The 71,472-nt window shown below is 35.5% G+C and overlaps 5 protein-coding genes across 12 annotated transcripts in view; 2 read left to right on the forward strand and 3 right to left on the reverse strand.

The window, feature by feature from the left end:
* The first annotated feature begins 15,046 nt into the window (after positions 1-15,046).
* Positions 15,047-19,695, forward strand: LOC123898283 (carboxyl-terminal-processing peptidase 3, chloroplastic-like). Its single transcript, XM_045949196.1, has 12 exons — positions 15,047-15,603; positions 16,161-16,242; positions 16,658-16,788; positions 17,096-17,182; positions 17,395-17,473; positions 17,662-17,741; positions 17,851-17,886; positions 18,019-18,138; positions 18,223-18,309; positions 18,422-18,571; positions 18,736-18,843; positions 19,197-19,695. The coding sequence occupies exons 1-12, from the start codon at positions 15,286-15,288 to the stop codon at positions 19,443-19,445; spliced, it is 1,527 nt and encodes a 508-aa protein (XP_045805152.1). The 5' UTR covers positions 15,047-15,285; the 3' UTR covers positions 19,446-19,695.
* A 3,735-nt stretch (positions 19,696-23,430) lies between these two features.
* LOC123898900 (serine/threonine-protein kinase Nek2-like) lies at positions 23,431-31,337 on the reverse strand. Of its 4 annotated transcripts, none has more exons than XM_045949935.1 (14): positions 30,928-31,337; positions 30,394-30,460; positions 28,653-28,718; positions 28,450-28,496; positions 27,687-27,732; positions 27,399-27,479; positions 27,273-27,315; positions 27,128-27,177; positions 26,674-26,755; positions 26,534-26,583; positions 26,349-26,422; positions 26,192-26,243; positions 23,570-26,111; positions 23,431-23,535 (listed from the first exon to the last, which is right to left on the reverse strand). In XM_045949935.1, exons 1-13 carry the CDS (start codon positions 31,011-31,013, stop codon positions 23,577-23,579), a joined length of 3,279 nt encoding a protein of 1,092 aa, XP_045805891.1. In that variant the 5' UTR covers positions 31,014-31,337; the 3' UTR covers positions 23,431-23,535; positions 23,570-23,576. The 4 variants fall into 4 exon arrangements, with proteins under 4 accessions (XP_045805891.1, XP_045805890.1, XP_045805892.1 ...); XM_045949934.1 differs by having other exon boundaries at positions 23,431-23,532; positions 23,567-26,111; XM_045949936.1 differs by lacking the exon at positions 28,450-28,496 and having other exon boundaries at positions 23,431-26,111; positions 30,928-30,999.
* A 3,120-nt stretch (positions 31,338-34,457) lies between these two features.
* Positions 34,458-38,370, reverse strand: LOC123898903 (chaperone protein dnaJ 6-like). Its single transcript, XM_045949940.1, has 8 exons — positions 38,095-38,370; positions 37,852-37,950; positions 36,471-36,572; positions 35,643-35,702; positions 35,441-35,547; positions 35,281-35,363; positions 34,971-35,058; positions 34,458-34,888 (listed from the first exon to the last, which is right to left on the reverse strand). The coding sequence occupies exons 1-8, from the start codon at positions 38,212-38,214 to the stop codon at positions 34,684-34,686; spliced, it is 864 nt and encodes a 287-aa protein (XP_045805896.1). The 5' UTR covers positions 38,215-38,370; the 3' UTR covers positions 34,458-34,683.
* A 1,959-nt stretch (positions 38,371-40,329) lies between these two features.
* LOC123898902 (pentatricopeptide repeat-containing protein At3g49740) lies at positions 40,330-44,918 on the reverse strand. Of its 2 annotated transcripts, none has more exons than XM_045949938.1 (2): positions 41,420-44,918; positions 40,330-40,720 (listed from the first exon to the last, which is right to left on the reverse strand). In XM_045949938.1, the coding sequence occupies exon 1, from the start codon at positions 44,621-44,623 to the stop codon at positions 42,446-42,448; it is 2,178 nt and encodes a 725-aa protein (XP_045805894.1). In that variant the 5' UTR covers positions 44,624-44,918; the 3' UTR covers positions 40,330-40,720; positions 41,420-42,445. The 2 variants fall into 2 exon arrangements, with proteins under 2 accessions (XP_045805894.1, XP_045805895.1); XM_045949939.1 differs by having other exon boundaries at positions 40,330-40,826.
* A 21,382-nt stretch (positions 44,919-66,300) lies between these two features.
* Positions 66,301-71,472, forward strand: part of LOC123899449 (serine/threonine-protein phosphatase 6 regulatory ankyrin repeat subunit C) — a 5,478-nt gene continuing 306 nt past the window's right edge. Inside the window, exons 1-4 of one of the 4 annotated variants that reach the window (XM_045950575.1) lie at positions 66,301-66,666; positions 68,495-68,770; positions 69,142-69,279; positions 69,718-71,472. The exon at positions 69,718-71,472 is cut by the window's right edge and continues 306 nt beyond it. In XM_045950575.1, the coding sequence (XP_045806531.1) occupies positions 66,376-66,666; positions 68,495-68,770; positions 69,142-69,279; positions 69,718-71,268 (2,256 nt within the window). In that variant the 5' untranslated portion in view covers positions 66,301-66,375 and the 3' untranslated portion in view covers positions 71,269-71,472. Of the gene's footprint in view, positions 66,667-67,222; positions 67,245-68,122; positions 68,157-68,204; positions 68,415-68,494; positions 68,771-69,141; positions 69,280-69,717 lie in introns of those variants that run through there. The other 3 variants (XM_045950577.1, XM_045950579.1, XM_045950576.1) reach the window with 3 other exon arrangements.

Genomic DNA, 71,472 nt, shown 5'->3' on the forward strand with positions numbered 1-71,472 from the left:
AACATAGGAAATAGTTCCTTATCCACTAACAAAGCCTCTTGCGCAGTTGAAGCGTGATGGGCATACTAAGTCTATAGGTATTAAGAGAAACCTAGATTGGCTTTAGTGCTAGTGGGAGATTGTTGGAGTAAGCCCTAAGAGCCAATCTATTTTCATAGTATTTGCTTTAGGAGTTTGAATATAAATATGGCATTTCTTTATTATATTTGTAAGGTTGCAAAATAATGAAGTCCCTAGAATAGAAAGTCCGTTTAATAATTAAGTGTGACTTAATCATGAGATAATATTAAACATAAGGACACTATTCTTAAAGTATCCGTAGTCGAGCTTTAAGGTAAAGGGGATAACCTTAAAGCATAAAGACTATTATGAAGATAGACTGATGATCACATCTCATGGATCATGGGATAAGGAGTTATCAAGTCTTGACGTAGGTATAAATATTAGGAGTAATATTTATACTGGATTGACCCGCTATGAGAGTACTACATGCAAAGTTATGCAAAGTGTCATAAGTTACTCTCATGGTGATAATGGTGTAAACCGCCCTTAGACCTGAAACCACTTTGTACCCTAGATGTGGAGTCAAGTACTTTGTTGCTGATCTAACGTTATCCGTAACAGGATAACCATAAAGGCAGTTGATGGGTACTTCACAAAGCATGCTGAGGGACAGTAGTGACCTAGATGGAATTTGCCAATCCTGCATAACAGGATAAATGTCATGGGCCCAATATTGAACTGGACAAAGATGACACCAAGTATGTTTTGTGTTCAATATAGACATAAAGGGCAAAGGGGTAATTATACACACTGATATTATCACAAGAGGTTATGTTTAGATCACATGTTAATTTCTCGTAACTTGAGTAGCAGTGATGTGTTGCTAGATACCGCTCACTGTTTATTGTAATAAATAGTGATTTATTATAATTGTCAATGTTACGGAAACCTACAGGGTCACACACATAAGAACAATCTAGTGAGATTGGAACACCGTAAGGTACGGTGCACCTTGGAGAAATAAGGAAATATGATAAGGGTATTATGGTAATTAAAATGAGCATTACATCATATGGTATGATGTAGCAAGAAGGGGGTGCAAATATGTACTAGACATATTTACATGAGAATGGCGCCCACTATAGCCCATTTAGTTAAAAGGGCTTTAGTGTAATTTTGCCATGGCAAGTGGTTCTATAAATAGAACCCTTGTGGTAAGGAGAAAGAGTTACACACTTTTGTTACTCATTCTCATGAGCCTTTGTTCTCTCCTCTCTTGAGAAACCCTAATCACCTTTCTAGAGTTTTTGTGAAAAACCCTAATCCTTATTTTGTGCCTCCTTTCTCCTAACCCTTCAAACCATTGGAGCTAGCACTCCATTGAAGGTTGTTGTTCGTGTGGACTGGCTAGAGGCGTTATACCTTTAACGCTTGTGATCAAATTCGTTGGTGACTTGGTGGTGACCTTGTTCGTGACGGTTCGAGGTTCTTGTTCGTGACCTTGTTCGTGATTCGAAGTGTTCGATAGCCGTTCGTGATTTAAAGGGAGTTTTCGAACCAAAAGGTAAAACTCTAAACACAATTCATGACCATTCGTAAGGATCACAAAAGGAAAATTTTAAAATTCCGCTGCTTTTATCGTATCAATTTTCCTTTCATTTAAGATGTGATTTAATTGTTTTTTGAGTGATCTGATTTATATGTTTTTGAGTAATCTCATCAACCCACCCTAAATTTTGTTTCGTTGTTTTAGGAGGGAAAAGGAAGAACAAACCATCCGCATAACCCCCATTCTTTGTGACCTATCGTGAACCATCAAGTAAGAACATGTTTAAGTAAAGGAAGTAGACAACTTGTTTTGTGAATTCTTCTTAAAGTTATGCTATATTATCTGCCTTTAAAGTCCGATTGTGTTTTCTTACATTCTTTCGTTGTATGAATGATTATATTAGCCTAAGTCACTTTTCCATACTTATTTTAGTAATTTATCACTATCGCTATCTCTAGGGTAAATTGAAAGCTTAAGAGACAACCATTATCAATAAAATCATGTGATGTATTTAGTTTTATACAAATTGAGCAAACAAAGAGTAAGGGTTGTGGTCAAGAAACATAATTTGAGAGATGAGAGAATCATCTTCGACATTGTTGATTAGGAGTATAGAAAAAAGATAAATTTAGTTTCAACAACCCTAATTTGGTTAATGGTGTGGGCGTGTTGTACTGTTTTTCTACTTTGGTTTGTGGTGTCTGTGCTGTGTTTCTGTTTGTTGGGCGTTCTTCCCTGGTTTTCTGCTATATGTTTTGGGCGTCTGGCCTTGTGGATCTTTTGATTATTTTTTGTTGTTTTGGGGTGCTTTGTTTTTCAATTTTGTTGGGAGTTTAGGGTGTTTTGGAGGCTTTTTTATTAGCTCCCTGTTTTCTATTCTGTTTTCTTGTACCGTGACTTACTCACTTGGCACCTCTTATGCCTTGTTTGAGTTTATTAATAAATTTGCTGATTCAAAAAAAAGAGGAAGAAACGAGTAATTTGAAAAGGTTTAACAATAGGTTTAACAAGATTAGTTTGAAAAGATTAATTTGGTTAAAGTTGAATTGAATACCAGAGAACCATAAAATTTGAATAAATTGCTTATAGACACTGATATCCTATGAATTTTTAGGTGAATTTTTAACTACTATGTTAATTTAAAATATTTGTTTTTGATTCCATTTTTGTTTCGTTAACCATTTGTTATTGTTACATTATGCATATCAATATTTAATTTCAGATGAGGATAAAGAATACAATGGACCATCTAAATAAGTTGATCGATTATAATTCTAACTTGAACGAAGCGCAAAAGAACCGACTTCGTCAAACTCCTTTTAAATGGGTTGTTGACATGACAGACCACATAAAGGTTAGTAGACCTTTGTTAGAAGAGTTGTTGAGTAGATGGGACTCTATTAGTCATGGATTTAGAGTAGGTTGCAAGACAGTTGCATTTACACCGGCAGATGTATGTATTGCATTAGGATTACAAATTGTAGGAACAACTGTACCTGTACCTCTTAACGATAACAGTGATTGTCATGTTAAATCATTGTTTAATGGAGAGGATGTTACAATTGATAGTATACAACAAAAACTTAATGTCCTTAACACAGAACAAGACATTGAAGATTTTTGTAGAGTATATATATTTTTTGTCTTCTTTGCATTATATTTTCCTAAGAAAAGCAGGAATGTCACCAGTGTACCATTTAAGTTGTTGGACGACCTAAATTTGGTTGAAACGTATAACTGGGGTTAAGCGGTGTATGAAGATTTAGTCGAAAGCATAAACACTACTGCTGCTAAATACGCTCAAAGTGGAGGAGACTCGGGTAAAGAAATGATTCTTTCAGGTTGTTCTGCCATTTTACACGAACACATAATTGAGTTTGTTGGTTAATTGTATAAATTTATAAATTATTTATGTTGACTTGGTATGTGATATTTTATTTTATTTTGATATAGATATGGGTTGTTGAGAAACTGCAATTATGTAACATATCAACAAAGTGTTTTCCACATATTAATAAGTGGACAACACTTCCATTTCACGGTAACGAAATGCAAAATATATTTGCAAATGCAAAGGTTAGCACACACATTGTATATTAATGCATGTGTATGCTTTTATAAAAAAAAAATCACTTTGTTTTCGACTAATCAAGTTTGTTTAATGTGATTAGTTGGTTGAAGATTTGGTTCCAACCGAAGAAGACCAACAATTCGATGTTGTTGCTAAAGCCATTCGACAGTCTGAAGTTATGCATACGAATGATATTGACACCGGCTTTGATACAACCGCTATTTTAAGAAAACAACAATATTGTTTGACCACAATAAAGCATTTAGGGAAAGGATTTATATGTTTGCGGAGGAAATGAAATTGCTAAAAGAAGCAAATAAAGGTAGTAAGGAAGAAAGTCGGTTGGGAAATGAGGGCGGGGAGGAAGAGAGCGAGCTTGTAGGAAAAGAAGAGGATAATGGCGGGGATAAAGTGATCGAGTCTGTAAAAAGAAGTAGAGGATAAGAAAAGATGCCAAGAACTTATCAAACATTTATATGAAACTTGCACAACTCAATCCACAGCGAATGTGTGAGTGTGTAATTAGTTTAATTTTTTTAACTACTTCATATATGTTATCATTTTATTTTTGTTCATCACAATTTTATTTGGCCTTAATTATCTTTTTTATTTAGAGTGTTTGTTCGAGTACATGAAGCAATAATGCGTGGTCATATTTTCGAATGCATGAAACCAAGGGGGTGGCTCTCTAGTCTGGTTATTATCGACACCTAGTTCTGTGATTCCCATTATTTAAATACTACTTGTTTCTTAGCAATTGTTTTATTTAATGCTTCCGCCAATGTCTGCGGCCACCCAAATAATGATGGGAGATCTTTTGAAAAATAGAGATCACATGAAGCGTTTCATAATTACGCGTGCATTTTCTGTGAGTAAGCTATGAATACATGTACATTTAATAATTGTTGTAGTAAATTTTGCAAAATATATAATTCACCAAAATTGTTATTGTAGGATGATGTGATTGCAAATTTACCTAAGTTGCATCACAATCCTTCACACCCATGCATGACTCGTCACTCGTTTACTAATCTTTTATCGAACCATTGAAGGATAAGTGACGATCCAATCGAAATCATGGGGCATTGCAACTTGGTAAGTGTACACTCTCACTTTGTCCTTGCGGCACTTAATTTTTCTATGCAACTTAGTTAATCTTTTGGTTTTCGTATTTTAGATCTTTGCCCCAACCATACAAGACCAACATTGGTTTTTTTATGTACTTGATAAGATCAAAAAGAAGTTGTTCGTGCTAAACTCTTTGTATAGTGAAAGAAATGAAGAGGAAAAGCAGTTGGATCTTTTTATGGTGAATAATTTTATTCACAAATTAATGATGATTGTTTTGATTGATAGCAAATGCTTGACAAGTAATTGTTGATCACCTTTTATTATGCGGATCTATAGAAGAGGAACTTCGAGAACTTGCTGCATTTCATAGATGAATGCCAAACATTAGAGCTCGTTTACGAGGACTTGCCGCAACAAAAAAATATGTATGGAAATGCTGGAAACTTTACTTCATTTATGGTTTTATAATTTTTCAGCAAGGGATTATATTCACGATTCATATTGTACATATTTTGTAGTCATGACTGTGGAATATATGTTTTAAAGTATTTGAAGATGTGGGATTGTGACAGGAAATGTGGTGACAAGAAATGGGGTGACAGAACTAGGGGTGGACAAGACCCGCAAAACCAGCCCAGCCCACTTGAAACCGAAAAAAAAAAAAAAAAAAAAAAAAGATCTAGGTCGGATCGGGGCGGGTTTTTTAGCCCGCGGGTCTGTTTCACGGGTTCAGGGGAGTCCATGCGGTCGGGTCCGGTTCTATAAAGGGATCCACGAGTACCCAAACCGACCCGTACTATTTACACAGTTTTTTTTTATATTTTAATTATTTATATAATTGTTGTAACTTATACGCGCATTCACTTTAACAACACGTCTTTCTCTCCAAACTCAAACCCTAGCATAGCGCCGCATCCAGAGAGAGAAGGGTGAAGATCTGAAACTCCGATCCACCACCGTCTTCGCACACTCAGCCACCGTCTTCAAAGAAGGTACGATTATCATCCTTTCTTTCTTTGTGTTTTATTTCTTTATTCAGTGGTTTTCTTTGCAAGAAGATCACGCATTTTCTTTCCAAGAGATATATTTGTCTGTGTTCTTCATTATTTTTCATCCTTCTCAGTCTTCTATATTTCACCATTCGCATTCTTCTTCACTCGATTTTTTAGGATTTTTGATTTAGGGTTTGTTATTCAAAGTTGTTATTATTTTCTGTAGTTTTTAAAATCATCACAACTTGTTATTCAAACTTAAAATTATTTGTTTTTTAACTTATCTATGTTATTGGATTTATTTATGATATATTTCCTTGAACATTTGTGGTTGGTTTTGTTACTATCATATTATCCTGTTCTTGTATATAGTTTTATCTAGTTTAGGTGTTGTAGTTTTTATTACTTTGTTTCCCTGACTGAGAGTTTTTATTATCCTGTTCTTGAAAGGTAATAACAATGTTTGTCAAAATGTTTTCTGCCATTTGTTCATGAACTAGCAAATTATTTTCTGCATGATCTTCTCTCTAACTCACGAAGGAGTTGAACATATTGCATTTGTTTCAAAATCAAATTTTATTTTTGTTCTGTATCAAATCGATTGTATCCTCTCTTCAACTAGTTTTAATGAACTTTGTGTCATTTGTCTGTGCTTAAGTTTTGTGCCATCACATGTTAATCATAAGCAACTTTTCACCATTCTGATATGCTTCCTAGATTTGGATACCTGCAATTTGTCTCCAATTTGAATTTGTTTTGCCATTTTCATTAATGAATGTCTGCAAATCATGATCATCATCATCAAGCAACAAAACATTTTTTAACATACAATGATCTGATCATTTATGTATGCTATGCTATTAACATGTATTGTCATTGTCATACTTTGTATCTTGGTTTAATTTTGTTATAAAGTGCTAAGTTGGAAAGTTGATTATTCATTCTGTTATTCTATTAAGTTATTTGTTTCCCTCTGTTTACACCTATCTTGTTTATTATCATTAGTTGATTCTTAGTCATTTGATTAAGAATTTTTTAAAGAAAACACATGTAATTAGTTTCTTTTTTTGTTTGTTTTAGTTTTGATTGTAAGCATGTTTTGAAACATGTTTTTCTTTTTATGTTGAAAGATGGCGCAAAGAGCTAGGATCTTGCAAGGAACTTGGACTGGGAGCACACAAGTTTATATCAATATTTAAAAACACATTATGTTTCTTTTGCCATAAATTAATAGTTTACAAATCTAAAACATTTAATTTATTATAATTGTTTCAGTATCTGCTGAACCACAATCATGAAGCCAGATATTCAATATGGATGAGTGTAGAAAAGTCATTACTCATTTTGTTCTCAGTAACGAAAATGAATTTATATGTGTAGGAAGTGAGGGGTTTAGACAATGGGGTAGACAGTTACAACCACAATTCACTACCCCTTCACGGAGGACTATTGCTAAGGATTGTTATAAACTTTATTTGACTGAAAAACTGAAGCTCAAGACATTTTTCAAAACTAATTGCACTAGTGTAGCCTTAACCACAGGTCATTGGACATCACATCAAAAACTTAGTTACTTGGTCATTACCGTCTTCTTCATTGACAATGAAGGGAATGATCAAAAACGAATCATTAGTTTCACTTTAATTCTAGATGACAAAGAGGACTCAATTGAAAGAAAAGTTGAAGAGGTTTTGAGGGAACGAGGAATAGGAAATGTGTCAAGGGTTTCATTTGAGTGCACATTTAGCACGGGTTGTAGTGTTCTAAACACATGTTGGAGTTCATTGAGCCCACGTATGGCAGAGGCTTTGATATGTACTCAAAGTTGGTTGAATCCCTCAGTTGGAGTTAGAACAAGTGGGGCATCTCAGTCTGGTACTGCTGGTGAAGCACTTTTAGCAGCTGGACCGTCTGTTTGATTCCCTTTTATGGTACACAATTCAACTATCTCTTTCTCTTATTTTATGTACTTCATTAATTTTTATTTATATATACTAATTTAATTTAATTACTTGTAGGGATGCATTTTTTTTATATATATTTTGGAGTCACATATGACTCAAAAATCACATGCCACTCTTTTGAACCTCGCATTTTGGAATGTAGCTTGCTTGTGAGTTTGGCTCCATGTGATTTTGAACGCTGATAAATGCTTAGCTGCCTAGTGAAATATGGTGAAGATTAGTAAATGGTAAGTATGATGGGTTAATTTGACATTCCTTTTATCAATCACAAGGTTATAAATAAATTATATATTTTGGTTTGTTAGTTAAGTTTGAAAAAAAATTATTGCATAAATAACTAATATATATTGCTTCACTTTCACTTGTGCAGCAACAACGTTCTTTTACATGTGTTGAGCATCAGCTGCTTACAGTGCTACTGCTTCTAAAGCATTGTAAAATCCATTTATTTGTTAATTTGGATGAGGTTATGTTGATAATGTTTGGATGTGTTGTTTAGCTGCGTATTGGACTTTAGCCAGCTTTATAACTATATATATATATATATTTGTGTGTGTATTTAGGCTGTGTGAAATTGTTGTGTCAGACTGCTTGATCCAAAAATTCATCATGTTGATGGTTTATGCCAAAATGGTTGTAATCTATGTTTATAAACAGCTCATTACTTTGTGTAAACCGTAAAGTCCCATGGCCTTGGACCTAATATGGCTTAATTATGACTTGCTTTGTATGTGCTGGGTTGACTTTGCTAATATGGTTGTCATATTGATGAATGTGATATTTACTTTATGTTATATTTATAATTTATGTTGTAAAATTGATCCACCTTCAAATTATTAGGAAATTAATGGCCTAGAGATGTTTGAATGGCTAAATTTTTTGTGATGTGTGTTGTGGCTATTGGACAGCAAAAATTGTCCAATTTGAATTTGGTAGGAAAAAAATGACGGTAAAATGTGTACCGATCAAAAATTGGGAAAATGATCATATATTAAAAAAATGTTCATTTGGGTTGTACTGTTCAAAATTGGGCTGTTACAAAGAAAAAAAACTTGAAAATAGGCCCATTAAACAAAAAAAAACAATTAAAAAAAATATATCAATTGGGCTGCAATTGGTCCAAACCGTATAAAACCATTCGTCCTAACCCGTAACCCGCTTAAACCCAACCCGCCCAAACCGTTAATGGATTTTGAGTTGATATAGGTCAGAGGTTTCCACCCGCGGATTGGGCTGGTTTGAGGTTTTGGGCCCAAACCGACCCAACCGGCCAGTTGTCCACCCATAGACAGAACCATGCCTGATTTCACATTGGTAAAATTTTAACGATTTGTCAACTTAACTGGTATTTTATTGAAATAGTAATATATATATATATATATATATATATATATATGTGTGTGTGTGTGTGTGTGTGTGTAATTGATGTATGTGTAGGACGAAATTCTACATTTTCGTCGACAATTTGTTTGTAAATGGGTGTTGCATTCTCAAAATCTCGAGTTGAAACATGTACGAGTAGAAGTAGCAACATAATACATTAAAATGACAACAATTAATTACTTAATACGACTTGTTCATCATTTTGCAACTATTAAAGTAGCATACAAACAAGGATTTATCGAATCAGCTTCTATCGAATTGAACAAGTATTCCACATCTTCATCAGTTTTCAACTCTTTCCACTCGTATTTTCGTGTTGCATCATCGTATCCAACACGATCACCTTCTAGAGTGATGTATGATTCATAATATGCAATTTTATCTATTTTGATTTGCATCATCTATTTTAAGAGTTTGTTCAAATAGTTCAAGAACAAGATTTTCACTGTTTCGTAGCTCAACTCAGCTTTGAATTTGGATTTCAGTGTAATCACGTCCTAATTCAGTCCATATGACATCACGTTGGGGTGCTGCTTTGCATGAGACCGTGCGAGTGTTAATGCGAAAGTCCACAGTCACTAGTGGAATTTTCAAGGTTTATTTGCTAGGTGTAGAACATCGTCGTCCGATTTGAAATGAATATGCAAGAATGATGGTGCGTGCGATCAAACCAGATACTCTATTCTTAGAGTTAGACAAAAGCAGAGCGGAGTCGGTACATGAATGACATCCTCCAAGCAAGTTCGCGGACGCTTTGGTTGAAGCGGAGCATTTGGGCATTACCAACATCACAGAGGATGAAAAATCGACTTATGGAGTTGGGTAAATCTCAATCCTATAAATCGTACATGAAAAATCATGACCAAGCATTTCATGAGATTATGGTTGATGCTAGAAACAAATATATGATGGATGAGTTGCTCAAACTCTCCAAGGATAGCTCACTTATCCTGGCCATTGTTGGCGGGGGTCATCTGCCTGGTATGACAACATGTTGGGAAAACAACACAACAAACTAAGATGCAGAATCTATTGTCTTTTATTTTTGCTCCTTATATGTCCTTTATTACATTCCCTAATCTTCTTAGTATCTGTTTGTTTGCATAAATAATCTCAATTTTCACTGTATTGAGATGTACTAAAAGTAAAAAAATACACAGATTGAGGACAAACAAAATAAAAGAGTTGTTAAAGTGTTCTTCAATTCAACTCAGAACAGCTTATCGTTACTGCGGAACTTGATAGAAAATTCATGAGATTTCGTTAAACATTTATTAACAAAACGATTTGAACCATTCATTTTCTAAAACTGTGAAGATCACTTATTTTACCTAAGTATGCACATCTCGACCACCAAAAAAGTGTCGTGCAATCTCGACCACAAAATAAGTGTCGAGATGATATAGATGACGTTGAATTCAAACAGATGTTTGTATGCAGCTTTCCCTTCAAACCTACACCCTAGATGGAGACTTACGGACACAAGTATTACTGTGGTAAATATGAAATTATGATCTTATAGTATCATATTTAATTCATTCTAAAAAAAACTCTGCATTTCTCAAGTATATGTACTGATGGTTTGACTTACACGATTGTGGTTTGAATCTCTTTTCTAAGATGAAAGATTTCTATTTTTCACAACTATTTATCTTGCAAACATAAATTAAAAATATAATTCACTACCAAGTCTGCATAATTTTGTAATATATTGCAAACATAGAATATAATTCATAGAATAGAAACCAAACATAAACATAAAGATAAAATACTCCCTGGTCTTCCTCTCAATAACAAACCATCGTTGCATGTCGTTGGCATAGACGTCGTTGCGAAATGATTTGTAAGAATAATTAATATCGTTGCCATAAGTAATGTTTTCGCAACAACAAAGATTATTGCCGTATGATGATTATTGTCGCAGCAAAATGTATTTTTTTCAACAACTAAAGTTGTTGTTCCATTATTTGCCGCGACAATAATTGTTGTTGAGATAAGTCACTTTTCCCAACAATAATAAAATTGTTGGGAAAAAAAATTAACATATTACAACGACTTAAATTAGTGTTGTTATGTATATTTTTGTCATCAATTTGAATGTCGCTGCAAAATAGTCGCTACCGAAAACCTTTTTTCTTGTAGTGTGCTCTCCCTTTTGTCAAATGAGTGATAAGAGACAAAGAGATGTTAGTAGTGCTTCTTCAAGTAAGAAGAAGAGGGCAGAAAGAGAGCATTGTTAATAGGATTGAAGTATAAAGAATCTAAAATGATGTATACACATGAAGATTGTAAGAAAGTACAAGCTCTTCTAATAGACAACTTCGAATTTCCTAAAAACAACGTCAAGATGTTGCTGAATGAAAAGTAGATCCCTCCTGAGAATGATAAATCACGTGAGTTAGATAGTGCAACTTTATGGCATGCAATCCTAAACTTTATTATAGAAATAAAGAGTGAAGATACCTCAGTAATGTATGTCAGTGTTCATGGTTCATCAAATCCAAAGAGTTTAGTTGCAGCTGATTATAATGTGGTGAACGGTAATTTTAATTTTTTTATTAATGTATTATTCATGTTATTGTTTATTTTTTGTAACATCATTAATTTATTTGTCATTTGCAGCTCATCATATCAAAACAAATGTCATTACATCAAAGTTCATAACATTTCTTACATCAAAATAGATGTCATTACATCAAATGTACAACAAAGTTCATAGTTTATGTCATTACATCAAAGTTCATTACATCGAAATACCATTTTTTACATCAACATTCATAACAACATAAACTACATCTAAATAACAAAATAACAACATAAACTACATCAACATATGGTCATTGGATTGTCTTTACTACCAAACTGACGGTTGTCAGGTCGCCTTTCTCAATGCTCATGAGTTCCTCGATAATCTACTGCCTATCCAAAAAAGAACTTTCCCAATTCAAAGTTTCTTCACAACAATGTCGCTTCCACTGACGATTTGTTTTAGGCATCGAACAATCTTCTTTTAATTGCCCAAATATAGTGATTAGGTAACGCGCCAAGGCAAACAACCTTTGAAGATGTTCAAAGAAAATAGTTAAACAAACTTAAGGATTTTGTATGTGCAAAGAAAATATCATGAAGATATTCAGCTCCATCTTCAACAATCGATCGATGCTTGAAAAAATATTTATTATCGTCAAGATGTTTGAACAAGTGTTGCATTTCAGCGTCGAGGCCCTCAATTTAACTTTGTACCTATGACAGGCGTTGTAGATTTGCTTTGCTGAAGTCTTATTATCTGGATCTCTATCTTTCAATGTGGAGATTATATTTCTTGATGCGACCAAATTCCTAGTCATTTTGTCCAAAAACCCATTCTCTTTCGATTTCAAATGATCCACCATGAGATGTCGACCTTCAAGCTCTTTGTCTAACTCGTGGTTGTGTATGCCGTTCACAACAGTTAAACGTCATAGCTTTGTTTCATTATTGTAATAACCACGAAGTCAGAATGGACATCCGTATTTCCTCGTTCCAGTTTGATCAAATTTCAACTTCTTATTGGTTGGCATGTACTTCCCATCCTGTTCACATGTCAACACAAAAAACTGCTTTATCTTATCGCCGTCATTGTCCGATCTCATAACTCTTATCGCAAACTTTAAGTTTTTGGCTATGTCGTGAGCCCATTTGATCAACTCATCTTGGTCTTCTTTTTTTTGTCAGTCGCAAAATGAGATGTTGTGTCAATTTCTATTGGGGGAGGCTTGATAGGCGGAGATTCAACTTCAACAAGGCCCGTTGCACGAAGGCCTAGCACAACAGCTCACGACGGTTTAATTTCGTCTCCCATAACTACAAAAAAAAAGCGCAAACACAAAAAAATAAATTAGTCACATATAATAGTTAGAATCATAATAGAATACTAATTAGACACATACAATACTAATATTCAATTTGTCCAACAATTTATAAGTCATTAGTAAGTCAAGCTAAGCCAAAGCAAGCAAAGGCAGTAGCCCGCGTAGGAATTTTCAAGTCCCAGTAAACTTCGATTCGTAGAAACTAAATTTGTTCTGGGTAATTTTCAGTTTATGTTAACCGAACGATTCGGTGTCAGAACACCTACGAGAATAACACCTACGATATAGCTAAAAAACGAATATAAAATGATATTTACCTGGGGTTTGAGCTTCAATGTGTGTTAAATCCCTTAGATGATGTTTCAATCTTGATTTCAAGCCTTGAATGCGTGTGAAAACGTTGTTGATTATGTTTTGATGAAGAATACGAAGTGACAAGCTGATATAAAGGATCGCTTCGGTTAATGTTAACCAAATTTTTTTTGCGAGCGGTTTCTAAAAACCGAAGTTTCGTTTGTTCGGTTCGTAAAAACCGAAATTTTGTGTTCAAATATTTTCGAATTAAGAAGGGAAAATGGAATTTTATGGGGTATAAAAGAATCGCGGGGATCTGATGAGAAATTTTCTATTTTTATTATAGGCTCACTCCAAAACAAATATTATTATTTTTTGGTACAGAAAGAGGGTCAAAACCCACTCCAAAACAAATATAGTAATCACGACATAAATATCTAATAGGATAAATTCACCCTTAATCGTTTTTTTTTTTACTTAAAATTCATCCTTGATCTTGATTTTTATAGTCTTGGCAAATAAATGCTGATTTTTTTTGTCAAATAATAGTGGCCAAATTAAATGCGTTTTTTTTATTTATGTAAAATAAAAATCATAGTCTTAATTTTTTTTTTTTGGCTTCTGATAAATTCTCTCAAGATAATTTTATTCAAAATGTGACGGATTGTGATCACTGGAGTCTAGATCTAATCCTTATGTTAAAGTTGACTTTTATATTCGTAATATAATCCTCCCTTTCTTACTAAAATAAATAATTATGTTTTTTTTATAATTTTTATGTGACTATAAATGAATAAAGCACCATTTTAATCCTCAAACTTATAATTTGTTGTCAAATTAGTTTTTATTAATCAGTTTGGATCTTGAATCTTTTTCTAAGTAATCAATTTTTGGATCAAGATGTATCTTTTGTTGACAATTTAGTCTATAAAACTACTGTCAAATAAAATTTTAGACATGTATTTACAATTTTAATATACTCATGGACCAATATAACAACGAATTATACTCTGTTAGACCAAAATTATTTTCACCAAGTGGATTAACCGAATAAGTACCCCTTAATTATGTTTGTTCTAAACAATTAGTGATGTAATACTAATATATTTTATATGACACATATGATCTAATGATGAGAACCAAACTGAAATCGATAATTTTCTATAATTTTTTTATTCATATTTTCAAGCATATAAATTATTCTATTTCGTTCCTATTTTTATTGTATTTATCTTTAAGCATATCATCTTTTTATTGTATTTATCTAATGTTCTTTCTATTTTTTATTTTTATTTTAGTGAAATTTTTATGCGTATGGATTGTTCTGTTTTGTTCATATCTATAATTTATTTTATTTCTATTTTTAAGCATATCATTTTTATTGTATTTATCTTATATTTTTCTATATTTTTTTATAATTTTTTAGTGAAATTACAATAAATGATACAAAACTTGAAACGCGGTTTAAATTACTAAGGATAAATTAGTAAATTTGATAGTAATAGATTTTATTAGATTAGATTAGATATTAGATACTCTCTCCGTCCTATTTTATAAGAACTATTTTGACTAAATGCACTATTCATTTATCATGCTATGACTATATTTTTTTAATAATATATAAATATAAATATTATCATATAAGATCTTGTTTGATTTGTTTCGATGAGTATTTTCAAAATATCAAGTTTTTATAATTTTTACTAATAGAGAATTAAAAATATTATTGATCAAAAGTATGTAATGACATACATACAGTGAAATAGATCTTATATTTGGGGACGGGAGAGAGTAGATTAGAAGTAGATTAAATCTAAATAAATTAAACTAATATAAACCATAAACGGTTGATATTTGTTGACTACTAGATGAAGATGCGTAAACGCAAGCAGAGAACAGAGGATCTGAGAAGCAAACATGACCACAACACAACCGAAGAAGATTCACGTAGGGTCCGCATACTACAAGTGTCAAGTGCAGCAACACATAACACATAGTACATACATAACCGTCACCACCAAACCAACTTCAAAATCAAAATAATAAAAACTATGATTTAGTTCGTTTTGTAAAAGATCAATTGAACTGAAAAGAAAGAAGAAAAAAAATGATGAAAAACATAGGTTACAATTTGAGTTTGGATGTTAAAGCTGGAATTAATATTCCATCTAATAAAGTAGCAAAACTGAATTTGGTAGGTTTTGTTCCTGGAAGATTATTATTATGTTTACCTACGACAACAACAGCAATATGGAAGAGGAAGAAAGTTGAAGAGATGAAGTTGAAAAATGAGGTTGAAGTTGCTGTAAAAAGTGCTTTTGGATTTGGGTTTTCTGCTGCTCTTTCATTCTGTATTTTCTGTCACGCGCCAACTGCTCTCGCTCAATCACTTACCGTCGCTTTTCCCGTTTCACGCGCACCTGAGGTCACCTCATTTCTACTTCTTCAGTCTATTGTTATTATTTTATTATTTATTTTTGAATCATGCCATAAATAAGTAGAAAAGATTCCTTATATTATACCCTTAAAATTTTAAGAAAATATTTTCAAATTTGAATTTGAATTCTTAACAATGTCTTAGGGACACTTTTTTTTATGTTGGTTACAATGGAGACAGAGATCGAACCTAAGACCTCATGCATATTACCCAAACCCCTCACCACTGGACCAAACCTAGTGGCTTACTTAGGGACACTTGTTATTATAACATTAAACTAAAATTTTTAAGGGTTTTGTTTTTTTTTTTTATTGCTTGTATTCTTATAGTGTGTTCAAAACAAGTAGTACACCATTAATTTTGCATTGTAATTAAAAGTGTACTACCAAAATTCAATTGTTGAAAAATTGGCAAAATACTCTTGCACCTTAGCAATTGTGTTAATTAAAAATAAGAATGTCCAAGGTTAGAGCTAACTAAGTGTTATAATACTCAAGTTTGTTAATTTTTTCATAAGCTTAATTAACATGAACCTTGCTTAATAGGTAAATGCAGTTCAAAGAACTCTTGTTGAAGCATGGGGTTTGATTCGGGAAACATTTGTTGATCCTACATTTAATCATCAAGGTATTTCTTATCCTATTTTACCTTAAGCTCGGTTTCATATTTATTTTTCATTTTTGTTTACAGCCAAATAATTGCATAGTTGGTTACTCAATTATTAGGAATCAGCTAATATCTTGCAGAACCTTTTTCTTGATGATACGTTCCATCAAGAAATAATTTGTGCATACATAATGAAATGCGTAAATCATGGTTTTGAATTGCTGTTATGATTACGCTACGAACTTTTATATTGCAGCAGAATGTAGCTAAGGTGGTCGGAATCGTAGTTCTGATGTTGTTGCAGAGACCTCAAAATATTTATATTGCAGTTGCAATTGTGGTTGGCGGTTGCGGATCACAATTTAAAATCATTTTGTCAATGTTTACATGGACTGAACTGATCAATAAAATAAACGTGTAAACTTTTTACTTGTAGATTGGGATATGAAGTTGCAGCAAACAATGGTGGAAATGTTTCCTTTGAACTCGGCTGATGCAGCTTACACAAAAATCAGTGGAATGCTTTCTACCCTTGGAGATCCTTTCACTAGAATTATCAGTCCAAAGGTCGTACAACAAACATTTCCTTTTCGGAAATCTCAATCTTACTTTCTTTGTTAGCAGAAATTGTACTAGCAACTAGAGATGGGATCATAGGTTCAAATAAAGTCATATTATCTTTTATTATGTTTAGGATTTAACTGGTATGCATTGTCAGTGTAAATATTTTTCACACGGTCAATCAGTTATAATCATCTATAATGGTCGGATCAATAAAAATAACTGACTTTAACTATAAAAATCTTAAAAGTAATACACCGACAATGTATTAAAATTAAACTCTTATGTTTAACAGTGATTCTAACTTTTACAGGAGTATCAAGGATTTCGAATCGGAAGTGATGGAAACTTACAAGGAGTCGGCCTCTTCATAAATGTTGAACCAAGAACAGGACATTTGGTCGGTAACTTGCAAACTGATAATTTTCATGCTTATTGTTCTGGTGTCATTTGATCATGCCATTGACACCTAGAACTAGATATCAATCATAATCATGCATGTCTTGCTTCATTTATTTTTATTGTAATACAAATTTATCATATAACGAACCTGTGTAAATTCCATTTTTAAATTATGGTTATTTCTTTAAAAAAAAAATCTGAAAATCACAGGTTGTTTTGTCATGCATAGAAAACAGTCCAGCTGCTCGTGCCGGTATTCATCAAGGAGATGAATTGGTTGAAATAAATGGTACTGACCAAGTTAGTTATTCTAAAATATTTAATTTGAAAACAATACTGTAGAATTATGTGTAAAAAGTGATTTTCTGTAAAATGTTATTAGTCCTTCCTTATGATATATATTTTTGGACTTAAAGATTTTGTCGCTGAAATGAAATTGTAATTTTCTTTTGTTTGAATATGTATCTGATTCTGCAGGAGAGAGACTTGATGGCATCGATAGTGAAGGTGCAGCGCAGAGGCTTAGAGGGAATGCTGGAACAACTGTCACAGTAAAGGTTCATTGTGAAACATTGTTTTCTTTTGTTGCATAGAGTTCGGTTTTCAATCGTCAGTTTCTTTTTCTTGTGGTTAGGACTCATTTAAACCTTGACTTATCTTTTGTAGGTCAAAGACTCGAGCAGAAACTCTTATATCCGAGAGGTAAAGTTGAAAATTTAGTGATTATGAATATGATAAATGAAATGTTAACGCTTTTCATGTCTTTTCCCTTTTTGTTTGAAACTTGAACTTAAAAATTCACAATTTTCCATTGTTGATCTAAAATACTTGAAGGTTAAACTTCCAAGAGAGTATATGAAGCTCTCTCCAATATCCAGTGCTATCATCCCTCACAAATCATCAGAAGGGCAGGTGATAAAAACCGGCTATGTGAAATTGTCAACCTTCTCTCAGGTCAGCAGAAGAATCGACTGTGAAAAAAATTGAAGTTCTATATCTTTAGCTAAACTTTTCCTATTCCGTATTGATTATTGACAGAGTGCTGCAGAAGACATGCAGAATGCTATCCAGAAAATGAAAAATCAAGGAGTACACTCATACATACTTGATCTCCGGAACAATCCCGTAACTTACTGTTTTGATGGAAAATTTCATAGTTTTGCCTCATCGCTGGATTAGTGTAACACATAGACGTGGTTTCCTAATTTATTCATTTTTACTTGTAATTTTGTTGTAGGGGGGTTTGGTAAAAGCAGGCCTTGATGTTGCTCAGATGTGGTTAGATGGAGACGAGACTCTTGTAAATACGATTGATAGAGATGGGAATATGTCACCTATTAATATGATCAATGGACATGCTATAACACATGATCCACTTGTAGTGATTGTGAGTACTAACTATAGCAGCTTAATAACATTGATTATGCCTTTTAATTCTGCAATCTCTGAATGACATGATCCAATTTTCATATGTTGATTTTATATATGCATTAAAATTAACTTAGCTCAAATAGCTAGTTTGATGAATGGTGATTTTTGTATCCTCAACAGGTCAATGAGGGAAGTGCAAGTGCCAGTGAAATTTTAGCTGGGGCATTACATGATAATGGTCGAGCTATTCTTGTGGGGCGCAAAACATTTGGTAAAGGAAAGATTCAGGTATCATTAGTCTTCTTCGTTATATAATGATCATACCGCGATGTTTTCAGTATTTAAATCTGGTCATTAAACAATATTTCCAAAAGGAGAACAATGAAACAAGAGGTAGTGTAATGTTGCATTAAATACTCCAAGTGAGTCTTCCATAAGAGTGTTTTCAATTTTAAAGGCATGAACAATGCATATTATCAGTGCCAAGCTATAAGGTTCTGATTTTGGGTGGTGATGTTGTTGCAATCTATGAAGCACAGACACTCCTCTGACTAGGATGTCGACGTGTCAGTGTCGTATCTGGTGTCCACGGCTCCTTTCAATTTCTGTCGATCTAATGCAATGTATCATTCTCATTTCAGAGTGTCACTCAGTTACATGATGGTTCAGCCCTCTTTGTTACAGTTGCAAAATATGTATCACCAGCCCTTCATGACATAGATCAGGTCGGGATAACGCCAGACGTTCAGTGCACAACAGAAATGCTTAATTCACCAAAGGAAATATCAACCAAAGATAAGACATCAATCTCATCTCTTGAAGCAGATTCATGCATTATGGTAGCTGAACATGAGTTGGATATGAAGGAGTCCAAAGGGACTGTTTCTTGATCATTGCATTGTCTTTTTATCTCATTTTCTTTTCAATGTTAGAAACTTGAAAGGAAAGTTAGCTTAGTGCTACTAATTTGTACAATGTTACATTATGATAGTTATCATCAGTATATAAAATAGAAAAAACAGATTGTATATATCATTCAATAGAATAATAGAAAACTTCTGTATTGTAGACTTGTAGTATAAAAACTTCATTCAGTTTGTCCTAATTCAATATTTTATGACAATGTTTTATTTTATTTTATTTCAAAGCAGCATTGATTTTTATATTTTTATATTGTGTCTAACTCAATCTTATAAAATTGGCGCGTGCGAGTTTTTTTCTTTTTTTTTTGGCGTCAAGGAGTTTATGTCTCTTTGTAACCCTTTTCTCTTCCCAATATAACCCTTTTCTCACGCCCATCAGTATTGGGTTTGGTGCGTAAAAAATTTGGTCGGTGGTATGAAAGGATAGACTCTGATACTATATTAGGTTTTTATATAAAGTCTACCTCGTTCTTCCTAAAAAAAATTCCAGCCCTTGGATTTGGATTTTTCCCAATACAACAAGCAGAAACAAAGAAGAAAGGCAAAGAATTTGATTAAATGAAACAATCAATTATAAGGAATTCAACAAATACATATATATCAGCTCACACCAATAGGTAGGTACAAATTACATGTCTAGTACTCATCATAAAGCTAGTTTTCAATACAATACCATTTTCAACAAACAAGCATAAACTTTAAAGTACAAGATTACCCCTCACAATTGATATTCCAATTCACTTCAACATGAAAACCACAAGAGAAGCCAAAACAGAAGAACACAAGACCACCTTAGAAACAGGCAAAGAAAATCCAGCTCCAGCCTCCAACTGACCGGTTGGTGCAATAGAATCTTGTGCCGCGATGTTGGTCACAAAAAACATGACCACAAGCATTAATGCCATCAAAATGTTAGCAGGGAAGCTACCAAATGATGCCATTTTCACAGAATATGTTTGTTTTACTGTGATAAAGAGACTGAAGGGAATTTGTTCAATGACAGAAACAAGACTTGAACTTATATAGGAATGAGGAAAACTTGAACAAGTTTACATCAAAAGGCATTGTTTATTGTTGGTGAAATGGTATTAAACATTATAAAAATTAAATGTTACTTTTCGATTATTCCTATTTTTTTAAGGTTGTTAAGACCCCACAAGACCAATCAATGTTAGTTGGTGCAAGGTGGCATATATCGTACATAACACTGACACGTCAGATTTAAGACGTGTTAGGTGTTCAACATGTGTCGATGTCTGACACTTTAGATACCTATACATGGTATTAAATCAGACATTTCTATTTCCTTAAATTATTAACCGTGCCTATATGTTTGTTTCAGTGTTCTGTCAGATGTTTGTATATGTGTCGATGTTTGTAGCTTAATATGGAATACCCTCTATTTTTTCAGATGGGTTGGATCACTTGCACGTTTGGATTCTTAAGCTCTATTGCTGAAGTTATTGGTTTTGCTGAAGCTATTGGTTACTTGGAAAGGAAAAAAGAATGAAAAGAAATGTGAAAGGGATTATTTGATTGTCTATCTTTTCTAAATTCAGTGAAACTGGTGGAAACTCTCTTTCAGTCCAGCCAAAGCATCCTTGATATATCAACTGTTCTGATTAGAGTAGTTTTTACTTTTTAGTAAAAAAAAATAAAAAATGTCGCAACCGAAGAAACCTTCATTAGTTTGGTTTGATTCGGTTTTTTTTTTTTTGTACAAGGTTTGATTCGGTTTTTAGTGCTTTTTAAAATTGAAACCAAACCAAATTAACTGGTTTGGTTCGGTTGATTGGTTTATAATGATTTTTTTTTTCAAAAATATATTAATTATGTGTATTCTTTTCTATCGTTTTTCGGTGTATTTCTTGCTATCAATTTTTCAAACTATCATTTTTTTCAGACAAACTATATTTTGTGCTCTCTATTTTACAAACAACTTCAAATTAAATAAATTTATGTAACATACCAAAACCAAATAAACCAATATTATTTCATTTCCTTGATAAAAAAATCTATTTACATAAGTTGTTATACAATTAACCATGTTTCATTTAATATTTATAAAAATAATATTAGTAAGAGGTTCGATTTGGTTCATCGGTTTTTAAAATTGAAATTCAAGAACCGAACCAAGCTAATTTGTTTTTTTTGTTTGGTTCGGTTTTTTATTTGAAGCAAACTAAATCGGTTAATTTTCAGTTTGGTTTGATTTGATTTGGTTTGTCGGTTTTGATTTTCTCTGATCTGTTTACACCCCTATTCATTTGGCAATTGAAAAGACATGTAGCTATTATGAGAGATGTTACACGAAATTGAGGAAGGAATAAGATGTTTGTGTCTAACGTGTATTGATTGAGAGTCATGAAGTTGTCATTAAACATTTAGAGAGAGTTGATTTTATGGAGAACTATTGTATGTGGACTAATTAAGGTGAACAAGTTAAAAAGAGGTTGGTATCGAAGTTGGAATTACAAGTTAAAAAGATAGATTATTAGTATTAATTAAAAAATCTATAATAGATTTTATTGATAATAGATATAAATGTATAATGTTTATCTTGTAAAATATATTTACGCGTGTATTTAATGAAATTTTATCATAATGTAATTTTATGGGTTCCTTGTTTCTGACATATAGCGCAATTTTGATTGAATGTACATGTAAAATGATTTTATAAGTGAACATAAATTAAATTCGTTATATATACCGAAAGACGAGTAAAAGTCGGATCCATTTCTTTTCTTCTTTTTTTTACATTTTAAATGGTTATATATCAATCATTTTATACCTCAAATATTATTACAACTTGTGCAAGCCAGCCACATCAAGTGGTTATGAATTATTCAATACCTCAAGGCAAACAAACATGTAACACAACCAATAAAACAACCCTAAATCCTTGGAGAACCATACATACATAACCTATTAACAACCAACCAATGTAACATTTTTCCCAAAATAACTTCAAACCATCTCTTTTAAAGCTCATTCTGCCTAAACACTCTTCAACCAACACAAGATCATCAATCAATAAAACAAAAAACACATTTTCCCTCTATACTAAATAAATTCAAACACATTTTCATTACATCATGGACATGAAGAAGGTTACCTTCGCCGTTCTCGTTGCCGCTGCCTCCATGAGTGCAGTCATGGCTACCACTCCTGAGGTTACTGTTTCTGCACCAGCTCCTGGTCCTGGCTCTAGCAGCGCATCGACAACTGTTGTTGGTTCCTTGGTTGGTGCTTCATTGTTGTCTTTCTTTGCCTTGTTCCAGTAAGCTCAGAAAATATGTGAAGGACAACAGGGAGAGAAGATTATACTATATATGTAATTCATATTGAATAAAGAGTGATTAACCATAATTACGCGGTTATATGTTTCGCTCTATTTGTAACTGTTGAGAATGTAAAACAAATTTGTAATCACAGTTATGGTTAATGCACAATTCTGCATTTCTACGTCACACTATTCTTATTTAGAGTTTTATAGTTTAATGCTGTGTTCCAAAAAAAAATTACAAATACTTTCAATCATATAACCATATAAAGGGTGTTGCAGCGGGTACGCTCTGCACCCCTTTTGCTTTAAAAAAATATATAACCATATACATGACTAATAGCGGTTAGTCAAGTTGATAAGGAGTTTACTTATGCGCGTGAATTCAACTTCCGCTGCCGACCTAAAAACGTTGCAAGTACATTTGTCATCCTTCTCTGAGTTGAATTCTGTCCTGACACTATTAATCTTCGATACCTAACTCACCTAAACTTTTGGGTAATAAAAGATAACCAGAGAACAACAGTCTGACCAGCCAAGTGAATCCACCAAAAAACAGTCTTTCTAATTCTAATTTTGTTACAATCAAAGCTATATAACTTACATAAGAACACCAAAAAACATATCAACCTTTCTCAAAAATAATTCAAGCCATTTACAATGAAACAATCACCAAGAAAAAATTGTGGGATGTTATTTTCCAAGCCAATCTTCAATCAAGCAAGAGTCTCAAAGGAACAAACTCATGTAACTTTCCAAGGTACAAATTTTTCTTACAATAATGAAATGATTCATAACGAGAACCTCTCACAAAACTAGGTTTCTGGATTAAATTTTTGTGACGACAAGAGGCTTTTTGTCAGCCATATAGCTGTTTCTCTGGATGAAACTGTGTCTTCTCCGAAGGGTCTTAGCACTGCGGCAAGCTCTTCAAGCTTTCCTTGCTTAAGTAAATGAGCGCATAACTCAAGCAGAGACTCCAAAGCATCAGCTCTTTGTTGGCCGGAATTACTCAACACCCTCTTTGTTTTGTCACCACCTACTGAATTATTTGTGCTTAAGGAAATTTCATTTGGTGTCTTATCAACCACAATGTCATTATTATCACCATTTGGTGTAAATGCTTCAGAGTTTTTACTTTCCTTCAAGCAGTTTAAAGTATCAGTGTCTTGTTCAACCTTAGCAGGTGATGCTTTTTCCTCATCAATGAAACCAACTTTATCATTGTCACTTTTGTCGTCACTGAACACAATAGATTTACTAGGGCTGTCAGGGTTGGAATTTCCATTCTGTGCTTCAGCTTTATCGAAACCATCATTGGAAGAAATATCATCGACTTTTGTAGTGACCACGTTTATGTCAATTGTATTTGGCTTCTGAAAGTGTTCGGCAGAAACTTGCTGTTCTTCATGCAATGTATCCAGTGTAGTGTTTGATGTGATCTCATCAATTGACACTTCTTTGTCATTGCCATTGCCGTAAATGAGTGATTTGCTTGAGTCCTCAGGTTGAACATCTTCTCTTTGTGCTTCGGCTTTATCACAACCTTCACTGGAAAGAGTATTATCAACTTCTGTAGTCAGTGCATTTATGCCAATTGTATCTGGCTTCTGAAAGTGTTCAGCAGCAAATTGTGTTTCTTCATTAGATGAATCCAGTGTGCTCTTTGATGTGATCTCATCAATAGACTCTTCTTTGTTGTTGTATTCGCTGTAAATAACCGATTCACTCAAGTCCTCAGGTTTGACATTTTCTCTTTCTGCTTCAGCTTTATCAAAACCTTTACTGGAAAGAGTATCATCAACTTTAGTAGTCACTGAATTTGTGTCAATTGTACTTGACTTCGGAAAGTTTTCAGCAGCAAATTCATGTGCTTCATGCACAGAATCCAGTGTGCTCTTTGAAGTGATATCATCAATGGACCGTTCTTTATCATCTCCGTTGCAGTCTTTGTTGTAAATGATTGATTTACTTGAGTCCTCGGGTTTGGCATCTTCTCTTTCTGCTACAGCTTTATCAAAACCTTCACTGGAAAGAGTATCCTCAACTTTTTTAGTCACTGTATTTATGCCAATTGTATTTGAGTTCTGACAATTCTCGGTGTCAAAACCTTCACTAGAAAGAGTATCCTCAGCCTCTGTAGTTAATGTATTTATGCCAACTGTATTTGAGTTCTGAAAATTCTCGGTGGCAAATTCCCGTTCTTCATGTACAGAAACAAGTGTGCTCTTTGAAGTGATATCATCACTGGGTTCTTTATCATTTACATTCCAGTCTTTCCTGTAAAGGATTGATTTACTTGAGTCCTCAGGTTTAGCATCTTCTCTTGGGGCTTCGGAAAAAGCATCAAATTCACATTCGGAAAAAGTATCAAAACAACCTTCGGATAAGGTACCTTCAACTTCTGTTGTCACTGCATTTATGTCAAATGCATCAGGATTCTGAAAATGTTCAGTAATAAATTGTTCTACAAGCAAAAACTCTAGTGTGCTTTCTGAAGTAACCTCATCAATGGATCCATTGATATCAATGCCAATTCTATCTTTACTGGACATTATCGATTTAACAAAGTCCTCAGGTTTCACATTTTCTCTATGTGATTCAGCTTTATCAAAACCTTTATTGAAAAATTTATATTTGTCTTCTCTAGTTAATGCATTTATGTCAATTGAATCACCCTTCTGAAAATGTTCAACAGTAAATCTTTGTTCTACATCTAGAGTATCTCGAGTACATTGTGATGTGACCTCATCACTGGTGGACGCATCTTTATCATTGCCACTGCTGTCTTCATTGGAAAAAGTATCTTCAATTTTTTTAGTCACTGCATTTATGTCAACTGCATATGACTTTTGAAAATTTTCAGTAGCAAATACTTGCTTTTCATGCGCAGAATCTAGGGTACTCTTTGAAGTGATCTCACTTTCAGTCATACCTCTTGCAGCTCTACTTCTGAAGTCTACTTCCTTGCACACGCTGCAAACGGTTGATTCAGATGTTGTCGACTCGTCTTTTGAGCCACTAATACTAGTAGAGAATTCCAATGTGTAGCTGGTAGGATCAACCATTTTAGTCTCAAGGTTGTCTTCTGTGCTTTTTGACACTGCTAATTTGCGACCATTTGGTCGGTTTCTTGTCTGTACATCTCCATTTACCTCAAACGGATAAACATGCTCCAAATGGTTTACAAATCCTTCTTCTTTGTCCCTATTGTCATTGCCACCAGTAGATTTGTAAGATTTTTTTGGCGAGTCACAACTTATGAGATGTACCGGAAGAAAAACCGATGGTGCATTACGAGAGCGAAGAACAAAAGGTTGTAAATGAGGATGTCTCAACAATTCAGCCGCCTGTCAACAAAGCAAAACAGCATAAGAATGAAACAGTTTCATCTAAATGAATCATACATGAAAGGCTCACTTGAACTCACTGTTGGTCTGTGTTCAGGGTTTTTCCTCAGCATGCTCTTGATAAGTTGTTTCCTGTTGCATTTTAGCATTTAAATTTAAATATAATATAAAAAGGATAAATCGAGATTGACCGGAAGATATTTTTAAGATATTTTATCACATGAAAAAGTGACTTACAGTGTGGAAGAGTAAACAATTGGCATCGGAGAAATGGTGGATCTATTTATTTTATTGATAAGTCCAGCCCTGTCCTGTTCAAATCATTAATCAAATTATTTCATTTAAAACATTGGAAAGTGAGAGACTTTGTTGTCATTTAATTACAACATCAAACTATATAGATGGTTTGAGTTTGTTCTTACTGGAGCACGAAATGCCGGCTGATGTGCAACAATTTCAAACATGCAGCAACCTTATTACAAGCAAAAGGATGTCATCATACACAAGGTCAGATATCATATCATATTGCTTCGTTAACGAGGAAGGCATTTGAAGCTCTTACCAAGTGACCATATGTCAGATTTATAACCATATGGCATATCCGCAAAGATCTCGGGACACATGTAATTTAGAGTTCCAACAGCCTACCACAAGATATAAAGGCACAAAACAAAGTCAGACTTTAATATGTATGGATTTAGTTATATTAAATAGTATTATCATTAATGATATGAAGTTCAAAGAAAGAAAACAAAATTTATGCTTTTAGTTTAGCATCATCAATTACTTGACATGAAAATCTACAACCGAACAAGTAAAAAAAAAAATCTTGAATAAGATGATAAATGCAAAGTTTTTTTTTTTTTGAAGAAGCTAAACTAGCCCATCCAAATTGGCACCAGAGAGAATCGAACCTGAGACCTCAAGGAGGAGCACACTCCCAGGTCTCAAGCCAATACCACCAGACCAACCCAAGTGGGTTATAAATGCAAAGATATTAACAACAAAAACAATACCGAAGAAGCGAGATCGTCTGCGTTTAGTAGCTTCGCAAGACCAAAGTCACCTGCAGGGTCCATGCAATACATATATTGCTTTAGACAACATGATACGTGGAAACCAACCAAAAGTAACGAGCATTCAAAGATAATGCATTCATACCTAGACGAATGTTGTTTTCTTTGGAGAGGAATATGTTGGAACACTGAAATTAAAAGAGCTTGCATTAATGTAAACACCATATAAGGATTTCTTTGCTAGGATAAGGAAATAGGTAATACTTAATACCTTAAGATCTCTGTGGAGCACACGGTTAGAGTGCAGGTAGTCGACAGCTAGCAACAATTGAGTCATCCATTTGCAGACTTTCTACAGGAGAAAATAGCATGCAGGTTGAGCTAACAATGCTTGTATAAGAAAAACATTATAGAAGGACTTGTTTGGAATTGCTTCTTCCAGCTTATCTACTGGCATAAGCACTTGTTAGACTCTTTGGAAGAGCTTTACTTATAACATTCCCATTCACCTCCGCCAAAACATACAGTAAGGAATGGTACATTAAATATCAACAATTACCTCCTCTGGAAAAAAAGATCCTCGAGATTTCTTTATATTCTCAGCCCTGTCCCACAAAAATGCAGTATTCCATCAGTTTAATTAATTGATTATAATGCTCCTACGAACATAAAGAAATGTTACGTATATGGTCCGTAATACTCAAACGATGTTCTTAAAACCTATATCCAACAGTATTTCAATTCAATCTTAGATGTGATTGAAATTACTAATTTTATGAGATGATCTTTCAATAAATCTGTCTTTTTGGCTTCAAAATAGAACGGTAATTTAGATTCCTACAAAAAGTTAAAGATCAACTGACAAGAATTCTTTAAGATTCTCCAAATATGTACAGAACACTTATAAAGTTCATTAGATCTAATAGCTTAAACTTTGAGGTCTAATTTATTGAACAGGCCATAAGAGTCATTGGTATACTTATTTATCGCTCCGACTCTAATAATTAAAATTTTAGAATAAAATTTACATTCCTATGGTAAAACTCAGTATAATGATCGGTGTGATTTTGGCACATGATAGAGGTTTATTATAGTTTATCAACATTTCAGGTCTACTTTCCCCTGTAATAGATATGTTAAGAGTTATGAAAACCATTTTTCAAACATTTACCTTACCTAATAGCTAAGCTTTTAGGTAAATCGTGTACTCATCGATTGCTAATAAAACATTTTGCCTCTTAGATTTATAGAAAAACTATAGCTCAACTCTTTAATTTATGCTAGCAATAATCACTGTCGCTAACGGATGTTACTACACTCACATGTCACCGCCTTCGCAATAGCCGCTTATAATGTATATATAGTCCTCCTACAAATCATGAAAATAGCATAGATATTAAGTAGACTTAAATATAGTCTTAAATATTGAAATAAGTCTATACATCTAAATAAATACAAACTTTATTATAATCTCTAAAAGTAAAAATGAAAATCCAAAGAGGCGGAGAGTAGTCTAGGTCCTTACCTTCTCCACCCAAGCATCTTTGTACTCCACAATATAAGGGTAATTTAGTTGTGCTATCAGGTCCATCTGCAATAGAAAGAGAAACAATATGATCATTTTATGTAAGAACAGAAGATAAATAAACCATTTCAAAACCATGAATGGGAATATCTTAACAATGAAGTTAGTGAAACCGTTATTAAGAATATTATCATATATTTATAGAAATTCTAGCTTCAGTTCATGTGATATTTGTCTCGAATAAAAATGCCTCATAACATGGTGCTCTGATAGTAACCTGGTATTGTATTAGAAAGAATTAGGAAAACCTCAATTGATTACAGAACAACAATGAAGAACTTCGAGGATCTACAAACTCCGTATTGTAAAGCCCCAGTTCTCTCCCAAGTCACAACTCATTTGCTATGCTACCTGTCCTTATTTCTCTAATTATCCAAAACCCGAATTAACCAACTAAAGGGGGTTTAAACATTCATGTTACCCTAAAGGTGAACAGTTTGTGGTTGTAAAATTACAATCTAGCAGGGTCACACTGTTTAAAACATGGAATGATCAAAACAAAATACTCCCTCCAGTCTCATATATAAGCAAAAATTCTTTTTTCAGGTTCATTGAATAACTGATGTATCTGGTCCATGGATCAGATACATCCATTATTAAATGAACCTGAAAAGAGAATCTTTGCTTATATATGAGAGCAGAGGATATAATAAAAAAAATTATGAACTGCTAAACTCCATTTGTTCTCATCTTGAACCAAACTTCACCCAAAACTGAAATGTCTTCAGCATTTATCTGTTCAAGGATTCAACTATCTTGTGTCTCAAAGACTCGGCGTTCTTGTGTCCTCTGCATCTATCAGTAGCCTTCTTCTAGCCACCTGCTTTACCTGTTGCCTCAGTTCTTGAAACCCTTTTTTGATTCCTCCCTTTGTTTCACCAGAAATAGGAAATCTAATACCAGGGATAGAATCCAGGTAACTTACTAGAAAGAATAGGGAATATCTCCCTTGATTGCAGAACAATAATGCAGTACTTTGAGGACCTTCGACCTCCCTGTCAAAAGGACCCAATTCTCTCACAAATCACTCGCTACCTCTACATCTCAACCCCTCTTCTTATTTATAGGCAACATGTCTTATTTTTCTAATTATCTACATGGATTACCTATCGTGGTCAAAGCCTTAGGTAAGCATAATAAAATTTACAAAAGAAATATCCGGAAGTAGAAGGTTTTTTGTTTCTTTTTAAGTGCAAAAGCATCATCAACGATTACTAACATCGTAACTATGTTGAGGAAGTAGAAGTTTGATCAGTACTTCAGAAGAAATAAAACTAATGCATAGCAGAACTTCAAAAGAAATGAAATTCAATTATACTTTAATAATGATATATTTTCTAGTCTTTGTTTTTTTGTACACAATTAATGAAGCATAGCCAAATATTGCATGTATATATATATATCATCATGGAAAGAAACAAAGATTCTAACAAGTACAGGCTACTCAGATTAGGTAGATTCAATCCACCATGACTCAAAACATAATAAAAAACAAATCAATTGTTACTATTTATTATCAGTAATGAGACAAAATAATACTCAATAATAACAAAAAGCACAAAATAGAATTAAAATCAGTAAGCAAGTATTTACAAAAGATTAGCTTGTACATCATCAATTATTTAGAATTGAATACAAGAATATAATACCAACAAATAAATAATTGTATAGTTACACCAACCTCTTGGTATGCTGTCAATTTGGACTTCTCCGTATGCTTGGCTAATCGAATCTTCTTCAATACATACCTACCATGGATGAAATCATTATAAAGTGGAACAAAAAAATTGAAAAGCAAAAGCCTAATTAAATTATCAAATTTTTCAATCCCAAATACATAATTTTTCTAACCAAGTGATTGGACTCGAGTAGTTCTAAAGAACCCGAATTCGATTCCTGGTGGAAACAATTCTTAGTCAGACTTGACTTACCTTGCGGCAGAACTCTGAATCACTAGAACTACAGGTTAATACAAAAAAAAAATACAGAATTTTTCTTTTTGAGTTATTTCTTTGAACTAAAAGGGCTTCAAACCCACCAACAATTGAACACTAAAATGACAAAAAGATTGAAAATTTTCATGTGGGGTTGACCAATTTTGAACACAAAAATCGATCTTGAAACAGTTCATATGATGCATGTTTTATACTAGCAGTTACAAAAATAAGTAAAAAAAACAGACAGAAAAAAGAACACAAAACAAAACATTAGTTACCTCTTTCTGTCGGTCTTATGAAGAACAAGAAAAGTTGCACCTAAAGGTCCTCTTCCAAGTTTCTCAATAACCTCATAATCATCCATCTTCTGAAGAAGAAGAAGAAGAAGATAAAACAGTGAAGAATAGAAGCAACAAACAGATCCTGATTTGTTATGAAATCAAGATGAATGAAATGTTATATTATTTATTTTATACCAAAGTATATAAAATAAATGTGAGAAGGTATATGGTGGTAGGAAGTTTTTTTAATGTAATTAAAGACAAAAAATGCAGTTTGTAAATGAAAGAATTGATTATAAGAGTGTGACTTTGGTGCCTAATGAATGAGACTTGAAGGGTTTCACGTTTGACATGAGGAATGAGTAAAGCCACATTTTAAATTTAGTTTATCTAGAAAAGAGAGAGAATGAAGGGTAAGAAAGTCAAGTAAAGCAAAGCAAATATAAGGACAGACATCATGTTGCTTTCATATGCCCACCACCAGCCAATGACCCTATAAATCATATTGCGAAAATCACTCTTCAAAATACAAAAATTCTTTAAAGCATAGTAAGGATATACTCTAGTCACTTTATGTTAAAGAGTTTTTATACTATATTCAAGATATTAAATTTGAGTCCCGGTGCGCATATGCATGTAAAATGCAGGGAATAAAGTTCGAATTCGGGTAAAATTGATCATCTCTAATTGACTTAAGGTCATTGTTCAATAGTTTGATAAAATCTTAAGCTAGGAGTTTAATCAATTCAATAGATATATTCAATTCAATAGATAAAATCAAACATGGTACATATGAAGTTGTCATGTCTAGTCTCTTATTTGATTTTAAAATTGTCCTTGATACTGAACAAATTGGGGCTAAGAGACATGATAAAACTGGAATTCTTGTCCCCACATAATCACGGGACAACTTTTTGTCTTCTATTCAAGTTGTCTAAAATACCAAAATAACATTTTATCCACCAAACATCGTACAACACAAAGTTTGTTCAAAAATTTAAATGTTTGTAGGATTTTGTCTTTACTGTTGTGTGCTATGAACTCGTGTGTTGTAAATTTGTTCGTAGATTTATCATCAACTAGTCTCACACCCGTGCGATGCACGAGTGTTATGCGGTATTTTATATTATAATAATGTTGAATTCACTTCTTTCAATCACATGCGCAATAACATCTAAAACAATTAAAATAGAGACATATTATTTAGATTAAAATATCAATCAATATATGAGATTTAAATTAAAATGAAAGCTAATAATCATTACCAACTATTTTTTCTTCTTCGGTTGAATTCAAAATATCTTAGAATGGCATAAAGTCAAATTGGTTCAATGGAATGTGTGGAGCATCGATCTTGGTAAATGTAGTAGTGTGCGATGCACGGACATTATGCGTTGTTTTATAATGAAGCGTCAAAAAATTATTTGTATAAATAGTACATTAATAATTGAAACAATAGATGTTATCAAAATAATATTAGCAATAAAACTTAATTAAAAATATCAACAATATAAATTATATTTGTAATTGCATTTCAAACAATTTATTTGTAGTGTTTCGTAAATATCATGCAAAGTCCCACTACAAAAATACCACAAATTAGACAATAAGAATGCTAAGAACAAAAATAAATATTGAATATTAAAAGGGAAAGAAATAAGGATGAGAAAGAGGGTTGGGTAGAAGGGTTATACAATGACTATGATAAAGTGGTAAAATACAATAAAGAGCATCAAAATCTATATATACTTGCAAAATCAACAATATAGTCTCATTCGTTAAATACAAAGAAAAAGAAAGATACAATAAAATCATAAACTTTCAGAAACAAATCATTCTTCTACAAAACTAATAATCCTTCCAAATAGAAATTTCACATGCTCATATATGTATGAGGAGGGATATAAAACATATATATTATAAAATAATTAATTCACAAAACCATTTTTATTATAGTGGGAATGTCAATCAAAAGGCTTGACACTAAAAAAACATTAAAAGAGGTGATTGTTTCACTTATTATCTAACTCTTGATTTATCCACAAAAAAAAATTATCTAAAGGTTATGATTGATTGATACAATTAGGGTTAAGATTAATGGTAGGAGAACTATCTAAGATTTATATATATCTAGATTTATTAGCAATTTTGAATGAATGTCATTTTTAATAAAAAACATAAAAGGCCTAAATTCAGTTCTGACCCCCAAGTTTCAGAATGCGATTTTGACCCCAAGTTTCAATTGTACGATTTTAGTCCCCTAGGTTTCACAATTGTTCAATTTTGGCCTACAAAATTTCAATTGCTCGATTTTGACCCCCCAAATTTGAGAATTTAAGACTTTTATTATTGTGCTATCAACGATAAATTGATCTAAATAATATAGTAAGGAATTTAGACTCATTAAACAAGTGGTCATAAATTTGATCCATATCTCTTACGTATTAAGGATTTCGGTTCAGAAAAAAAAAAAAAAAAAAAAAAAAAACTTACGTTGGGTGATTCATAAATTTTTCAACGAAAATTCATTATAGGCAATAAATTCCCTTTACCTATAACATAGTTAAAAAAACAGAGAGTAAATAAATACACTTCTTCAGGCTCTCTATCACTTTTTTTCTTTCTTATTTTCTTGGCATAATCAAAACGTAACATAAACGCAGAAATATTATTTGGACTAAAAAATCCTTGTACAAAACTGCGTACTAGTATTTTATACGGATTAGTTATTCATGGACATATGTATGTTATATGCTTTGTCACATAATCGAGGGGAAATTACTCAGGTCAGTGAGTCACGGCACCAGTCAGGCAGTCATAAATCACACAAGAGTCATGAGGATTGAGGAATGTTGCTGCCACGAAGAATACCTACTAATAACTTATTTATTAAGCAAAAAGAAATGAAATCAAATAAGAATAAACTACTAAAAGCGCGTTTAACAATTTGTGGCTGTTAAAACAAAGACTTAGTGAGTGTTTTGTTTAGTTTGACATCCAAAAAGTTTTCTTGCATTTAGAACTAGAAGCACGGTCACCGTGAAAAAACAGTAGCCAAAACTAGTGACTTCTAGCTAGACGTGCGTTTGTTCGAGTTTCACCACAGAAATAAACATAGCATCAGTCATTTGAAATTGTGTTTGAGTTTATGATGGTTTCGCTCAAATGGCACATTAAATGTACATCCATGATTGTAAAAGATGCTTTTGCTATTGGAACACAAACTTTGCGAACACGTACATATACCAAACCTATACATAGAGCTCAAATGGTTGCATGCAAAACGAGGTTGAATTAAATTAAATAATATTAAAAATAAGCGAAAGGTATTCTTACCTTATACCTCACGGTGTCAGGTGTGTGATTTAGATGTGCAGAAAACATTTCCGATTGTAAAATGAGTACATACATGCACACTACATCATAACTTTTCCGGAGTAGCTTAATGCAGCCATACATTGTAATCAAGTTTGTAAATGGCATGGTACTATAAAGTAGTATTTGGCACGGCTGTTTTAAAGCATAAATTCACCAAGAACATTGAAGACTTGCATTGGTAAAAGATAACACAGACCTTAAAATTTTAGGAATGTTCCTGGTCTTGAACTAACCGGTTACATAAACTTGCTTAAGAAAATAACAGCCTCGTTTAGCCTTAACGAAAAAAAAAAAGAAGATAGGAATTCCTACTAACAATGGTGACGTGACACTCACCATGAGAGGAACAAACTATACACAAAAAAGGCAAGTAGGTTACTTTCGCCTTGGCTTTTTTGAGGATCTTCGGCTTTCCATCTTTTTTTGTGCCGCTTCAAACTCCTCTTCAGAGGGTTCTGGCACATGGCCTCCACCATATTTTGAAATTAGAGATGAGAACATAGAATCAAACCGATCTTTCCTCTCATCTCGTCGTTTTGATATGATAGCATACAAATCCGTTTTTGGTTCCTTATTTGCTCTGTAGAAGATTTAAACATGTGATTATTCTACCTACATTAATGTGTAAATAACATAAGCCAAACCGTGCTTGATAAACTTACTTTTTCCTCCTTAAAGGACTAGTTGGTGGCTTGGTTTCGGAAATTTTCTTTGCCCATTTCTTGTAGGCTTTCTTTTCCTTTAGTTCTCCTGCGGATATAGGAAAACAAACATCAAGGAAACCATCAAACAACTCAAGTGAAATATTTGCCTCTTAATTAATATTCTGAATCCCTCCCATTTTTATTTTCAACTTGGAGAACTATCTTGCATTTCAAAAACATGTATCTCTTTTCCAATAATACTAAAAGCTATATCTAGAGCAAATGTCTAATTCAAATTTGCACCAACAAAAGATAGTAATATTATTACCAGAAGCTATAGCCTCATCAATAATATCCTTGAACCGATGTGAGTCGAGTTTAGCATCCGAACAAAGCATTGAACAAAATAACCTGCAAGAGGAATATAAAACTCAAAACTGAAATCCATTACAAAAAGCTGGCTCATGTTCATCAAAATTATTTATTACCTCTTCATATTACCCTTGCATTCCTTGTAAAGATTAATCAAATCATTTTTCTCAGAGTCAGATCCCCTATAGTTTGCTTCAAAGTCTTCAATATCAGCTTCAGTAACCTAATAGCATAAATTACAAAGGTAAACAAACTGAAAACAAGTACAATACAAGGTACCAGGAACCAAAAAAAAAAATCAGATGCAGAAACAGGTACCTTCTTGTACATTGTTCTGAAATATTCATGAAGATTCTGGACAACATCTCCTCCAAGGTCCTGATTTTCATAAATAAATAAATAACTGAGCTGTCAATGTCCAGGACAATGCTAAAATATCCTGAAATGTCAATCTTTTGTTCTATTGTACAATAAGATTGTTGTGATGAAAATAGCTTCCTCAACAACAGTTGACAGACCATAAAAATCTAAACATTGCAAATTAGAAATCTATTATACTATGAGTATAACATTTATATATTTATATACTAATAATATGAATAAGTTTAGATTTTGGATGCATTGTTTGTGAAAAATCAGTGAATTTGCTTCATTTTGTATTATCATGTTATGAAGTTTCTGCCTTGTTGTGTTTTTAGAAACTGGATATATTATTGATCAGAAAGGGACCGTTTTTCTTCATCCCTGAGAATGGAGAGAACGTTTTTCAATTGTGACAATAGGACTGGTTTTTGAAAAACTTTTAAATTGCTTCATTCTGTGGCATCATATTTTGAATTTGAACTTCCTGACTTGTTATATTATATATTTTGAGTATTGCAACTAAGATACCAAACAACTTTCGAATTTAGTTGTAATAAAAACTTAAACAAAAAAAACAAGAAAGGTGTATCATAACAATACAGTATAACCATTCTAAAGAAGTTATATTAACTATCACTCTATCTCCTATTTTGAAAGTAAATGAGAGACTAACTTGATGGATTCAGAATAATTGAGAAACTACTTATTATATTTCTATAGTTTTGCGACTAAATTGAAGATTTACTTGGTTATATTATCAGATAAAAACATTAAAAGACTTACAGCACAATCAACAGAACCAGTCTGATCATACACTGCCCGCTTTTGTTCATCTCCAAGAATTGAGATAACACTTTGCAGTTGTTGAAACTTGGCTTTAGCTTCCTGAAAATGAAAGAAGGAACAAACATGTTACAATTACAACCACCACAAAATGCAGCCCAAGTGGTATGGTTGAGCTAGGACACCCAAACTAGTTTGACAAGGAAACTATAAAGCACCAACACAAACATGAAACATGACATTAACACTGGTAATCAAGGCCGACTATGCCCATGTACAAAATGGGCTATTGCACAGGATCTCGATTTTGAGGCCCAAATTACCAGAAAAACATTAAATAGAAATGTTGAAGGGCGAGAATTTTAATCAAATATGAAATTTTGAACTTAACTATATCAACAAATTCCAAATTTTGAAGGGCTGCAAAGTGTTTAAGGACCCAAATTTCTATATATACCAATTTTTAAGAGCCCGAATTACTACATACTCCTTCCGGACACAAATATAAGCAAAAATGCACTTTTTAGATTCATTGAATAATGAATGTATCTGGACTATAATATAGTCCAAATACATATATTATTCAATGAATCTAAAAAGTGTATTTTTGCTTATATTTATGTACGGAGGGAGGGAGTATACCAATCTCAGTATAAAAAATTTTGAGAGCCTAATTTTTAAGATTAGAACAAGGCCTCCAAAGTGTTTAAGACAGCTTTGCTGGTAATAATTTGGAAAAATGATAATCTAATATAACTATATGTATTGATGTCTTGTCAGACAATGACACATGTGTCAGACACCGGAAAACACCTTCAATATGAAGTGTCAGTATTACTACATAGCAAGAAGGTCAAGGGTTCCAATATTGACTATTAATAAAATATACTGACAAGTAACGTTATCAGCATTGTTTCAACACATCAATAACCCCACATTGATCAACATTGTTTTGACACATCTTTAACCCTTTTAAATATGTTTCAGATATGCCCAACGAGTGTCTAAGGTATGTCGAAGCAAAGAAAAATCTTGACTGAGTTGTCCGACACGTATCAAACACCAATTCAAGGAGTATCGAAGCAAGGAAGAAAATAAAAATAAAAATCAGACACTTGTATGTGTTGTCCGACACGTATCATACGAGTCTCATATGAGTGTCAGACAACCGCGACACGCCTAATCCTAGAGGTGTTTGTGCTTCATAGCTAACAACTACCGATTACTATTACAAAAAATACAATCGCGGTAAAGACCTAACTTATATTAACTAGTAAACTAGTAAATGAGTCGAATTAAAAGTGTAAAATTGTATCATGTGATATTTGCGGTCATAAAATAGATAAATACAATTAGAAAGCGCAGAAAATAGAGAAATAACCTCATCACCAGGATTCTTATCAGGATGAAGTCTCAACGCTAATTTGTGATATGCTTTCTTAATTTCTTGTTGAGATGCTGTTTTGTCCACACCAAGAACCTAATAATTAATACATAAACAATAAAAATCAATCAATCATTTCTGTGTATGAAAATTAGAAATGTTGAATCGTCATTTTAGCTTGTTCAAAAAAAAAAAGAAATGTCGAATCGAAAACTTGTGATGTTAAAGTAAGGTAATTACCTGGTAGAGAGAGTTTTGGTTTTGATCGGAATCGTCGTTATTGATATTATCAGATCGGATTTCTTCATCATCGTCGTCGGAAACGGAAACCCTACTTCTCTTCTTCTTCGTCTTACCCATTTTCTTTTTCTTTTCTTTTTTCTAACTAAAACCAAATTAATACTCCTATAATATGGTTGTAGGAGTAGTAGTTAATTTAAATAAATTGATATTTATAAATATTTAATTTAAATTAATAAATTCAAACGAAATAAATAAGAAAAGATTGGGCGCTAGAGCTTAATTTGTTCCCGCCATTAGATTCCCGCTGTCACGTTTTCTGCTACCTGCTAAGGTTTTGTTGATTAATGGGGAAATAGTGATTTTAGTCCCTCAATGTGCAATTCGTTGTTATTTTAGTCCCTCACTGAGAAAAAATTATAGAATAGTCCTTGAATCTGCATTCCGTTAGTCAGTTTGGTCCCTGCTGTTAAGTTTGGCCGTTAACTCAAGAAAATAGCTGACGTGGCATTTTTTTGGACAAACGTCAGCTTGCTGAGTTGTCAGAGGGACGGGGAAACAACCATTTTGGTCCCTGAATGTGCAACTCGCTGTCATTATGGTCCCTGACTCAAGAAAAAAAATACAAAATAGTCCTTGACCCTGCAATTCGCTAGTCACTTTGGTCCCTAATGTTAAAAATTGTCGCTAACTTTATAAAAAAACTGAAGTCCTTGACCCTCGCATTCTTATTCATTTTATGTTAGCAAATAAGATATTGTTGAATTTGTCTCGACGAATATTCTCAAAATATAAAATTTTCATAATTTTTTATAATAGATAATTAAAGTTATTAGTGATTAAATTTAAAGGTATGCATTGACATGTGTACAGTGATAAACTTATGCATTAACATATGTTAAATCTGCGTGCCACATGTTCCTAAAAAATGTCACTTTAGTTTTTTTATAAAGTTAGCAACAATTTTTAACGCAAGGGACCAAAGTGACTAACGAATTGCAGAGTCAAGGACAATTTTGTATTTTTTTCTTGAGTCAGGGACCATAATGACAGCGAGTTGCACATTCAGGGACCAAAATGGTTGTTTCCCCGTCCCTCTGCCAACTCAGCAAGCTGACGTGTGTCCAAAAAAAATGCCACGTCAGCTTTTTTGTTGAGTTAACAGCCAAACTTAACAGCAGGGACCAAACTGACTAACGGAATGCAGATTCAGGGACTATTCTATAGTTTTTCCTCAGTGAGGGACCAAAATGACAGCGAATTGCACATTAAGGGACTAAAATGACCGAAATAATTCAGACTTCATGACACATTTTTAAATTTTTGACTTTATTAAATTTTACTCATTAGTTTAAAAAAAAATTTGTTATAAACTAAATTGAGAATATGTGGATAAACTTGAGAATCAAATCGATAATAAGTTTAGTGGTTTCTGACTTTTAATTGTGGCCGAAATGTAGCATACTAAATTGATTTCGTTTGTTCCTCTGTCGTGTTTCTGTCAAATGCGTTTTCGTCGAAGCTGTGTATGTTAGAGATTGGATCTCTGATTTCTATCACCGGCGTTCCTCCGTCGTGGTGGTGATTTCTGAAGCGTCTGGTTCTTCTTTTCTTGCTTTTTTTTTTATTTTTTTATTTTCAATATGATATTTTCACACATTGGCCAGAGATGTGACAAATATAACCTTTATAAGTGTAGTGCAAACCTCAACTCTCAAACTAACTTTTGTGGTTGAGTATAGATCTTCCAAATTCTAATAATTAGGAATTAGGATAAGACAATTGCATTTTATTTCTCATTTTCAAAATTCATTGTTTGGACAAAGTAAATGAATTCATTTCATTTATTAAAATTTAATCTCTTAATTTTTATTTTATTTGGACAAAGCAATTAACTTTTATTTTATTTTTAAAGTAATTAATTTAAAATAAAATAATTAACTTTTCTTTCAATTTTTATATCTATATAAATCCAATTAAAATTGTAATAATTTTTTTAAAATAGCATAGAGATCATATATAAATTAAAATTTGCCTATTTTTTAAGAAAAAAATTAAATTAATAAGAAATCTGATTTACAAGAATATAAAATATATTTTTTTAGTGCAAAAGGGGGCAAAGCCCAAGAAACAAAAAACTACAAAGCTAAATGAACATTTTGAGGCATACAAACGCCATATATGTAATCCAAAAAAAGTCTATGAAGATCTCCAAGAGTAGCAGACATGTAATTCATAAGAATTCAAAGTGCATACCAAGTGACTAATTCTATTCCTCAGGTTAGAGAACGTCATACAAAAAATATAAACATATGGATAAATGTTATTCTCTTCAAAAGATTTTACATCTAAAATATAAACATATAAATAAATTTTATTCTACTCAAACGGTATCTATTTGTGACGTCAAATCCCCGCCGCAAAATGAAATTATCATCTATGATCTATTGTCGGATGTGAGACCAAGAGTAGTCGGGGGATTGATCCTCTCCGGTGGATTTCTCTCTAGTTTTAATCCCAACCATTAAACTCCATATCTCTCTTTGTTTTAAATGTTAAATCCTCTCTCCCTATTTCTTTGCTATGGTTGAGATTTGACTGCATGATAATGTCACCACATCAAAACCTTACAGAGAAGAAATGAAGTGAAAAAATCAGGTTGACTGGGGAAAGGTATAAAGAAAAGTGGCAGCTGTGTGTTAATGGCAGTGCCACAAATTGAACCATAATTTCTGCATATAAAACAAGGCTACAACCATTTCAAATTTCATCCTTAGCTTCCTAGAGAATTGAAATTAAACTAATCTATCAAAAGGAAGATAATTAGATAGACATATAAAGAGAAACATACAAACTAACTTAGTAAAAAAATTATCTAAAGATAATTATTAATAACATTTGAAGATTCTGATTTTTTAGAAGCAACAAACAAATGAATAAAACAAACAATCCTAACTTGCTATACATATTCTTAGAACATAAACAGGCTGGTGATTAAAAACAATCATCAACTTGACAACACATTGCATAGGCTGGTGATTAAAAACAAATTAAACTATTCCACAGTTGAAGCACTAGCAAACTGAATTTCTATTCATGGTCTAACCATCAATCAACAAGATCAAGCCCCAACAAATGAAAAATACTTCCTTCATAAGAATCAAAAGCTCAAAAAATCATAACTTCACAGCTAACAAATTCAAACCAATACTCCCTCCCTCCGGTCTCATATATAAGTTGAGATTAAATGAAACTAAAAACGGAAAAATAGATTGAACACCAACACAACACCAATCTAGATGAAACTGAGAGATGAGAGTTTTACCTTTATCAATTTACTTCAATGAATTGTGAAACACCAGCAGAGCACAATCTGAGAGAGATGGAAATGAGAGAGAAGCTCGATGGAGATGGTGAAACGCTAGGGTGAGGGATCTGACGAGACGAAAAGAAGTTCGGTGGAGATGGTGAAAGGGTGAACAATTGCGAGTGAGAAGAGAGTTACGGGTGAATGAGATAGAGTCGCAATTGAGAAGCTAGCATGGAGAATTCTGAAATTTTTACTAAGGGTCTGTTCTGTAAAAATAAGCTATAAGCTAGCTGATAGCTGAAAAACTAGCTAATTGAAATTAAAGTGTTTGGTAAAATTAGCTTTTAAAGTGGTTAATAAATATAAAATGACATAATTGATAGCGGGTAATTTCTTTTTTAGAGTGGGTAGTTATTAAATTGAAGGGTAAAAATGGAATAAAGTGTAAAAAGCTATAGACTCTAAGCTCAAACGCTACTTGAAATAGCATTTGAAAAAAAGCTATAAGCTAGTAAAAAAAACTTATTAACAAACACCTCTAATTTTTTGAAACAAGCTTATAAGCTCATATAATAAGCTATAAGCTAGCTTATTTGTGTTACCAAACACACCCTAAGAGGTTGACTTTTAAATTCCCTCAAACCGGTTGATGAGAAATTCAGGAAAATCCTCTCATTTTAAAAATTCTCTCACTTTTAATCCAAACAATAGATTTTAATCCAAATCATTTTAATTCCCTCAATAAAATGCCTCATCCAAACACACTCTAAGGTTCCAGTGCCAGCCCACCCAGCCAATCACTTCTCTCAAGTAAAAGAAGTTCAAACTTTGGCTTTTTTAACCTTCATTGAGAAGATAAAGATTGAAACATATCTTGCATAAAACCATCCACTTTAGCCAGTTTTTATGCAGCATAAGAACTCCACTTTGAATATCTTGCATATCACATCATCCTCGTCATTTAAGCATATTCAAAATTGAACTCTGTACAAGAACTCGATCACATTATGCTCATGCTTATACATTTATAACTTGCAAGTCTTAGGTTGATATCCAACTGCAGCCACGCTGTTTTGGCATCCCAACCATATCTCTTAGTTTAGCTGCTTCTTCCCACTGGCCTGCTTCTGAACAGATATTTGATAAAAGCACATAAACTGATGGGTTGCTATGTTCTCTTTCTAAGATAAGTCTAGCCACCTTTCTTCCAAGTCTTAAATTACCATGAACTGCACAAGCACCGAACAATGACCAGCACATGTTGGAATGTGCTCCAAAATCTCCATTTGTAATTACTCTTTCTGCCTCATCAAGGTAACCACTGCGACCCAACAGATCAACTATGCAAGATAAATGATCCACACTTGGCACAAATCCATAATTTTTTACCATGATATCGAAAATACGGATAGCATCATCAACTAAACCTGAATGGCTACAAGCTGAAAGAACTGCAGTAAAGGTAGCCTGATCAGGTTTTATTCTAGGGGAGATTTGTATTGCCTCGAAACAGCGCACAGCCTCTTTGCCTTGTCCGTGTTGTGAATAAGCAGATATGATAGCATTCCAAGTGATTATATCTTTTACAGTCATTGCATTAAATACACTCAACGACCCGTCTAGAGATCCACATTTGGAATACATTGTCACCAGGGCATTGCCCAATGAAATTTCTGAATCAAAATCGTGTCGCAGTATGTAACCATGAACTTGTTTCCCATGATCCATGGCTGAAGTGCAAGAACAGATGCTCAAAACAAGACTGAGGGAATAGGCATTTGGCCTGAGATGTGTATCAAGTAATGCAGAAAATTGCTCTAAGCCTTGCATTGGGAATCCATTTATCAAGAACCCAGATATGATACTATTCCAGGATATCAAACTTTTATAGGGAAGATCGGAGAAGATTTGAAAGGCACACTTTATCTTTCCATTTCTAGAGTATGAAGAAATCAATGCATTCAAAACTTCAACTTTGATAAGCCCATTTTTGCAAAGGAGAGAGTGGAACATCTCCACCATTTGCAGAGAGTCCGAGGCAGCTAACACACTTCCATAAGTAAACTCGTCCGGCTCAATTCCCACCCTCCTCATTTTCATATAGGTCAAGATTGCTTCCTCGTTAATATTCTCTTGAACAAACATTGAAATCATTACATTCCACGAAACAAGATCCCTACTTTCTTCCATTCTTTCAAAAACATTTAGAGCCTCATTCACCTTACCAGAGCATGAATACATGGTAATCATCGCATTGTTGACAGCAATATAACCACGATCAAACCCCATCTTAATAGCCAAACCTTGTGCTTGATACCCAACTTTCAAAGAACAACAAGAGCTCAACACACTCACAAAAGTAACTTCACTTAAACAAACACAACTCCTATGCATATCCCTAAACATCACAAAAGCGTCTTCAAATCTATCCACGCTTACAAAACCAACTATCATTGCATTATATGTAACATGATCGCGAACTCCACCTTCCGTTTCCTCAAACACCTCATAAGCATCCACAACACATCCACAGTTAAAATACATAGTAATAAGAGAATTAACCACAGAAGTCCTAACCAAAAACCCACTTTTGAAAACTACAGAATGAACATGCCTTCCATAATCCAAAAGCTCTAAAGAACACAAACTCAACATAGTCGCAAAGGTGTAATTATCAGGCCTAACATTCATCCTAAACATATCTTTAAATAGCCTAAAAGCAACACCTTCATGTGGTCCATTATCAGCACACCCAGTAATGATAGCATTCCAAACAGCCACATAACACTTGGGCATTTTATCAAACACATGGAGTGCATAATCAACATGACTCAATCTAGTAACAGCAGACAAAAGCGTTGTCCATGAATAAACATCTGGGTATTGAATATCTTCAAAAACAAGCTGAACAGAAACAAGGTCATGGGCTTTGGAGTAAAGAGAGAGTAGCGAATTGGCGACATGGGAATGAGCTTTGAGACCCGTTTGAATGGCGAATGAATGAAGCTGGTTACCGAAAGCGGTGACATGGCGGGTGCTGGCGGTGGCGGTTATGGCGGTTGAAAGAGTGTAGTGATCTGGTTTAAGGGAAGAGTGGATTTGGGTGAAGAGTTTGAGGGAATCAGAAAATTGGTTTGTTTTTGTGAGGTGTGAGAGTTTGTGGTTGAGTTTGAGGATTTGTGTGTCCGTCCATATCCGTTGGGAAAACCAGGGTTTCATCTGTTGTTTGTTTTGTTATTGCATGCATGCATTGCGGTCAAAATAAACGATGATGTTTTTTTCCAAAATAAACGACTTGGGTAGTAAAAGGATTGGTTAGGTTTCTAGCGCTACTTGAAAAAAAGAAAGAAAGAAAAAGGATTGGTTAGGTTGACAAAATGTTGACGTGCTCTGAAGGTTTTTTGTGTTGTGCAAGATGACATTTGTGAGGTTGCAGTTACAGGTTTTAAGATTGGAATTGTTTTTGGTTTCTTTGTCTTTCTTATGGTGCGGTGTTATAGCAAGGGTGCATTCATAGTCTTTTGTTTTTTCTTTTGTATCAATCCCTAAGAAAAATAAGATCCGGTAAGTAAATTCAGAAGTAGTGTATTACAGCTTACTAGTATAACTTACCCGTGCAATTGCACGGGTTAATGTTCAATGAAAAATATAGATATTTTTTTGACACATGAAAAATATGGATTATTAAATTTTCAATATTTTGTGTTTTTTTTAATTATTTGTAAAATTAATTTTATATTTAATGTAATAATTTATTTAAATATGATAAATGATCCAAATTTTAGAGATTTTAAGGAGAAATGGTAGAACGGAGAGTGATACTCCACTCCTCGTTCCCAACCCACATGTTCGTATATTTGTTCTTTTATTTTCATAAAAAAGGTCATTAAGCAAAAACTAATCTAACGGTTAATATATATTTGTTCTTAATCGTCATCTCTCTCCTTTAGACATTTGTTTTCTTCTGGAGTATTTTAGTCCATGTCCCCGTGTGAAAAAATTTCACATTTGTGTAATGAACAGTAGAATTATTTGTCATTTGCTTGACACAAAAAAAAATTATATCATTTTTTTATGCATATCTCATTTGTTAATGGTGCAAATTTTTAAAAATTTATCTATTTGTTTATCTTACAGTGATGTTTGGAAAATAAAAACAAAGTAATACATGATATTATTACTTTTAATTCTTTCTTTTTTATATATAAAAATAAAATCATTGTTAGTTTCCTTACTTTCAATTGATATTTATCGTATTTTTTATATAATAAAATCTACAAATGTATGTCCCACCCCGTATAAGTTATTTTTTGCTTAATACCTCCATGTAGATTATTTTTGTATCAATACCCCCTATTGTAATATTATGTTTGGTATAAATCACTATGTAACTTTTTTTTATTAATAAAATTAATAAAATAATAAAATAGAAAAATAATCTATGAAGTCAATTACTTCATTCCTTTTATATTTCAGACAATCACACCATTTTCTCTGTTCGATAAGTATGAAGTTTAAGAATAACTTTTTTTGTGAACAATTAAATTACTATTTTTTTTTTTATATTCCTTTTAAGATGTGTATTTTTGTTCAGAGATTCTTAAGCCTTCAATTTTGTTTTGAAACATATTAAGCCTTCAATTTCTCATTTCCACATTTGGCCAATTCGTTCTATATAATTTTTTTTGATAAGCAATTCGTTCTATAGTATAGTCCTTCGATGAGTTTCTATTATTTTATCAGTATATTTGTTAAATATCACATGAAAAATTAGACAAACAAAAAAATAATGAGTAAAAAAAAGAGTACAACATTTATTAATAATAGTAAAAAAAAAAAACAATTATAAGCATGATTTACACCAATAAAAAATAATATGAACAAAAAGTGTTTTTTAATAAGTAAACATGATTAAAAAAAATGACAATAAAATATAAAAAAAAATAGAAATAAATACTTAAAACTCTAACATCAGTTGATAATACCTAATCCTAATTTGAATAACGAACAATATGTTCTTCCGTATGGACCTGCTAATAAAAAATTATAGCTCAAAATTAGTATAATTATGATTAATCATAAACATCATTTAAATACAAAGCTTATATATATATATAAAAAATGCATATAACATCTTCGAAAATAAGAAAATAGAACAACGAAAAAGTTGAAGATTATCTCCTTATAAGCACAAAAAAGACGGGCACCTGCTGTAAAATAAGAAAAGAAGATTATCTCCTTGTAGGCACAAAAAAGGATAGTGATCTTAACTGTTGATCAGAACAGGTAGAAGGCCAGCTGGAAGTCCGTTGAGCAGGTGGTAGGCAGTAGTCCGAGCAGATGATCCACGGAGGGGGGGGTTGTACCTGCAGGTGCTCCGATGCCTAAGTCAGTAAGGGTAGAGAGCAAAAGAGATACTAGAGAGAAGTTAGAGAGAGAGAGTAATTATGATAATGAATAGTGTTCTACCTTGCTCTCCCAAGAGGGAGAGTATTTATAGCCCCCAGCTCTGGGCCAAAGGTCCTCTTAGTGGGCTGGACTAGCCAAGGCCCATTAAGAGGGACTGCCAAGATATCACCCTTAGATAGTGGGTAGAGTAGTAATTTTACCCTATCTTGGTGGAGAGGTTGTGCCATGCTGACATGGAGGTGATTGGGCAAGCCATGTGGACTTTGTGAGGGTCTAGGTGGACTAGCATTAGTCTAGTCCAGAACAGGAGCCCCCCAAGTCGTTGCTCCTAGGCATAGGAGTGATGACTTTAGATGTGTGCCCAAGTGCAGAAGGAAATCTCCTTGCAACCTCTCTTGAACGAAAGTGGACGAGGAACTTGCTCGTCAAGGCCTTGCTCGCAGCAAGTATCTGCAATGTTTTGCTCGGAGTGGTTTCTCGAGGGTATTTAGTATACTGCTCGTGTCTACTGCGAGGAGATAACTGGGATTTGTTGCTCGTATTTATGACGAGGAGATAAAGGAATCGTTGCTCGTTGCTATGACGAAGAAGTTAGCAACGAGGAGGTTTTCTGCGAGGCGCAGCTTTTTGCTTGAAGACTTGCTCGAGTGAAATTCGAGCATCCTCTTTCATTGGGGACGTGAAAGGGTGCATTTACTGCTTTGATTTTTACGAGGGAGTGTAAGGACCATTGGATCAAAGCGTCTCTTCACTTTCCTGGCTTGATCTATATAATAGAGGAGAGTGAACTTCATTTTTACTTTTCACTCTCTCTCTTCACTTGTGGATTTCTCTGAAGTTTAAACATCCTAGTCAAATCGCTCTTCAGATTTCCCTCATATTCAAGGTAATTCTTCCAAATTTTCCTGCTTAGATCTATCTTTTGTCATTTCTGCCCAGTTTTGGGCGTTTTTTACATGAAGAATGTATGAATTTATGAACATTAGGATGAACATGCCGGGCACCATATGGATTTAGTACCGGGGAGCTTTCCTCCCTTTTGAAACTTTAGATTAGACGACTAGTGACGGGGAGCCTATCTTCCCGTTTCAAACTTTTGATAGTTTGTTTAGGTGACGGGGAGCCTATCTCCCCCCTTTTTAACTTAGAAAATTTTGCATGAAATTTGCTGTCAAAATTTCATGCCGGGGAGCTTACCTCCCCGTTTTTAACTTAGAAATTTTTACATGAAATTTGTTGTCAAAATTTCGTGCCGGGGAGCTTACCTCTCCGTCTTTAGAGAAAATTTTACGAAATTTGTTGTTTAAATTTCATGCCGGGGAGCTTATCTCCCCGTCTTTATTTGTCTTATCCTCCTCGGAAACGATTTTGATTGCCATTTGAAAAGGGCTTTGGTCGGGGACAGCGTCCTCGTCCTATCCTGCGCCCTTTCACTTGAATTGCGGTGAAAGGGTGGATTTGATCATCGAATTCACTTTGTTTTTGCTGCATTTCAGGTTGTAAAATGTCAGAGTCCGAGGAGGTAGTGGAAAGCCAAGGTGCGGAGAAGTATACATTGGTCGACTGCATAACCGATCCTGCGCTGGATTGGGTTGCTCCAGAACCCCGGGGGATAGCCTCGGCGCTTACTTCCCAGGACCCAAGATTACATATGATTGTCGAGCAGCATAGAGCAGATGGGCTTCAGAATTGGTCGACCCGTATACCCGGGGAGGGTGAACGGGTGTGCTCGTCCTTTGCCGGGCACGACTTTGCTATGTACGAATTTGTATTTAAGGAGATGGGGCTCAGGCTGCCGTTCAGCCCCTTTGCGGCCAGCGTGCTTAAAGCCTTGCAGGTGGCTCCGTCGCAGCTGCATCCAAATTCATGGTCTTTTATCATGGGGTTCGAGCACCTCTGCACGTATAGGAGTGTTCGTCCCACTCTTCCTCTTTTCTTTAGAATTTTCAAGATTCAACGTAAGCCGACGAGGGAGGTTGGGCGTGCCCCTCGTCAGAATTGGGTTTCCTTAAAGCATCACGAGGATGTCAAATTGTTTAAAATGTTTGTGGATTCTATCAAGGACTTCAAGGAGAGGTATTTCATCATCCGGCCAGAGTCTCCAGCTGCCCGGGAGAGTTTGTTGGAACTGGAAGAAGATAGGGACGAGCAGGGTGTTGCTCGTAAAGATGACAACGGGCAAGTTATCTTCCGAGCAGTTCCTAAGTTCCCCCTTAGTTGGTCGTATGATCATTTCCGGAAGGAACCTAAGGAGTATACTACCGGGGACGCAGACTTGTCTCCCGAGGAGATGGCTGCCTTTGAAAATTTGAAGGCCTTTGTGGCCGGTTTTACTCCGGGCATCTGGACGACTCGTAAGGGAGTCACACTAAGGGACGAGCATGGGAAGGCGAAGGTCTCTCCCCGCTTTATAAATACTAGGAACCTCCTCAAGTGTAAGAATGCCGGGGAGGTTAGGCTGTGCTTGGGTATTGCTTCTTTTCTATTTTTAACTTAGAAAAATTTCTGCTTTTATATGCATTCCTCGTCCTTATTAACCTGCTCGTTGTTTATTTGCAGACGAAATGGAAACCATTGCCGAGCGTATGTTAAAGGCCAAGCAGGATGAGAAGGCGAGCAGGGCTGGCCGAGGAAAAAAGAAGATTGTTACCAGGGCTTCCCAAGAAGTGAGGCCGGGGACCCCTTCCGTGCAGGTTATTGGGACCTCGGGTGGTGGTTCGGGCACCCCTACCTCAGCTCCCCGGCCTCCCCCAGCGAAGAGGACAAGAGAAGAAGATTCCCCGGTTGAAGATACGGGCATGGGAGGATGTCGCAATTTTCCGGTTCCTCGGTGCTTTACCGTGGATAAATTTTTTGAGAAGTATCCTCCGGAGGTCTTTGAAACTGAAAGGGCTGCTATTCTTGACCAGGAACCAGAGGTTCGCCGGCAACAGCATGCTCGTGACATGGCTGCTATGGTGCGAATGGTCTCGAGCAGCCTTGTCCTTGGTGACGAGCGGGAAACGTTAGTCAAGCAGCTGAACACTGCCCAGACCAAGCACGAGCGGGCCAAAGGTCGGATCAACCAGCTCGAACTTGTTGTGGATGACCTCAGGGAGAAGCAAAAACATTGGGGTGACCAGCTGGACGAGCACCGTAAAAGGGGAGAGGATTTGGATGCTGCTCGGGCTGAAATTGAAAGGCTTAACGCTGTCATGGCTCCGGGCGAGAACGAGCATAAGGCTGCCGAGGGGTTGACCACCCGAGCAGACTTGGTCAAGGTGATAGCCCAGCTGTCTCATGACCTTGTAGAGGGTACTGAATATGCCTTTGGGAATGCCGTGCAGCAAATCCAGTGTCTTAATCCTGACGTGGAGCTGGTGACCCGAGGAATGCATGTGAACGGGCAGGTCAAGGATGGCCAGATTGTTATCCCGGCTGGCCTGGCCGACTCTGATGAAGAGGAGGAAGACGCTGAAGGGGTGTTCGAGGAGGGTCATGAAGACGAGCAAGGTGACGAGCAGGATGATAGATGCGAGGAGTAGATGTCCCCGGCCTTTCTATTGTAATTTATTTTGTCTCCTTGAATTTTTTGGGGCCTTTGAGCCATGGTTTGTAATTTTGGAACAAGTGGGCTTTTGTCCCCGTTTAATTTTCTATGACAATTCCGGGCAGGTGCCCGTTTTATTTATCTATGCTTGTTTATAACTGCTCGTCTATATCTGCTCGCATGTATGTTTCCTCCTTTTTTAACTTAGAAAATTTTTTTTTGAGAAATTTCGTTGTTTAAAATTTCAACCGGGGAGCCTCCCCGTCTTTTTAACTTAGAAAATTTTTGATGAAATTTGCTGTCAAAATTTCAACCGGGGAGCCTCCCCGTCTTTTTAACTTAGAAAAATTTTTGATGAAACTTTGTTGTTAAAATTTCAACCGGGGAAGTCTGGTCCCTACCTTTCATTTAGCCAAATTTTATGCTAATTTCTTGCTCAAAATCTGATCCGGGGAGCTTGTCCCCATTTTTAACTTAACGAAATTTGTTGTTTAAACTTCGTGCCGGGGAGCTTACTTCCCCGTTTTTGAGATGCTCGTCTGGGCATGCTGGTATGCTTATTCGAGCAAGTTGGTGTGCTAAGTTTTGCCTGTTTATTTTTATGCCTGTTTTGTATACTTATCATATTTTTGCATGTATGAATGCTGCGCTCGTTGTTATTTTGCCGGGGAGGTTTCCCCTGCTTGATATTGAGCATGTTTTATTGAGGGTAGTCTCCTCTGTTTTGACTTAAACAGTTTGGGGAACTGTATAAGCACTTAGAGTTGTTTCTAAGTTACGCGAATACAAGCACGCTAGTGTACCCTTCTTCGCAACCTGAACCTCCCATCGCGAGCTGGGTGCTAGGTCGTGGCACGGGGACGATGGGCTCGTTTCAAGAGTTATCCTTGTCTAGCAAGAGTTCCATTTCCCTTATGGTGAATTAGTTCCCCTGCTATGGTTTTAGATGAGCACGTGTGCCATGGTGCCCTCCGTTGTTTAAGGTGCTCGATTCGTTGTGTTCTGAAGTGCGAGCAGCCTTTTTTGGTGTGGCAATAACTTAGCTGTAATATTGTTTCAATTTCTGGGCATTCCAAGGTCGAGGAAGTTTCTTTCCTCGAAGGTCCTCGAGATAGTATGCACCATTTTCTGTTTTGTCAATGACGCGGTATGGTCCTTCCCAATTGGGTGCAAGTTTGCCCTCCTGGGAGTCTGCATTGCGTCTTAGGACGAGGCTGCCCACCTCGAACTCTCTTTTGATGACTTTGGTGTCATGACGGGCAGCTATTTTCTGTTTCAAGGTGGCCTCTTTTAAAGAAGCACCTGTTCGAATTTCTTCGACGAGGTCGAGCTCCTCTCGAAGTGCTTCGTCATTTTGCTCCTCGTCAAGAGGTTGCTCAGTCCGACGAGATGGTTCCCCAATCTCTACGGGGATAACTGCCTCCGTTCCATATACCATTCGGAATGGGGTCTCTCCGGTTGTGGAGTGTGGGGTTGTTCGATAGGCCCAGAGTACATTGTCAAGCTCTTCGACCCATTTCTTTTTGTTTTGGTCGAGTCTTCTTCGTAACCCTCTCAGGATTACTCTGTTGGCTGCTTCAGCTTGCCCGTTGGTTTGGGGGTGCTCGACCGATGTGAAGTGCTGCTTGGTGCCCAGGGCAACAAGGAATGCTTGAAAATCTTTGTCTGTAAATTGTGTTCCGTTGTCTGTGACTACCACCTGTGGTATTCCGAATCTAGCCAGCACATTTCTTTTGAAGAAGCGCAGGACTCTGAGTGATGTGATGTCGGAGAGGGGTTCAGCTTCCACCCACTTTGTGAAGTAGTCTACTGCTACTATTAAGTAGCGATTTTGATAAAGTCCTTTGGTAAAAGGACCAAGTAAATCCATGCCCCACCAGGCGAAGGGCCAGGGGGAAGACAAAGATTTTAGTTCTCGAGGGGGAGCTAAGAGCATATCCCCATGCCTTTGGCATTTGTCACATTTTTTTACGTGGTCTTTGGCGTCTTGTTGCATAGTGGGCCAATAGTATCCTGCTCGTAGAGCTTTCCTGGCAAGTGACCTTCCTCCCAGGTGTTGGGCGTTAATGCCCTCATGAACTTCGCGCAGGATGTAATCTGCTGTGTCCTCGTCCACACATTTTAGGAGAGGAATGGAAAATCCTCTCCTGTATAATTTTCCATCAAGGATGACATAGGAGCAGGCTCTTCGTCTGACTACTGCTGCTTGTTTCTGGTCGTCAGGGAGAGTTCCGTGCTCGAGGAAGTTGTATACTGGAGTCATCCAGCAGTCTTTGTCGCCAATGACGTTTATGTCCACACCCTTGCTAGGTTTTTCTATGCTTGGACGAGGGAGTATCTCCTGGATGACAGATTTGTTTCCGCCCTTCCTTTTTGTGCTTGCCAGCTTGGACAGGATGTCTGCCCTTTTGTTATGCTCGCGGGGAACATGTAATATTTCAACAGAGTTGAACTTGGTGATCTTTTCCTTTACTAGCACTAGGTATTCAGAGAGGTTATCATTCTTGGTCTGATACTCTCCTAGCACCTGTGAGGCGACCAGTTGCGAATCTGTGTAGATTTTTATCTCCTTGGCTTGCACGTCCTCGGCCAAGCGTAGTCCGGCGAGGAATGCTTCATATTCTGCTTGGTTGTTTGAAGTTGGGAAGGATAGTGCTAGGGATACCTCGATCAGTAAGCCGTTCTCATTTTCAAGAATGATGCCTGCTCCTGCTCCTGTGGCACTTGATGCTCCGTCCACAAAGATTGTCCATTTATCTGCTCCGTCCACTGTAGGGGAGGAGCTCGTCATCTCTGCGACGAAGTCAGCTAGGACTTGGGCTTTTAGAGCTTTTCTGCTCTCGTAACGAATGTCGAATTCTGAGAGTTCGAGGGACCATTTGAGCATCCTGCCCGCCATATCTGGTCGGCCAAGCAAGGATTTAATTGGTTGGTCTGTTCGGACCACAATTGTATGAGCCAAGAAGTAATGTCTTAGTCTCCTCGCAGCGTAAACTAGTGCGAGAGCTATTTTTTCAATTTGTTGGTACCTTAGTTCAGGACCTTGCAAGGCTTTGCTTGTAAAGTATACTGGTTTCTGCCCTTCGTTTGTCTCACGAATGAGAGCTGCACTTACCGCCTCTGAGGCGACGGAAAGGTACAGGTATAATACCTCCTCGTCACTTGGTCGTGAGAGGACAGGTGGCTCTGATAAGGCCTTTTTCAGATGTTGGAGGGCTTGCTCGCACTCATCTGTCCATTCGAAGACTGCTTCTTTCTTTAGTAATTTGAAAAAGGGAAGTGCATGTTGTGCTGATTTGGATACAAATCTGGAAAGCGATGTTAGCATTCCGTTAAGAGTTTGTATGGACTTCTTATCGCTCGGGGTGGGGAGCTCGGCAAAAGCTCTGCACTTGTCAGGGTTGGCTTCAATTCCTCGCTCGGTTAGGTAAAATCCCAGGAATTTACCTGCTCGGACCCCGAAGGTGCACTTCTCTGGGTTGAATCTCATGTTGTATTTCCTGGCCTGCTCGAACACCTTTCGAAGGTGCACGACATGGTCGAGTTCCTCGGGGGATTTTACGATCATGTCGTCCATGTATACCTCGAGCATGTCTCCTATTTGCCCTCGGAAGACTTTGTTCATCATTCGCTGGTATGTAGCTCCTGCATTTTTGAGACCGAAGGGCATTACGTTGTAGTAATAGTTGCCCGACTCAGTCATGAAAGCTGTTTTTTCTCTATCTGCTACTGCCATTGGAATTTGGTTATAACCTGAATAAGCATCCATAAAAGACAATAATTTAAAGCCAGAGGAATTATCTACAAGTCTATCAATGCAAGGTAAGGGATAAGAGTCTTTAGGGCAAGCCCTGTTAAGATCGGTATAGTCGCAACACATCCTCCACTTTCCATTAGATTTCTTGACGAGTACAACGTTGGACAGCCAGGTTGTGTACCTGGCCTCCGAAATAAAATTTGCCTCTAAGAGGTCTTTTACACATTTTTCTGCAGCCTCCGATTTCTCGGGAGACTGCCTACGCCTACGTTGGACTACGGGAAGTGCAGCGGGATCGATGGTCAGCTGGTGACATGCTACGTTGGGGTCCAAGCCAGGCATCTCGGAAGCGTGCCATGCAAACAGATCTGCGTTTTCTTTCAAGCAGGCCTCAAGTTGTTTCCTTGCAAGCTCGGGGAGCCCAGTCCCAATTTTCACTGCCCTGTTCGGGTCTTCTCCGAAGGGCATCAGCTCAAACTCTCCATCCGGCACTGGACGACGGTGCTCTTGGCTCGCCTCGTCGTCCTCCTTCATCTCCTTGCGGAGCTTCTTTTCATCCTTGCTTTCCTGTTTGGAAAAGCGGCTGTCGAGGTCAATAGAGCTGATTTCTGGCAAGGGCAGTGAAGCTGCTGCCTTGGACTTCTTTGGTTCGGGGAGCTGCCCGATGTACTCGTTTCCCTTGGAGGAGGCATTGAAGACTCTCCTTGCTGCTTCAATGTCTCCATGTAAGGTTGCAACTTGGCCTTTATGCGTGTAGTACTTCATTTTGAGATGGGCGGTTGATGGGACAGCCATTAAGTCAGCAATGGCTGTCCGGCCCAGGATGCACTGGTAGAGAGACGGGCAGTCCACTACCAGGAATTTCACCTTGATTGTTTTTGCAGTTTCTTCGGAGCCAACGGTGACTAGCAAGTCTACGTAGCCCCATGGCTTGGTTGTTGCCCCATTGAATCCAGAAAGATCGGATCCAAAATAGGGAGTGAGGTAGGTTTCATCCAATTGCAGAGTTTTAAAGAGTTGGGAATACATGATGTCGCAGGAGCTTCCCTGGTCGACCAGTACCCTGCGGACGTCCATGTTCGCCATGTCCGCTCTGATGAGCAGGGGTATCTGGGAGTTTGCAGCTCCTCCGGGCAGCTCTTCCATATAGAAAGATATGGGCCTTGACTGCCCTTTTGGTTTGTCTAAGGTTGCACTCATGTTAGAGGAGCCATCCAGTAATTCTTCAAATTTCCTTTTGATTGATCCCACAGTCTGTTTGTCAAAACCCCCAGCGGAGATCACCATTGCTTGGGCGAGTGCATCCCACTTGTTCAATGTAGGAGCAACATATGTGTCATCCAGATGGTCTGGGACGAAGAAATCTTCTGGTCTGGAGATAGCAAGGGCAACTGGTTTGTGCCCGGATCTTTCTGGTGCAGCCTCCTCTGTGTTGCTGGTTTCAGCAGCCTCTGCCCGGGGAGCATTGTCCCGCTTCACGTATTGTTTGATCTGTCCGTTCCTAATCAAAATCTCGATAGCATCTTTCAACTGGATACAGTTCTCAGTCAAATGGCCATAACCTTTATGGTACTTGCAGTACCTGCTCTTGTCCTGGCCAGGCTTGGTGGGTTGTTGTCTTGGGAATTTGATTCCTGCTTTGTTAAACTCAGCTGAGTTAACTTCTTTCCAAATTTCATCCCTTGTCCTGTTAAGGGGAGTGTAATTGCTAAATGTGCTGGGGGGTCCACGGGTTTCCCTAGGCCTTTCGCCTCTTTGTCTTCCTCCTCCTCGGCTGGAATGTTCAGCGTTAGAACGAGGAGCAGGTTGACTGTTTCCTGCTCGCCCGTAACGGGCAGCGTCTGCAGCTTGCTGCTCTTCATACTGAATGTATGCTTGAGACTTGAGGAGGAGGTCGCTGAATGTGCGCGGTTTTTCAATTCCCACGGCTTTTGCGAAATCGCTGTTTGGTCTGAGGCCCCTTTGGAGCAAGTATTTCTTCATATCATCTGTTGTTTCAACCTGGACGGCTTCCCTGTTGAACCTCTCTATAAAGCTGCGGAGAGATTCATTTTCAGCTTGGAAGATGGCGTCCAGGACTGCCTCGGTCTTTGGCTGCTTGCGGGAAGCAGTGAAGTGTCTGCGGAACTGGTCGGAGAGGTCCATCCATGAGACTATGGAACGAGGAGGTAGGCTGTGATACCAGGCCATAGCTCCCTTCCTGAGGGTAGTTGGGAAAATTCTGCATCTTATTGCTCCGCTGACCCTTAAGAAGTTCAGGGTAGCGTTGATTGAAGCAATGTGTTCATCTGGGTCTGTGAGTCCATCGTAGGCTGGGAGAGCAGGTGGTCGCTCGAATCCCTTTGGCACAGGTGCTTGGAGAATGTCATGAGACAAGGGGCAGCGAGGATCCTCCTCGTCACTCTCATGTGAGTTTAGGGGAGGTGAGTCCTCACGATCAGGAGTTGGGCTCCTGGAGAATTGGCTGCGACTTACGGGCTGCGCTTGTTTGGTCATCAAACTAAGTCCCTGAGGAGAATGACGACGAGGAGGTGTTCGGTCCACCGTTTTTCCTTTCTTCACAATAGGAGAGGATATACCCTCGCGGGGAGGGGAGACATGGTCTCTTTTCTTGCTAGGCTGCTCAATCCTCTCAAGTGCAGGTCGTCGTTGTCTGACAACCTCTTGACGAGGAGGGGATTGAGAAGCAGGAGTTCTCCTCGGAGGAGAGTTGTTCCTTGAAAATCGCTGCTTCCTCTCCAAGCGATCAAGTCTTGCGTTCTGCTCGTCCAAGCGGCGATTCTGGCCTTGGAGAGCTTCAGTGGTTTGTTTCAGGGCAGCTATGAGTGCTGCTAGTTCAACATTGGTAACTGAAGCAGCGGACAAGTCGGTCTCTGCTGATCTGCCCTGCTCGGACTGAGGGCGCTTCCCTGCCTGCTTCTCAGTCAAGACGACCAGGTCGCCGTCCTCAGAAGTCCAGGAAGTTTCCTGCCCGTCTCTAGGGTCAGACTCGGGGAGGGCCTGGAGGTCAGTGATGAGAACAGGGGGCAGACGGGGAGAAGAAGGAGGAGCAGCGTCCTCAACGTCATTGTTGAAATGAGATGAACTGGCCATGATAGAAATGTGAATGATTGGTTTTGTTCTTTGGTTTACTTGCTCGAAACAAAGAAGGGGAGAACTCAGATTCCCACAGACGGCGCCACTGATCTTAACTGTTGATCAGAACAGGTAGAAGGCCAGCTGGAAGTCCGTTGAGCAGGTGGTAGGCAGTAGTCCGAGCAGATGATCCACGGAGGGGGGGGTTGTACCTGCAGGTGCTCCGATGCCTAAGTCAGTAAGGGTAGAGAGCAAAAGAGATACTAGAGAGAAGTTAGAGAGAGAGAGTAATTATGATAATGAATAGTGTTCTACCTTGCTCTCCCAAGAGGGAGAGTATTTATAGCCCCCAGCTCTGGGCCAAAGGTCCTCTTAGTGGGCTGGACTAGCCAAGGCCCATTAAGAGGGACTGCCAAGATATCACCCTTAGATAGTGGGTAGAGTAGTAATTTTACCCTATCTTGGTGGAGAGGTTGTGCCATGCTGACATGGAGGTGATTGGGCAAGCCATGTGGACTTTGTGAGGGTCTAGGTGGACTAGCATTAGTCTAGTCCAGAACAGGTAGCATCAAAATACAAAAATATACTATATAATATTAAACTTGAAAAAAAAATATTGAAAGAAGAAAATAGAACAACGAAAAAGTTGAAGGAAATGAGAGTGAGATCACCCAAAAAAAAGAATAGAGATAAAAGATTTCAAAAAGTATAATTTTGAATTGCAATAGTGTGTGAAATCGGTTGCAAATCACAGTTATTTATATTAATAGAATGAAGATCGAAATTATAAATGTCATTTAATAGTAATTATCTAATTGACAAATTATGGGATAAAATGACTTTGTTTCTAAAATATAATATAATAAGAGTCGGATTCATTGACACCAGGTGTCAAAGTTTATTTTGACACCAAATATTATCCGTTGATTTTATTTGATCCAAAGACTAATATTTTGTTCGCTTACAATATTTATTGCATCATATCTCTTTTTGATTTATTTGTTTTCTTTCCATTTCCTAATTTGTTTTATTGGTTTCTCTCTCTTCTCCGATGATTATTTTGTTCTAAGTGTGACAGACATAGATGATTTTTTCGGAACAAAATTATTCATTGTTCCTTTTTGTTCTAATGTAGCGGTTTGTAGCAAAGTGAAAACCTTTTCTCTTTTGTAGATTGTCATAACAAAGATCTCTTTTTTCATAAAAAAAATTAATAATCATTCGTTCTCATTTGTTAATATTATGCTTACAGTTACATGCTTCCATGCATTTCTTTTGCCCAAAATTTTTTGAAAAAAATAGTTTGGTAGGGAACATATGCTAAGCAACTATATATTGAGGACATGAAAATGGCTGTATCACCGTCATTTATACCAGATGGAGAAAAATGTAGAACTAATTAGGAAATGGAATCGAAATAAATCACAAAGAGATATGGTGCGATAAATATTTTAAGTGAATAAATATTAGCCTTTGGATTAAATAAAATCAACAGATAATATTTGGTGTCAAAATAAACTTTGATACCTGGTATTAACGGATTCTAACTCATATAATAATAATAATAACGAATAAAATATCAAATAATCAAATTAGAAGTAAAAATTGACATTGTCATTAAAAAAATTGAAATGTATTCAATTGTTTCCCTTTGAATGATTATTTTTGAATTAACATTAAATTTTGATTGAGAAGAACACAAAAAAAAAGTAAAAATTGACATTGTCATTAAAAAAATTGAAATGTATTCAATTGTTTCCTTTTGAATGATTATTTTTGAATTAGCATTAAATTTTGATTGAGAAGGACACCAAAAAAAAATTCTTTATATGAGTACATACATTACATAATTTCTATTGAAGTTCTCAAAGGTTGCCATATAGGAAAACATGCTCTCACAAGTTGCCACATAGATTATGATAAATGAGAGGATGTCACATATGAAAGTGATCAAGAGAGAGAAACTCCTAAACATATAAATAATAGATTTCTTAATTTGTTTGTGTTCTATCGGATCTTGACATGATTTAATTGTTTTGTTTGGAACTTAAATTTCAGTGTATCCAAATGTAAAGTTAAGACATGATCAACTTAACATGATTGTTTTGTGTTGTTGTGCAGCTACTACTTATTGTGCATATTGGAAGGATAATTCTCTGTGGCATCAATCAACCACTTAATAATACCACAAATATTTTATAGACATATACTAACATTTAGAAACAATGTTAGACCAAAAATGAATTCCTCGTCAGGCTTGAATGTATTTGAAAATAACATCGGCGAGCCCTTTGCATTAAATTTGAGAAACAACAACAGTAAAATCTAAAATGCCATTAAAATCTGAAATTGAGTCATGGATAGAATATGAGTAAATCCTTGAAAATTGAAAATAGGAGGGTCATCTCATATATAAATTAAAGATATAGCACTATCATTTGACAATATACTTTTGAAACTTTCCTCTTAGTTGATACATAAGATTTACTCGCAGAGCAAAGATGTTCCATGTGGAACAAAACTACACATTTCAAAAAGAATTAAGTTAGCACGAAATTAACAAATTTAATATTATTTTAATCAGATGTTCCATAGCCTGTGATTGTTGTGGAATTAGAAATATGCTATTGCATATCTCTAAAAAAATAGTCAAGGTTGCACAAATAGAAAAATACAAATCATGTTTTAAAAAAAGGAAAGAATAAAACAAAAGAATATATCTAAATGGCAGTAGCATGATATATTTACATAAAAAAATAGGAACAACAAAAAAAGTATCAAATCTCAATGATTCATAGTCCATATACACCGAGACACAACGATATACATAAATTTGAATGAATTAAACATTTTAATCATACACCTCTTCTTTCAATAATCAAGCAATTATATTTCCATGTCCACAATTATATTTCCATGTCCACTGGATCAGATAGTAAAGCATGTTATGTAGATTAAATTTGGAACTTGTAAACAAAACCATACTATTATGATTCAAAATAGAATCCCATAAATTAAAATAAAATATCTGATCAAATTTTATTTGTGATCATTAAGCTACAAATCAATATATTTAAAACTAAAATTCATTTATTTCTAATTCTAAATAATAAACCTTAAATAAATAAAAAAGAGAAGGAATGAGAAAACAAACCTGCCCACTCGACCCTGCAGTGGAATTTTTGTTTCAGAAGAGGATTTTGAAGCAGCGTGCAACACATTCTTTTCTACTACCTTCACAGAGATTGGAATAAAATCAAAAGCATCGTTGACATATTTTATGATTAAAATTAGAATGGGCGAGATGGAAGGGAAATGAAGACATACGATATTAAATATGAGCCATCAAATATTGATCGAATGACTACTTGAATGCGTGGACCTGCAAAAGCAATGATTGTCATGTTTATCTTCAAACATTGGTTTGCAAGGGCGATGACCGTCAAATTGTTGTTCTCTGCCTATTGTAGAATGAAAAATAGGAGAAAAAAAAGGTAATTAGCAAACACTAAAGGAAGAAGAAATTTAAATAGTATTTGTTAAACTGAATGCAGCAAAAATAAGTGGAATAAGAATTGAGTTTAGACACTTAAACAAAGTAGTAGAAAAACTATAAAGAGACATGCTAACATTAACCGATTACATCTATATTTTGTTTCTTAATTTGTTCCATTTTCCGGTCAAGTACACGTATATATAGGCATAAGCTACATATGTTTGTGGATACATATATAATCATTTCTAAGCAAATTACCAAATAACTGTTAATATGCATGAAATCAACCAATATGATCCCAAAAATAAGATCAGTGTTAAAAAAGACTACCAATATAAAAATGAAAAATCAACCCATAATTAGATATACATAGCACACAGGCAAACCACAAAATTCCACAATAGAAAAGAAATACACATCTCCTCAAAAAAGAAAGAAGAAATACACATAATTTTTATGGACAAATTAAATAATTAAATAATAAAAAATACAAAATAAAGATGAGGAAAATTTTGATAATTGATGATAAACAACCTATAGCACATTGGAGGTGTTGATGTGGAAGAGATCGGCAACTCCTACAAAAGAAACAATGAAAAATTATAAATTAGAAATCAGAAGAAATTTTAGAAATCAAAGAAATAAAAAAAAGAGAAGGATAGAAAAACATGAGCACTAGACGTATATATTATGCGCAAAGATATATATTAGGAAGGATACAACTTCTTTTTTTTTAAAAAAAAGGAAGGATATATATTATTTCCTTTTAAAATTATTTTTAATAGGTGCATTAAATTCGATTTATAAACAATAATTGAAAAATGATTGAATTTTCAAATTAGCCCAAGATTCTAAGTAAAATGATATCATGTATTAGAGAAATTGCAAAGGCCTTCATAGTTAGCCACATAGGAATGGGAGAAATATTAGAATGCCACATAAGACATGGATCAAGGAAATGATGCCACATAAGAATAAGACCATGAGAGAGAAACTCCTAAATATATAAATAATAGATTTTAGAAAAAAAAATCACATTTTTTTATAAAAATAATTATTTTAAACTATTTTGCATCTGTTTGTTACAAATTTTTAAAATAATCAGAAGCTAAAAAAGATCAGAAAACAGCTAAAAATAAGAAGCTACCGAGAGTAACTTGTTTGTTATAGCTTATTTTAGAAAAAATCATTTTTTTAATAAAAATAATCACTTTTAGTTGTTTTACATCTGTTTGTTACAGATTTTATAGAGGTGTTTTTAAATTTTAAATCTAACACCATCTAAATTCATTTTCTCTAAATTCATCAATCTTCTGTAAATTCATTTTTAGTTGTTTTGCATCTGTTTGTTACAGATTTTTTTGGTGAGGGGATTATGTTTGCTTACATTGCTCCTAAGCCTCTTAAAAATTTAAAAATACCTTTCATTTTTGGTTTAGTTTGGTTTGATTTGAATTGTACAATTTAATTTGTCTTTATATTTCAGAAGATACATTCCGAAAGGTAACTTCCAAAACGCATCTATATACGCAAATGCATATAAACGCGTCTATATGGTGCAGTACTGCATGATTAATTACCTTTTTGACAAGGTTTTATCAAGCAAAACCAAATTTTTCCACTCCAAATCCATCCATCAAATTCATTCATCATCTGTCTATCCAACTTCAACACAACAAGTATTTTTTCACATCCAATTTTTAATTTGTGAAATTATGGTGTATGTTTTGGAAAATGGTAGTAATAGGATTTAATTTCCACAACAAGATTCGTTAGGTTTTATATTTGAAAATGATAGTAATAAGGTTTATTGTTGTATTGTTCGTGCAATGAGATAGTTGTTGGGTTGAATTAGTGAATGGTGTAATTGAATTAGCGTGTAGGTATTTTATTGTTGTTTATGTGCATTAAGTGCTTGACAAAATGCATGAATGAAGTTAATGTTGAATTCTCTGTTGTTTTAGGATTCACCGACAATGTTGGGAGATAAAGACTAGATAGGCAGAGTGTAGCACACGATTTCGCACATAGAGAGCGTGCGACAAATGCTCATCCCCGAAATGTGGTAGGGGAAGGAAAGATCGTGGAGATGTTGCTGGATCGTTCTCACGGGCTCAATATGTGGACAAATTCGAGGCTGAATATAATGATGAAATTTCACCACCACTACCAACAAGAAACCCACGAGCACAAAACCCACCACTAAGAGCACCAGTTGATGAGGGATTCGATGGTGGTCCTACTGACTTGACCCTTCTACCTACATTTGAAAATCATATTGATGTCACTTTGGGAGACGAGAAGTAAGTTATTTTAAATTTTAGTTATCGTTTATCTAATTTTATATAATTAAGTGTTTCAATTAACTTATCGAAGTTACCGTTTATTTAATGACGCGCACAAGGTTGACAGACCTCTCCACAACCAATTACATGTTTTTGGACGCATCATTGATCACTACCTTTGTTGAGGAGTAGTAGAAAGAAACCTGCGACTTCCACTTGTTGTTGAGGGAGATTACAGTGACACTAGATGACATGTATTGTCTGCTGCATCTCTTCATAAAGGGATGTCTGCTGAACCACACCACGAGTTTGACCAAAGATAAAGGTGCCTTGTCGATGGTGACCCTTCTTGGAGCGGCACCAATTGATGTTGACGGACGGGTCACAAAGATTGGAGGGGCGCACACAAGGTTTACCTATCTGAAGGAACTCTTTAAAAGTCATTTGGAGAGTGTGGTTGAATATATGAGGAGGGGAACCAGAAGGAGGCCGAGAAGTACCTGGAATTCGCCATCAAGGTCTACTTGTTCATTCTGGTCTGCTACACAATTTTTGTTGACAAGAGCAAGAATAATGTCCACATCATCACCTACCTCTGATACTTTGAGGACCTTGAGATGGTGGACACCTATGGTCGGGAAATATGTTGTTGTCTTTATTGAATATTTCTTTATCATAATTTTTTTACTAGTTTTACATTTTGTTCATGTATAGTTCGCTAGTTAAGTAGCGGACGGTTTACAAAGTGTTCGCTACTTAACTAGCGAACAACTCTGTTACAGAAAACAAAAATAATGACAGGAAAAACAAAATTGAATTGAAGCATAAATATCAACAAATTTATTATTCTTATTACAAATGAAAGCAAAATTAGATTGAAATAGATTTGTTACAGCATAAAGCAAAATAATTTTAAAAATTATACAGAAAAATTACATCTAAGTTAGAGACAACATCAAGTGTCTCAACTTCAAATTTAACACAACAATGGACCTAAATTAAATCTCCTTCCAAGAGATAAAAGAGAGGCATATCCCTCTTGTCAATGTTAATCCCCATTGAGTGTCTCAACTTGTAGGAGAAGAAAAGGGATAGACGAAGCTTATGTTTTTTTTTTAACGGCTAAATTTTATTAAAAATGTAACCGAGCCCAAGACGAGCTCGGTACATGCAAGTACAACACAAAGGAAAACATAAACCGTCATTAACACATAAATCCACCATACCAATTACATCCCTTAAAAACCCCGAACAAATGACCAAAAGAACCACATACCAACACCCTAGCAAACCTACCCCGCATAAAACCTCGCCGCATCAGTCAAACCGAAATGACAACCCCTAAGCCAACAAAGAGTCGCCAAACCAGAGTCGCTGCACCAAACACCAACACCTTTGAAGGACCCAAATCACAAGCACCATAAGTCAAGTCAAACCCATCGGGATATCAAAACCACACCCGCGCAAAAGAGAAAAACGCAGAGCAGCCAACAATCACATCCAACAATCATAGGGAACAATTAGATCCAGAACAAAACACACAAAGACAACTTCTGTTTAACTGTCGCGTGTTCTCGACACCAAACGCCTCCACAACAACACCTCTGGCCACCACCACCTCATCTCGACACAAATACACACCAAACTGCCACCCTCTATGACCACCACAACATCACCTCACCACCACCATCGTGTCAAAACCAGCCACCACCGTGACAAAGCCAGTCGTCAACTCCGACATCTCATCGCACCACCACCATAGTGCTTACATCTTAGAAGAGGTTGTTTGGATTTTTAGACGAAACTTATGTTTTCAATCCTACATGCTGCCATTTAGCTGCTCCCACTTCAAGTTTGTAGCATGGGACAGTCACATTTGCGCGTGGAAAAACCTCATTTGAGTGCCACCAATTTTGGTTAATCATAACGTCCCCAATTATGTCACAAAAAGCCACTTATTGATTATCACAAAAAACCCCTAATCTGATTCGCGAGTTAGTTCTATATCAAGTGGTTCTAGCCTCTTTTGTGGTGATCGAACCGTGATATTCCTATCAAATATAACGTTAATTACCACCGAATCAACGAACGATCGGTACGTCACACACAATTTCTAAGTGAACTAAATGAGCTACAATACCATTTTTATTTTATTTTTAAGCATGAGCTACGATACCCAGGGACGGAGGCACGTATAAGACTATGGGGGCACATGCCTGTACAAATGTCTTGGGAATTTTTTTATACTATAGTATATGTTGTTATAATAGAAAGTTGTTAGGAATCAGGATCAGAGAGGCACATAGTTGAGATAGTAGAGAGGCACGTCCATCACACACAACAAAACGTGATCACATCCCACGTATATTAAAATAATGAAAATTTTAACTAGTGCTCAAGATTTGTTAAGGAGACTAAAAATGAAAATTGTCAGCTTAGCTCAGTAGTCAGTTGTAGAGATCTCGCATGTATTATGCCGAGCTAGAGTTCAAACTCGGAGGTTCTACTTATTCATTTGTAAGGTAAAATTTTTAGTCATTAAGCTACTAAACAAAAAATAAATAAAAAGTTATCTTAAATTTGTATAGTCAATATTTTTAAAATATATGTAAAATAATTTGTATTGTCTCCTTAACTAGTGGTACTCGGACACTACTTAATAGTTAGCATGTCATTTAAAATAAATTAAAAGAATTTGTTAATACAAAAAACAATAATTAACAAATTCACTCATTTGTAAAGTTGCAACATAAAAAACTCACTCCCACACTAAATATTATCAATAATGAGTTGCAAAATCAATGGTTAAATAATTATTTAATTACTTATGAAAAAATCATTCGATATTTCCAAAATACATCAAGTTGTAGGAAATATTTGTGATGTATGGTGAACACTCCGGTACACATATTATGTGAATATGTACCGGTACACGGCTGAAGTTGATGATTGTGATTGGTCCACAAATAGTATTTAATATGGAAAAATCAATAAACACTATTTATAAACCAATAAGAATCATTCACCTCAGCAAATGTACCGATACATATCCACATAATATGTGTACCGAATAATTCACCTATATATAATGCTACAAAGTTATATATGTAGTGCCCCACAGTTAAAAATTTATGGCTCCGTCACCGACGATACCATACCATAAAAAAGATAGACCGGACCAAATTATTATTGATTTTTTTTTACAGTCTACAGTACTCCCTATCAAATAGTAATTAACTATGTCAAAAAAAAAAATCAAATAAATTAATTGAACCCAGTTCTAATTTAAATTTACTCTAACGTTATTAATCCTCTCATCTCTATCACTAATTAATTACTATCACTATCACTATAAATAAACAACAACCACTCTGTTTTTTCTCTCTTGGTCCTCCTGGCGCTCATTTCTTTCAATTTTCGATGACTGTCAAACAGATTTTCCCAGTCGACTACGAGGCCGAAGTCTCACAGCGCCTTCTAGAAGCTTCTCACTCCGCCGATCTATCCTTAGCTTTCCACTGTATTTCCGATCCTTCTGTTGACGTCAACTTCACCGGCGCCGTCAATTTGAAAACTAGAACCACCGAGCTACTTCTCATCCCTCAATCATCCAGTCAAGTCCGAGTCCAGTTTCAGGAATTCGTCACTGACGTCACGCCTCTCTTCCTCGCTGTTCATGCCGGAAATGCCTCACTCGTCAGGAAGTTACTGGTAATAACTAATGCCAAACTCGTTTCGTCAACATTGCTCGGATCATAGTCGATCTGTGCTTCAATTTCAACTGTTTTATCATTTTTTTATTCCGACTCCATGATTGTCGATTTACGTGTTCTGCATTAGGACATGGCACGCCTAATCTGAGAAGTGTCTGTGCTTTATACTTTAAAATTGAAACTGTGTTTTAAAATTGTTAATTTAAAATGGTTCTCTCGCTCTATATTTTCTTTTATCTTTTTATTTTTTTATTGACAATACTGGTGTTTTATCTATGTATTTCGATCTTTAATTTTTTTGAAACTAAAGCTAATTTCATGTTCAAAGTTAAGGGGGGAAGAAAAAGTAACGTCTAATTTGAATTTTGTGAAACGTTTGCGATTTAATCGATGGATTTTCTTCTGATACACTTTTCTTTATGGTGATTTGGTCCCCACTTCACTTTTTCCCCATCTTTATGACTATTAATTTATCCTTAGACATTATTATATGTCCCCTTTCCTCATTGCATTTTTCTAATGTTTACCTCCTACTAAATCTAAAGGGAAGCTAACCAATTTAATTGGGTTCAAATGGTTAATCAGTTTCCCTTAAGACAAATTGTTTAGGGGAACCGAGTTCGATTTCTGGTGGAAATAATTCTTAGTCAAACACTCAAACTTATATATCTTGCGGCCGACCTCTGTATTACGAGGCCCCTTTCTCCTGATAACCAAAGGGTTAATATAAATAAAAAAATTTTAAAGTGAAGCTTAGAAATATTCAAATAAAGACACCCACACCCACAGCCAGACACACTTATCTTTTAATTCTTCATGTTTTCTATGGGTTCAGTTGATTGCAAATAACATGAATTGTAAGGCTTGAAGATAATTATAAGGAATAAACAATAATTTTAGGTCTTTAAATCTGGTGTAGCAGGTGAATTTATTAAAATTATAAGTGTATTTCTTGAGTTAGTTTGGTCATCCAATATGTTTTTGGTTAGCCAGTTTGTTCCATGAAATTATCAACATAAGATACACTTAAATGACTTGTTCCATTTTGAAACATACTTTTCGAAGTTTATTTCAAATGATTTTAAAATTTCACACTAGTTTTAACGAAATAGCAAAAAACACTTATTGTTGAGTAGTTGTTTTTGGATGCATGATGCCATGATTGTTGAGTAGGTGAATTAAGACTTATTTATGTCCAAAATAACAATTTTTCTTAATTTCCTTTTTGTTTTTTGTAGCCAACATGTCTTGTCTGTGTGCCCCATACTCTGTTGTCCAGACCATTGAACATATATACATAATGCAATTGACATAGCATGATTCATGCATGATGCACTCTTTAGGCCCCACTTTCATAAATTAAGTAAAATGATCATAAAAATCTATTATTGGTCTTGGTTCACTTTAATCTTCTGATTTACTTAGAGCGGCGCTTCGTAGCCTGTCTCTGAGGTCACTTGGTTGTGGATTCCACTATTCAACCTTGAGGTACTCGGTTCGAGACTCAGCACCGAGTGAGTGCCGCTTCGTTTTTTTATCCCCACTTGATTTTTGTATCTATATGGACTTTAGCCTGTTGCACTAATTTGAACAACATACTTAACTACAAAAAATTATGAAAACAAGAAAACAAAATTGATTGAAGTGTGGAAGTGGAAGGTGTTCTAAATGTATAAGAAGTTCTTGATATCTAACTATGTTGATGTGGTGTTGTATTCCTACTCCAAAACTTCAAACAAAATGGAAGTAAATAATAATTTAAAAAATATTGTCAGGATATAAATTACTACAGGTTATCAACAAGTTGATTTTTCTTGAAATGACAGAGTGCTGGAGCTGATGTAAATCAAAAGCTATTCAGAGGCTTTGCAACTACTGCAGCAGTGAGGGAGGGCCACCTTGATATTCTTGAGACCTTAATTAAGGCAGGGGCATCACAGCCAGCTTGTGAAGAAGCTCTTCTGGAGGCAAGCTGCCATGATCAAGCAGGATGTGGGAAATTGCTTATGAGCTCCGATTTGATCCGACCACATATTGCTGTACATGCTCTTATGGCCGCATGCTGCAGGGGGTTTGTAGACATGATTGAAACACTCATAAAGGTACGTGTTCTGCTGCAGCATAATTCTAGAGATTTGGTAATTGCAACGCTGAACTGGTATATGATCAGTAGCATCCGCAATTGTTTGGTCTGTATTATCTGGTACATTAACAAGTTGTATCCATGTTATTGTCTTCTTCCTAGAGACTAGAGTACAATACAACTGATAGATCCTCACAACCTCACCTCATAACATTATGAAGCTAGTGCCACCTTGTGTATTATATAGCTGTCTTCCCCCATAGGATTCTCAATAAACTTATGCCTTCCAGTACTCAACTTTTTTTATTGGTAATTTTAACTTACGGCTATTGCTAAATACTTGGTTTAATATGCTAAATTTGATTTTTTTTTTTCTTTCTTCCATGGCAGTGTGGTGTGGATGCAAGTGCGACGAACCGCATGCTTTTACAGTCACTTAAACCTTCTCTCCACACAAATGTGGATTGTAATGCACTAGTTGCAGCTGTAATTCATAGGCAGGTCAAAGTTGTCAGTTTGCTCCTTCAGGTAAATTTTTCTCTTGACCCCTTCAATCCTTTGATTACCACTACAGTTTGGTTTAGTTAACAAGAACATTTTACATATCTGCAGACTCCTAGTTGTTACAGGCAATATATCGTTGCTTTTTCAATTTTCTAAAATAATTTCCATCAAGCTATACTGAATCATGTAAGAACTAAAAAGGCAGTTGCCTAATCTTGTTAAAGCTGTAGATTATGTTATCAGTTTGCCAAGGCAGCAGCCTCTTTTAATGATATTAGGCAGGTTTCTACAGCCACACAGCAATTTAGAAAACATAAAACATGATCTTCATTGTTAATATTTAATATCTGATTACTAGTTAATGCTGTTGATGGTCTCGTAATTGGATTTATCTTCTCACAAACATTTTAATTGTTAATATTAATTGAACCTCACTTGGATTTTCTTACAAATGAATTACAGAATGGTACTACAACAGATTTTGAAGTACGGCTTGGAGCATGGTCATGGGACATTTCGACTGGTGAAGAACTTCGTGTGGGTGCCGGACTGGGAGAACCATATGGCATCACCTGGTGTGCAATTGAGTATTTTGAAGAAAGTGGTGCCATATTAAGCTTGCTTCTGCAACATGTCTCCTCAAATGGTTGTCACCGTGGAAGAACCATTCTACACCATGCTATCCTCTGTGGGAATGTCGAGGCTGTTAGGATACTCTTAGAATGTGGTGCTAATGTGGAATCCATAGTCAAAACAACCAGCAAGACAGAGTTCCGTCCTATACACATGGCCTCTCGTCTAGGCTTACCCGCAATAATTCAATGCCTTATTGATTTTGGTTGTGATTTGAACTCTCTTACAGACTCTGGTGACACAGCTTTGATGATTTGTGCAAAATATAAACAAGAGGAGTGTCTCAAAGTACTAACAAGAGCTGGTGCTGATTTTGGCTTGGTGAATATTGCGGGTCAATCTGCAAGTTCAATTGCTGAGTCGTACAAGTGGTCACATGGTTTTGAACAAGCAATGTTGGATGTAATTAGAAAAGGCAAGATACCCAAATCTAGCAATACTTCTACTTTTTCCCCCTTGATATTTGTATCTAAGTTAGGAGATACTGAAGCATTGAAAACTGTCATTGAATCCAGAGAATTTGATCTTGACTATCAAGATGATAGTGGTTTCTCAGCGGTTATGCATACGGCTGTGAAAGGTCATGCTGAATCATTTCGATTGCTTGTATATGCTGGAGCCGATGTAAAGCTGTGCAATAAATATGGTGAAACAGCAATAATGCTATCTAAATTGAATCGGAATTGTGATTTATTTGAAAAAGTCATGCTTGAATTTGCACTTGAAAAGGGTAATCAAAATACTGGCGGCTTTTATGCTTTACACTGTGCAGCTCGTCGTGGTGATTTGCATTCTGTTACATTGCTGACCCGCAATGGTTTTGATGTGAATGTTCCCGATGGGGAGGACTACACTCCACTCATGTTAGCAGCAAGGGAAGGCCATGCATCCATTTGTAAGGTTTTAATTTCATACGGTGCTCATTGTAATGCTAAAAATACAAGAGGTGAAACTGCACTTCTACTTGCAAGACAATTCTCAGGAGGAAAAAACGATGCAGAGGGTGTTATATTTGATGAACTTGCTCGTAAATTGGTATTAGACGGCGCCATTGTTCAGAAGCATACAAAATGTGGGAAGGGGAAACCACATGTGAAACAATTACGTATGTTGGGTTCGTCTGGTGTGCTTTGTTGGGGTTTGTCAAGGAGGAGAAATGTGCTCTGCTGTGATGCGGTTTTAGGGCCAAGCTCAAAATTGCGTAGAAATAGGTACAACAAAGGTGATGCAGAAGAACCTGGAATGTTTAGGGTGCTTACTAATAAGAACAGGGAAGTGCATTTTGTATGTGAGGGGGGGTTGGAAGCTGCTGAGCTTTGGGTGAGGGGTATTAAACTTGTAACCAGAGAGGCTATTTTTCATAAGGAGATAGGCATATGACTATATGAGTAGTATTTTAAGTTGATAATTGGATGTAGGTATTTCCTGTTTGGGGCAATACTTCATCTCGAAGTATTTTAGCCAGTGTTTTAAAAACCGGACCGGCCGGTCGGACCGGTTGAACCGGGAACCGGAGGGTAACCGGTCTGGTTCGACAATCAGACCGTCCATGTTATTGAACCGCAGTGAACCGGTGTGAACCGG

Source organism: Trifolium pratense, linkage group LG7, assembly GCF_020283565.1.
Source record: "Trifolium pratense cultivar HEN17-A07 linkage group LG7, ARS_RC_1.1, whole genome shotgun sequence".
NCBI classification, from domain to species: domain Eukaryota; kingdom Viridiplantae; phylum Streptophyta; class Magnoliopsida; order Fabales; family Fabaceae; genus Trifolium; species Trifolium pratense.

Coding starts and splice junctions, on each gene's coding strand:
- LOC123898903 (XM_045949940.1), bottom strand. CDS start 38,214: ATGGGTAAGACGAAGAAGAAGAGAAGTAGGGTTTCCGTTTCCGACGAC. Junction 37,951..38,094: donor ACCAAAACTCTCTCTACCAG/GTAATTACCTTA, acceptor ATTAATTATTAG/GTTCTTGGTGTGGACAAAAC. Junction 36,573..37,851: donor ATAAGAATCCTGGTGATGAG/GTTATTTCTCTA, acceptor TTTCATTTTCAG/GAAGCTAAAGCCAAGTTTCA.
- LOC123898902 (XM_045949938.1), bottom strand. CDS start 44,623: ATGAAACCCTGGTTTTCCCAACGGATATGGACGGACACACAAATCCTC.
- LOC123898900 (XM_045949935.1), bottom strand. CDS start 31,013: ATGGATGATTATGAGGTTATTGAGAAACTTGGAAGAGGACCTTTAGGT. Junction 27,733..28,449: donor TATTGCGAAGGCGGTGACAT/GTGAGTGTAGTA, acceptor TTTGTGGGACAG/GGCTGAGAATATAAAGAAAT. Junction 26,112..26,191: donor ACCCTGAACACAGACCAACA/GTGAGTTCAAGT, acceptor CTTTGTTGACAG/GCGGCTGAATTGTTGAGACA.
- LOC123898283 (XM_045949196.1), top strand. CDS start 15,286: ATGATGAAAAACATAGGTTACAATTTGAGTTTGGATGTTAAAGCTGGA. Junction 15,604..16,160: donor CCGTTTCACGCGCACCTGAG/GTCACCTCATTT, acceptor CTTGCTTAATAG/GTAAATGCAGTTCAAAGAAC. Junction 17,183..17,394: donor AACCAAGAACAGGACATTTG/GTCGGTAACTTG, acceptor TGAAAATCACAG/GTTGTTTTGTCATGCATAGA.